At 40.7% G+C, this 54249-nt stretch overlaps 5 protein-coding genes across 5 annotated transcripts; 3 read left to right on the top strand and 2 right to left on the bottom strand.

Annotated features, from left to right (window-relative positions):
- Positions 1 to 3201: 3201 nt before the first annotated feature.
- On the bottom strand, positions 3202 to 4922 carry mymk (myomaker, myoblast fusion factor). The gene is made up of 5 exons (XM_072665069.1): positions 4788 to 4922; positions 4358 to 4472; positions 3881 to 4029; positions 3451 to 3567; positions 3202 to 3348 (listed from the first exon to the last, which is right to left on the bottom strand). Exons 1-5 carry the CDS (start codon positions 4920 to 4922, stop codon positions 3202 to 3204), a joined length of 663 nt encoding a protein of 220 aa, XP_072521170.1.
- Positions 4923 to 10486: 5564 nt separating this feature from the next.
- Positions 10487 to 24477, top strand: adamtsl2 (ADAMTS-like 2). The gene is made up of 19 exons (XM_072665048.1): positions 10487 to 10623; positions 13179 to 13281; positions 13425 to 13567; positions 13739 to 13814; positions 14073 to 14175; positions 14260 to 14405; positions 14617 to 14740; positions 14852 to 14932; positions 15088 to 15263; positions 15558 to 15891; positions 16797 to 17157; positions 18078 to 18178; positions 18285 to 18411; positions 18779 to 18992; positions 19639 to 19794; positions 19988 to 20158; positions 20408 to 20584; positions 20944 to 21088; positions 22775 to 24477. Exons 1-19 carry the CDS (start codon positions 10487 to 10489, stop codon positions 22894 to 22896), a joined length of 2997 nt encoding a protein of 998 aa, XP_072521149.1. The 3' UTR covers positions 22897 to 24477.
- LOC140542168 (protein FAM163B) lies at positions 23811 to 30231 on the bottom strand. The gene is made up of 3 exons (XM_072665049.1): positions 29650 to 30231; positions 27201 to 27316; positions 23811 to 25980 (listed from the first exon to the last, which is right to left on the bottom strand). The coding sequence occupies exons 2-3, from the start codon at positions 27291 to 27293 to the stop codon at positions 25489 to 25491; spliced, it is 585 nt and encodes a 194-aa protein (XP_072521150.1). The 5' UTR covers positions 27294 to 27316; positions 29650 to 30231; the 3' UTR covers positions 23811 to 25488.
- Positions 30232 to 41319: 11088 nt separating this feature from the next.
- LOC140542179 (natterin-3-like) lies at positions 41320 to 42659 on the top strand. Its single transcript, XM_072665061.1, has 2 exons — positions 41320 to 41434; positions 41569 to 42659. Exons 1-2 carry the CDS (start codon positions 41320 to 41322, stop codon positions 42657 to 42659), a joined length of 1206 nt encoding a protein of 401 aa, XP_072521162.1.
- A 4008-nt stretch (positions 42660 to 46667) lies between these two features.
- LOC140542175 (natterin-3-like) lies at positions 46668 to 48195 on the top strand. The gene is made up of 2 exons (XM_072665054.1): positions 46668 to 46761; positions 47099 to 48195. The coding sequence occupies exons 1-2, from the start codon at positions 46668 to 46670 to the stop codon at positions 48193 to 48195; spliced, it is 1191 nt and encodes a 396-aa protein (XP_072521155.1).
- Positions 48196 to 54249: the final 6054 nt, after the last annotated feature.

Genomic DNA, 54249 nt, shown 5'->3' with positions numbered 1-54249 from the left:
ACTTCTTTGAAGGACACTGTTGTTTGGAGACCGGAGCTAAATGAAGGAAAGCTGCTTCTCAGACGCCCCTGGAATGATGAGGAATTCATAGAGTACATGAGTGCTCTAGATGTTTGTTCAGAGGGAGGCATGGTTATGTCGAAAAATAATCCACGTTTTTGGAAGATTATTTCTTCGTTACGTTTGGTCTGTGGCTCAGTCTGATCGTAAGAGGAGTTGTTTTGTTCGGAGCAGCTGTTCTTCAGCAGCTGGGAGAGCAGCTGAGAGAGAGAGCGAGTGAGCGAGAAAGAGAAGGAAAGAGTGAGAGAGCTGTGATGCTGTCTAGAAAACACCCCAACAGCTGATCCCAAGTCCCTGTCAGAGACTTCCATACAACCTCTCTCAAACAGTGCAACACATACTTTCAGTCTCTAGAGGAGAGTCCTAGACTTTTTGGCACACTAACAATAGAACATCGGACGTCATATGGTGTCTGTAGTTGGGATTTTTAATGTCCTTGTCCAAAATGATCACATAGTTCTCTGGAAAATGTACACATCGGTTCTAATCTGTAATTGACCGTCCAGTCCAGTCCGCAGTCGCTGACCGAGAGGGATTGAACAATTGTGCAGCTGTCAGGAGAATAACTACACACTTCATAGACCTTGATTCGCCTACTGTGGCCATACAATTCAGAGCCAGTGCTTGTTAAACCACTCTTGTAAACTTTTGACTGTAGCATCTGCTGTAGCATACATCTTAGGAACCATAGCGTGAAGCATCATTCTGGATTTGTTTCATTCTTGTTACTGTCCAGTCCCAATAAATGCAGCCTCTGTTAAATTCGCTAAATGGACAAAAGTATTGGGACACCTGCTCATGCGTTGTTTCTTCTGAAATCCAGGGTATTAAAGAAGAGTTTATCCTGCTTTTGTTGGAGTGTCTGTCTCTACTGTCCAGGGAAGGCTTCCTACACATTTGCTGTAAGGATTTGATTATTTCAGTGACAAAAATAAGCGGTCAGGATGTTAGATGATCACCTCCCCAGCTCATCCCAAAAGAACTGGACAGAGCACCATAATTCCAGAGAATTCAGGTCTTCTAGCTGTCCAGAGGTTCAGGCCGCCCACTATGAGTGGCAAGCCATTCAGTGTTGCTGCCCCGTCTCTCTGGAACTCTTTATCTTCATCTATTCTCTCCTGCACCAAAAAAATGTTCTCAGAATGCCTCCACTCCTTCTCAGACGCTCTTCTTGGCTGGTTGCAAACTGTCCTTGGATATGTGAAAGGTCACTGTATAAGTCAAACTTATACAACATTATTAGGAATATTATGCAAGTTCAGTAGCAAGAGTGATCTTGTATGATGGCACTTACAGCATGGATGAAAGCTCTGGCTGTAGGTCTGTACATTTTTAAGAGCTCTTCCAGTTCATTGCATCTTCACTGGTCTTGGTCTGCCAGCTCTAATCTCTATCATGTACTGGCATCAGATTCAAGTCAGATTTGAGGAATATGGGAATTTGAAGGAAAAAAAAGAATGCCCAGCATTTGCATGTCTGACTTTGGTTCCTTAATTTGGGTGGCAAGTGGCACCGCCAACTGTAGGGACAGTCAGTGAAGGGAACAGTGATGGGATAATGGTGTAGTTTACCAATGAAAGTGTAGCTCTTATGAAAAAGCATATTAAGGGGCTGAGACAGTTGCTGACTGGTAAGTACCTCCAGACTCTGGTGCCACCCAGCAGTCTCAATAAGCTTGACACAGATTGAACTTTGGGGTGGCAAAGCTTGGTGGAGTTTCCTTAGACGGTGTATGTGTGTGTGGGGACCTAAACCACGAACAAAGTGGTTTCGAACAGACAGAGGCCATAAAGGAGCTTAAAAGTGCTTCACACTAGCGTAATAAAAGTGTCAGGTTACTCTTTTTGGCAGGGGCTGGGACATGCAGCCAAGAGAGACAGGAGCTGGCAGCTTCCCCCCCAGACAAAAACACCTTTCTCTGGGCACAAGAGCCGGCGGCCTGGCCCCCTGTCAAAAATTGCTTCGCGGACCGAAATTTCATTCACGTTTGGCAGGAGACTGTTTTGTCTAAAACATGTCGCGTGCGTTTGTAATTTTTGGATAGTGTTAGCAGTGGGGCTGATGGATCTGGTGTAAATGGATGGAAGTTTGACATTCGATGAAGAGCAAGTCAAGGAAATTACTGCTAAGGTTTCTTTTCTCTAAACTTTGTGGATTATGTCGATCAATTATCCTCAGTATTCAGTGGGGGAAACAAAATGCTAAGACACATTGCAGAAAAAAACATTTTTTTAATTCAAATTGTGCATTTCGGTATAAAAAAATGGCATTAAATACTCATGTTAAAATAAATAAATATATTTACACAGAATAGCAGGCATATTGGATAAGAAAATTCAAGGAAAGTATGACCTTTCTCAGTACACTAGAAAAACACACCATTTTCCACCTGCTGCAATACACATCATAATGATTGTTTGCTTCTTGTTGCTGGAACATTTTGGTTCCTTTTAGCTGCGCTCAAATGGCAAGAATAACGTGTTTTTTACAATCCTGCAATTTTTCAGCATTTTTAACCACATTTAACGCCCCTTCTTCTCTAAAAAAAATAAATAAAAAAACCTAGACAAGTGGTCCCTCCTGAGGTACATCTTAAAAGACAATTTATTCATTCTGGAGAGATAAAATGTCTGCAACTTCCCAGCTGGAGGTTAGCAGTCTCAGTAACCCTGTGATTACCTGTTATAATGCAGCCATGTCTGATGCGCTTGTCCGCACGTTTGGAGACAGAGCTTTCAGTTCCTTTTCATTCGAAACTTCTCAAGGTCGCCCTTTAAGCATTAAAGTAAGTGATAACGTGGCCTGCATCGCCACACACATATTTGGCTTGCCTCGGGGTCATATAACTGTCCTCGCTGTTGAAACTATGATAGCAGACGTCGTTGCGTGCATTACATGGTGCGTGGCCGTGAGTGGTGCAGCGGTAGGCCAGGATTGCAGGCCCGCATCCAAGGCTTTTGGGCCGTTGTCCAGATGGTCCGAGCGTTCTCTTTTCCTGGAGCTTTGGTAGTCTGTGGCCAAACAAACAAAAACAAATTAGGATTGAGCAAATTACCGTTTAAGAGATTAACGTCCTCTTGCGCACTACTTTTCAGCGAACAACATGCAATCTAGGCCTACCGCTACAAGAAATGAGTGTCTTCATACACAGCAGCAGAGGGTGTAGCAGTTAAGTTTCGCAGCGTTGCGCCCTGTCCCCGCGTAGCGATTCTTCTTGGGTAGGAGCAACACAAAGGACACAGCCAATGACAGGTGGTAAAAACTATGCACATACGCGTAGTCCCACTCCTGCAGAAACAAATGTAGAATGTTAGCATGAATTTGTACAGTCACTTCATGTTGGGGTGCTTTGAAAGACTGTAGGAAGTAAGTGACTGCAGCAAGTAGTACCTCGAAATAGAAGCGAAGCATCAACGCCAAGGCTCCGAAACAGCACCCGGGTCCCACTTGTTGAGTATACACACTTTTCTCTGGATAAAGGCCCTTCTTTTCCTTCATTTTCTGGAGCTGAAGCATTAAATGCCAACAAACAGCTTGATCAGTGCTTTCAGTGCAGATGGATGTACAATATGCCCTAATGTTTGTAGAAACCCCATCTAATAAATGCATTCAGCTGCTTTATGCTCAGCAAGATATATAATATAATTTTATATATATATATATATATATATATATATATATATATATATATATATATATATATATATATATATATTCCCTTGGTTTTGTAAGAAACAATGAATGAGCAAGTGTCCCAATACTTTTGTCCATAGATGGAGTATTACTCAGTTTAGTGTCCTTAATAATTTCTCCATCTCACCCATTTGACTGTGATCATCAACACAGCTGTGCCTATGGGGCCGGAGTAGATCCCATAGCCCCAGCGGTCCTGGTATATCCTCACAGCAGAGGTGAGCACTCCAAACATGGTGAGCGTGGAGCGCTTGGGCTCGTCGAAATCCCCCAGTGCTGGATGAGAGCGGAACAGGAGAAAATGAGTACACTCTTCACACGACATGCTGGAATCCCAGACATAAACAGATGTCATATTGTTAGCATGACTCCCAAAAATTAATATTCAACTGTCTTCTGCAACAACAAGGGTTTGCCACATTCTGGAGGGCTGTACAACCGTTTTTGTACAAGTTCTTTTTGCAGGATTACTGCAGGAACGTTGCACGTGTCCAGTTCCTTGCGTTGAATTTGGAGAGTTCATTTTTAAGCTAAATTTTAATCTAATTTTAGATTTCTTACAGTGCTTTAAAAGCATTTTAGGTCATAGAACACTTTTACTCACCTAATAATGTCACCCATATAGAGATAGATGTGCCATATACACTGAAGTATTCCAGAATTTCGTACTTCATAAAGCAGAGAATGGACAGGCCTGGTCCATCACATGCATGGTAGATCTACAATATGAATGGAGAGAGAAGTGCTGTTCACATTTACAACAAAGCACCATGAATCAAATCTTAAAGATCTATAAGTACACCCTACTTCAATTGCATAGCCATGTCATATCAACACATACAACAATGGTTATTGCAGGATATTAACACATAATAAAGCACCAATACACCATATTAATAAACTGTTACAGCTCCTTTTATAATGTTAAACAAAGTGCAAGAACATGTTGAAGGTGTTTGTAAAGTTAAAGCTTAATTATGTATCGCTGTTATACGGCACACACGCCATGCAACACCAGACCATAGGCATCTTACCGACGTGAAGAACATGGTAAAGAAGTAAACCATGGCCTCCATATGGAAGCCTCTCTTGGTGGCCACGCTGGCTGCTGGCAGAAACACCAAACTGCTTATGGTAGGCAGCAACATCTTAGCAATAAATGCTCCCATTTCCCCCTGATATGTGGCACCCAGCAGATCTCTTCAGCAAGACCCTCTGCGTGTGTCTTCCCAAGTCCCAAAGATTCAGAGATGTGACAGAGCGAGTGGAGAGCTGTCCTTTTGCTTACTCAATCCCAGGCCTACAGCTGGCCCTTTGGAGGACCTTTAAAGTTTAAATGGCTCAGAGAGCCACAGAGGGGGCCTGCATGTGCCCTGTGATCAGCGGGACAGCTGTCCGCATGCAGCAGTTGGAGAGGGTGTGTAGTCAACACTGTGTCACACATTTTTGAGATTGTAGAAAGTGCAGATTCGAGGTCGGGGCAAGTCAGTTCCTACAGACTTTACAGAAGTCTAATACTTATACTATCTTAACAGTGTCGAGACTTCATCGGTGTGCACTCTGCCAAAATATTCCAAGGCTACCTCATGGTTGGGTGTGAACTGCAAAATTGAATTCTTTGAAATATGTTTTTTCTTCTTTGTTGGTCAGTCTGGGCAGCAGTGTGTTGAGTCTTAGTCGTGTTGTTCCTTATGGGTGAATCGATCCTCAGCAGTGGCTGTAGAAACAACTGTCTCTTTCGGGTTATTGACGTTGGCCATGCGAAAGGAATCCGCAGTACCTGTATGCGTCACTGCTGCCCTCTTGACGTGAATGTGGTTCGGAGGGTTGAAGGAATGCGATTGATTTAGGGAAGCAAAAAGGCAGAGATGCGGTGTCAGAGAGCACCGAGAGTGTTGTGAACTTCAGTGGACCTTCAGACACCTGGTGTCAGGGTAGATCCATATACATATACAGTATCGTACCTGTCCTGGTTCAGTGTGGTTGAATCAGCTCAATATGCCATACTGTCAGTATGTGTTCTGTGAGACTGCCTGTGTGCTGCTTGTCTATTATTCAATTTATTCCAAGCTCAGGTTTTACATTGCACAAATGTTCCTCATTTGGCGAGCTGATTCATATCTGCCTCCATTTATTCAGTGGGAAATTTTAAAATCAGTGGTTAGCAATTCAACATCAAGCTGCATGAAGAATTTCTGATCAAACATTAATATTCAACTGTCTTTTTGTCTTTTTCAACAACAAGGGTTTGCCACATTATGAAGGACTGTACAATTTTTTATGCAGGATTACTGTAGGAACGTCGGACATTCAAGTTCCATTCGTCCAGTTTGGAGAATTCATTCCTAAGCTGAATTTTAATTCATATTTAGATTTTTTTTTTTTAGATCAGCACATCTAACAATGCTTATTGCAGGATATTAAAACCTAAAACACCTTAAAGCTCCTTTTATAATATTAAACAAACCTCAATAACATGTTGCAAGTGGTTGTAAAGTTAGTGTAATTATGTATCACTGTTAAACGGCACACAAGCCATGCAACACATGAAAAACATGGTCAGAAAGTAAGCCATGGCCTCCATGTGGAAGCCTCCATTGGAATCGTTTACAGTGTAGTGTCTCAGCCCTTTGTCCTGCTTCATTGGATAACTGCGTTTAACTGCGTTTTTTCCATATGACTCATATTACTCAGGATTTTGCCCCAAATGTTACTATATATAACTTCCCATCAGCACGAAGAGCCCTTGTTTTGTTATTTCTAGTGAGAGCAAGAGTCCAACTTTAGGCCTAGGGGCTGTTCACAGTTGCCCTCTACCCTCAGCTGTCACACCTGCCTTCGGCACACAAAGAGTGCAGTGTTGAGAGGGTGGACGGCCCACGCCTCACATTCTCTAAGTGACTCTGTAAGTCTATCCCTTAAGAAATGAAGAGAAAATGCCAGACACAGGCTTGGATCGTAGGCCTACTGGCAGGACTATGCTTTTTTTGCCCAGTCAGTGTCCCCCTCTTTTCTGGGATTGGAATGAAGAGAATGGCCTGTGCTGACTGGGGTCGTAGGTGACATGCTGAAAGCGCACTGTCATTGCTTTCACTCCAGTTGATGTCACTTTTAAACATGTCCATGTTTGGAAAGAAATGGCCCTTTAGAGCAGTTCATCTGAATTCAGCCTTTTTACCCACTCAGTTCTGTAGAATCCAGGATTCGCAAGTTCTGTTCAGTTTACTATTTTGAGTTTAGAGCTGGCTTTTTACATCCAGCTTCCATCAGTCCCCATGTGAAAGACTACTGCTGAGAATAGACTGTGTTAAAGAAAAATACTGAAGTCTTAAAGGTGCCATGGAATGCATGCATTTCTTATTTTAAGGTGTTGTCTTTTGTGGAAACAGTAGGTTTATGACTTTGGTTGGGGTGAAAAATGCTTATTTACAACCCTGTTATTTTGCTTCAGAATAAAAAATGCAGATTTCTCTTTTATGTTCAGTTTTTAATACTGTAACAAAAACACTAATAATTGTTTACTCTCTTTTACTCTCAAGTCTTCTCAGATAGTGATGCTGTTCTCTCTGTGTTCCCTCAGTGCAGTTCACCAGCAGAAGATTTTGTAGCTAGGTTATATTTTAGCCTCGAGCCTAACACTCATTCAAAAAAAATGCTAAACTTTTTTTTCTTCTGAGGTAGCTCCAGTTTAATGTAAGCGGATATTGGAGAGAAGAGATGGTAAAAGCTGATCAGCTAACGTTAGCTTTTAACCTAGCATGGATACGCTTCCCCGGCTTTCCTGGCTTTCTCAGATTTCGCTTTGACGCATTCAGAGTGTTCTATGGACGCGGACACAGGAAAAGACACTGTCAGTATTTCCATAACTAGTCTGGTGGCTATGTGCTGCTCTCAAGTGTATACAAGCATCAATTCTCCCAAAATGGCCATTTTCTTTGACTGCGTTGCCACTTTAGGTGTGGAAAGGTTTTCTATAGTGGGCTGTGTGTATGTACATTTTTTTTTTGGGGGGGGGGGGGCAAATATAATGAGTCAAAACTGTTACATAACAGTTTTGGGAGTTTGGAATTTGTTTTCATTCTTCTGGATTCAACAGGATTTGAGGTTCATGGTATGCCACTCCCATGTGCCAAACTCTCATTATTCAACGTAAATGCCAGTGTAAATCCATCAGAGCAGTTAACAGTAGACATACTATTGTTTTTGTCATATCAGTGAGGCTTTACCAAAAGTCAAGTGATTTTTAATTTATTTTCATTAATGGAACAAAGAAATTGTGTGATTATGATTATGGTGTCAGAAGTGCAAATTTTCAGAAGGCAGAATAGAGACGTGCGGCTCTTTCTGGTAAGTCTATTAAAGCAGTTGTTGCTTTGCTGGTCCAAGGTATGTATTTTTACATTCTCCTGCAATGGCTGTGGCAAATGACCAAAAGCTACCACATATTTGTTTGGCTGCTGCTGGTATTTTAGTCACAGAATAAACTTCCTGGATGATTTTCCTGGAGGATATTTAATGTCGCCTCAATGCTCCACTCAACCTCACCAGGCCTTCTTTCCTTACTACTGACGAAATGAATACAAATCTCTAAAAATATATTCTTGAAAGTGCTCGCTTACACCTCCAAATACAAACTGTTTATTTGAAGGTACCTGTTAGCTTACAGGCTGTTAGCATAGCTGAGCTGAGCCCACTTCGGAGCCCTAACAGACACTGTGCAGTTGTGTTTCTCACAACAGTCCCTCATGTGAGAGGAATAGTTGTTTTGCTTGGGAGTGCAGTGGATGCATTCATGTGTGGTACATTAGACAGGATTACAACAGCAGGCCAGAATGTGCCCCATTGATTCCTACCTACACATTCCCTATCAGGGCAGTTATCAAACAGCCCTTAACAATTACCTACCTTACAATTCTATTCAATTTTGGACATTTTAAAAGTAGTTTTTTATTATTTTTGGTATTTATCTTTGCTATTTCTGCTCAGTTTCTTAACTGTTGGAAACCTCCCTCCCCCTCCTTTCCCCCCTATTAAACACACACTTGCAGCTTTGGGAAAACTTTTTTGTATTTCCTCTTGTGTGTTTATAACCAATATGCCTCGAGAGCATTTTTCCCACACAACACCTCACATTCAAAAGCATGGAGAGTTCACCCACACACTATGCACAGACTCACACACTCCCACTGTTTGCTGCCTCGTAATTTGGGGGTTTTTAAAGAGCGACCGTTCCTCCAGACTTGCAGACTTTGCAAATCTCCTGAACTATGTCTATCACCATACAGATCTGCGGTCTGAGAGCGGTGCTTGATTGAGCTTTTAGTGTAGCAGAGCGTCCCTAATGCACAGAGCAGACGCACGGGCAGCCGAGAGAACATGTGGTCTTTAAATGCACGCGTCTCACACGCAGGCATGGTGGTCTCAACTATCTGCCTCGGCTGGCCAAGGCCTCTCTCTCCCTCTCCTATGCTCTTTATTTTGTCCCGTGTAGGAATATACATGGTATATTTCTCCTCATATTTCGGTCACGTCTAAGTGACAGCTTCATTGTTTTGCTTGTGTTTTTAGAGTTTGGGTGTGACATTGTCTTCTCATGGACTGCTTCCGTGTCCCTAGGCTCTTGCTTTCTTCTTGTGGCCTGATATGGATCATTACTCCTTCAACACCTCAGTGTTGAGGCCTGGTTATACTACACAATGAAGGTTCATGCGTCCAAAAATCCCAAAAGGGGCCACACCTTAGATTCTCATTGCTTCGTAACTTGCACATTAGAAGTACGATAGTAGAGCAGCTATCAGTCTAGTCTAATACACCCGTAAATATAAAGGTGTAATATGAATGCTTTAAAGGTTCTTTGAGCAATGCCATTGATGTATAAGTGTGAAGAACCTTTCAAAGGTCTAAAGAATCTGTGTATGTACAGGTGTACAGGTATGCCCATTTAAAAGTTCCACCATATATTTAGATATTTATATATTAGAGATATTTACATCAAGAAAATGATCTTTAGACCATTCTATTGCAAACAACTTGGTTCTGTATGGAACCAAAAATGGTTCTTCTATGGCATTGCTATGGACTATATGGTAACTACTCTGCTAATGTACAAATAATATGCAAGTCATGAAGTTATGAGGTTCCAAAGTATGGCGTTAAGGTGTTTAAGGTGTAATGATTGTTCTCTCTAGAGAGGAATAGCCACAGCTAGTGGTTGCATACAGGATGAGACAGGATGAGTTAATGCTAGGAGGAGGCCGAGAAGAGCCTGATATGAGGCTGAGAGACGGGGGGGGGGGGGGGGGGTTGCGTGTTGGGCCACTGTGATGCAGAGGGGTGCTGGAGGGGAAGGGGAGGAGAAGGAGGAGGAGGAGGGTGGGGGGTTGCTCTGTGGGAAACGACGACTTCCTCCCTGTCTGTCTGTGAGTCAAGCCCAGTCGACAGCAGTCTGGCTAGGGCTCCTGGGGCCGAGACTCTGCTCTACAGCTCAGCTCAGCAGCAGCAGCAGCAGCAGCAGCAGCAACAGCAGCAACGACAGCGGCAGCAGCAGAAGCCCTCAAGCTTGGCACCAGCTGAGTGCTTTGACGTGGGCGTTCCCCTAGCACTGCCACTCTCTTCCTGCTGGGCCAGGAGCAGAGCAGAGCGAGCAGGCGGGTGGGTTGGTAGGTTGGTGGGTGGGTGGGTGTTTGGATGGGAGGGATGGAGGGACGGGGGGGTGGGGGGGTTGAGAGGAGGGATGCAGATGTACACCTTACCCTCCTTGCAAGACACATCCTCAGAGCACACCATTTCTGACCACCACTGCCATTGCCACCAGCACCACCCACACTGCCCAGCCACCACTCAGCTCCACTACAGCCCCAAGGACTGCAGGTAAGGATGTGGGTAAATATTTACTGACTGTATACCCTGTGTTTGTGTGTGTGTGTGTTAGTGTTGGAGGGGTTGTGTGTGTGTCCTTGTATGTTAATAGAGCAACTTTTTTGAGAGGAGACAGCTGAGCCAGACAGAGCAGACACTTGTTCCACAGCAAAACAAACCCAAACAAACAGTGTTGACTTTTCTGCAGCACTGCTGTGCTGATGTAAAGCACTGGACTGAAGACGGAATTTTTTGGACAGAAGTTTTGGTGTGGAGGCGGAGAAATGTCATATTGCACGTTTAATGGTAGCATGAATTAAGGGTATTTGTTAAGTGAATTCATTTCTGTACTAGACTTATCATTTAATGGTCAGATAGACAAATTAGAACCATATCCCAATACCTCACTGTGTACAGAAATTATATCTGAGTAGCAATGCATGTAACTATTCATAGTTTGCCACCATGAAATGCAGTTTCCTTAACTTGAAGTTGCAAGTGAGGTATATGGCATACAACTCGCTCTAGCTCAGAGATCAGTGCTTAAATCAATGAGTTAATATACTGTATGCACTTCCACTACCAAACTACTTCACAGACTGAACTAAATATTCAAAATCTTAAAAGATGTGCTCCTCATTCCCCATGAAACCAAACGGGTGGTTTTGATGATTTGTAAGTTCGCAAGAGAGCAATCAATCTGATGTTATGTTACCTAGCTACTTCTGTCTTCAATAAATCAGTCAGCATAAGGAATGGCAGAGGGCAACCACAAGACATCAGGGAGCACTCTGGGGTGGACAAGATCCAATGCAATCAAATAGGAAATCTGCAGGTAACACATCTCGGGAATGGGCTTTAAAAGGCACACAGATGTTGAGGGCAAAGCAGGTCACTCTGCTGAAATGCATCCTGTTCAGAGGTATCTTGACTGCTATAAATGTGATCAGTACATTAGCACAGTGTATTCGTTCCCCTGCTTTATCACATCCAGAAAGGGCTTGTTGGATGAGGTTTGAGGATGCAGGGACATCACTACAATGTGCAGGGCTGGGGTAATCCAGGACAAGGGTTGGGAAGGGCGACTATACACTCTCACAAAAGGGTAAAAAAAAACGACTTATCTTTTAATGAAAGTCAATGTAAAGTCGCTTCTTCAAAATCATTTTGGAGCATTTCTATTGGTGCATTCATCATGATATTTCCTACAATGTAAAGAACATCTGCCATATTCAGGTGATGTCAAAAAGCGAAAAACGACATGCAAGTATCCAGGTTTTTACGTGACAGCGACAGTATGTGAGTATGAAGAACCTTGTAAAGGTGTAGAGTCACTTAACGTAAATTTTACCAATTTAAAGGTTCTTCACAGCCACACATCTATTGTACAAAATGGTTCAACATGCCGACGTGAAGAAGATTGTGAGGGTAAACAGCACATAAACCATCATGTTGGTTCCTCTGCATGCAAACTCTGAGAGATGTGCATGACCTCTACTGAACTCTTTCTTTTTCCGGGACTTTTTTTGGTTCGCCTGCTGACCAGCAAGAGCTGAAAGATCGCCCATCAATTTTCCACTTTGAGGCAATGCACGTGAGGTGGTTGCTGAGAAATGAGGAAGCCCAGAGTCTGGTGAGAAGCAGCTCTTACAGCGAAGGATGAGTCTGCTGCTCCCAGCCTCCAAACCAGGGCTCCATCACCCCCCCCCCCCCTCCCCCAACCCCCGACTCCGGGGGAACTGCCCTGCTGTCTGTCTGCTGCCAGGGAAAGAAAAACACCTCCCGTTCTCCTCCTCTTTCCCCTAAGCAGAGGCCCTGGGGGGGAGGTGGGTTGGGGGGGGGGGGGTTCGCCTGTGTTTACTCTCCTCTATGGCCTGCGAAGCTCAGAGGAGGAAGGTCTGTCTCAGAGGCCGCACGGGCTTGCTGCGCCGGGTCTGTGGGAGACTGGTGTTTGGCGAGCTGGCGGTGTTCCAGCTGTGTCTGGGCCGGATAATGAACTCCAGGTGTTCCTGTGGGTAGTTTAAGACACCTGTCACTATTATTTAGTGCCAGAAAAAGCCAGACTGCAAACAGAGCTAGACGATCTGTTTGCTTATTTTAAGGAGCCAACCTAAAGCAGGTCTGATGAGGAGACCCCAGATGCAAGCAAGGAGCCAATGTGAGACTTAAAGACTTTCCTTCAGTCAAGTATTGTTAGTATGCCCAATATCTTCCTGGTCAAAAGTGGTCATTCAGGTGAAGGGAGAATAGTAGTGAGTCTCTTTGTGCAATCAGGTGTACCAGCTGCAAAATCGATTGACCTATGGTTCCTGCAGTTAATCAACCCTTCAGATATCCCAAGCCAGGGCTAAAATACCGCCTGTGCCTCTTGTTTGGGGACACTTTAGGTCAGACTGAACATTTTGGGTTTTTGGTCAAGCTGAGCATTTCGGGTCTTGGGTGTGAACTTGCAGAAAGCCACATCCTTTTGCTGGCTTCATGCCGGCGTCATGCCTTTTAACAGACAAATTAAACTGGTCTTTCCAGAGGTAATAAAGTTTCCTTCTACCACATCTTCGCCCTCTCAGGATGAGGACCTGGTCAAGGGCCCAGTGCGGGGAGCACTGTATGGTCCTCTTGGGTTTCATAACCTTGGCTTTTTCTCTGAGCAACATCTCAACTAGAGGACAGGTTGGTGGCACTCATGTACTATCCAAAAATGAATTTGCTAATTAGCTGAAAGTTCAGCTCGTATTGCAGCACCTGCATTATTGTGTGTAAACTCAGCTTTTCCAGTTTTGACCTGCTGCCCAACTGGGCTCTGTTTCTTACAGGATGAGGGTGTTGCCTCCAATAGTCTGGAAGACGGGCTGGAGGTGACAACATATTGGTGGGGAGAATGGGCTAAGTGGACAGCCTGCACGCGCACTTGTGGAGGGGGGGTTATGTCTCAGGAGAGACACTGTCTTAAGCAAAGGTCATTAGGTTCCTTGTAAAAATAAGCTTAACTAATGTATTCAATTGGGCGAAAAAGCCAGTAGATTGTCCGCACATGGATTTCTGGTTATGTGCAGGTGTTTTGCTATGGATTTCTGAATGCAAAGAAAACTACGAGTCATATTTTAACACAATCCTTTTTCATTTAAAGAAAGAAAGCAACTACTGGGAAGGACAATATGACGTGCACAGGCAACGCGAAAAGGTACCACCTCTGCAATACAAAGGTTAGTTTGCTAACACTATCAGTCTTGCCTTTCCTCACATAAACACACAATGTATTTGCTCATTCCCCTGAAAATACAACACAGGCACCTCACTTGACAGCACAATAGAGTTGTATGTAGATTAAGCCTTCTTTCGCTTGCAAATGTTAGAGACATGGGATGCCAATGACTGAGTCACTGTTGTTTTTGTTGATATGGATAACAAATAAGGGAAAATAAACAGTAAAGTAGGCCACTGATATTGGCAATGTTTCGCAGGAATGTCCCTCAACTGGAAGGAGTTTCCGAGAGGAGCAGTGCTGGTCGTTTAACTCTCAGGTGTACAATGGAAAATATTACCACTGGAAACCCCTTTACCCAGGTAGCCGTCGTTAGAATGAAGCCAGACACATTTTGCAAGGCATGTTTAAAGGCAAACACCGATGCCATGTTTGTAATTCTGCAGATGACTACGTCCATATCTCCAGCAACCCCTGTGACCTTCACTGCACTACATCAGACGGTCAGAGACAGCTGATGGTCCCAGCTCGTGATGGAACTTCTTGCAAATACAGTAATTACAGGGGAGTCTGTGTAGACAGCAAGTGTGAGGTAAATGTATGGGCAACCCATTTAGGAATTCGGCACATGAATAGGCATTGAATCGTCTTGTTCTAATAAGCATTGTTCCTGTACAGTTCAGGAACACTGACTGTTCGTTTAGCAAGGACCAGACTTTTAGTATAAGGAAGATGTCTTCATCTTACTAATTGCTGATTTGTGTCCTAAAACATATGACCTGTTGGTGTGTCCCTCTCCTCAGCCTATTGGATGTGATGGTGTCCTCTTCTCTCCCAATACACTGGACAAGTGTGGGGTGTGTCAAGGAGATGGGAGTAGTTGTAGCAGGGTAACTGGAAACTTCCGCCGTGGGACCTCCAGCCTGGGTAGAGACATCCTTTTTACTACTGGTACATCTTCACCTTGTGTCACTAATGTATGAAAAAAGAGGTGGTGAATTTATTGATATTTCTGTTGTTTTGTTTTTTTTCTTGAAGGATATTCCTTCATTACCCAGATCCCAGAGGGCTCGTGGGACATCCAGATCATTGAGAGAAAAAAGTCTGCAGATATACTAGGTGAAAAAAAACACATTCGACGAAGTGTTAGTCATAATAAAGAGTATATCTATTAGTGTATTTGACATAAAGCATGGAAGATACACACAGTTTTTTATTGTGACTTAGTTGATTAGTGTGGCTGGGTAATCGAAACTTTTCCTGTTATGCTTCAGCTGTGACTGACCAGGCGGGGAACTTCTTCTTCAATGGTGCATACAAGGCAGACAGCCCTCAGAACTTCCACGTGGCAGGCACTGTCTTCAAGTACCGGAGGCCCACCGATGTGTATGAGACGGGGATAGAGTACATCGTGGCGAAAGGGCCCATCGATCAGCCCATCAATGTTCTGGTACTGTAGCTGCGGTCCTTCCTCCCGCCGCCAAGGGCCCCTGGGTAATCTCACTAGCTGGCTGACCCTGCCTTTGACTTAGTGCAGGCCACAGGTGCCACGGCTTGTTCTCAGTAAGCTGTAGCACTGTGACACGTTGCCCCTGGAGAAGTGACGCAAAGTGTCTGTCTTGTACAGGGGTATGAAATGACCTCTTAAGGAGCAACCATCCACCATGAAAGCCTAGGAATGTGGCATCTGCAGTCTAGTCTTTTTGTGTGCGATATGTTCAGATCTTGTCTTCTGTCTTCCAAGGTCTGGAACCAGAATGGCCGCAACCCTTACATCACGTACGAGTACACAGTGATGCGTGACCCTCTCGCTCCGGTCTCCCAGCCACCCATTTACACCGGCTCAGACAGGGGATCCAGTCACCACAGCTCCATGGAGATCGATGGTGTGTTGTCCCACAACGAGAGTGCGTATGACAAGGCTGTCCCCGCAATGGAGAGGAACCAGGTGCAGACGCAGGGCATAGAGCCAGGTGCAGTGGAGAAACAGCAGCCTGGCCAGGAGACCAATGAAGTGTACGAGGAGACGGCTACCATAGACTGTGAGCAGGATGCTCCGACACCACCTCAGTATCCGGGTAGGCTTTATGTAATATGACTTACTGATTAGGCTCTTTTTATCCACTTTATCTATTCTATTCTCCTAAATCTGAATAACACAACTGCAGTTAGTTGAACAGGAATCTTCTGGCCCGGACAGCAATGTTAAGATGATGAGTTACATATTTTCATTGTTACAGTTCTAACGTATTACAGAGAGCGGTCCACTGCTTTTAAAATTTGGACGTTGGCAGCTGGACGTCACATCAATGTACTGTAGTGATGTTTCACAGTACCTGGAATAAGGAGAGCAGAGAGAAGAGGGCTATATGTGGTTGACTGGGAAGTCTCCCCACACTGAAAAGATAAAACACCAAGGTTTTGAAGAAGGGCTCTCTATGCTGGCTCTTTGGAGTCCTTTATAATGCATGAGCAGCAACACAAAGATTAGCCAGGGAAGATAAAAAATTCAGGGAGCCCTGACATTTTCCCTCTGTTGAAATTGCCGGATCACCGGCATGTGTGGTAATGGCCCTGCGCTGGCTTCTCCGGGCCCGAATGTGATCGCTATATCCAGAGCTGGAGTTCAGACAGAGAGCGCGGCCGGTGTTGTGGCATGGCTTCAATGTAGGAGGGACACGAGCCCATTGCTGCCCCCTGATGATGGTAGGCTACCACTCTGCCCTCTCAGTTTCTCTCCTACACGTCATGCCAGCTACCGCAACCACATGAGAAAGAGGGCAGTCAATGAAGCTAAGGTGGTCCTTTCGAATGCCAGAGCCAGTTTTGAGAATATGCTGTGGAATGTCTTTTGAGTCTGTCTGAAATTGAGTGAACCGGTATTTCAGAGGTGGTTGAAGATAGCTTTTGGTTCCTTTCAGGTCAGTATAAGCCTGTATTAATCCTTCATGTCCATCTTTTCTCTAACCTTTCATTTGTAAAGATGGTAATAGCAGCTGGCCAAGTGGAGTGGTCGCCCCTGGCATTGTGCCTGCCAACAGACCTCCAGAAGAGATGGTGGACTCTGAAAACCTCATATGGGGGATGCTTCGTAGGCAGCGGATTGGCTCAGATGGTATGCAGGTTAACATCTCCCACAATCAGCTTGTTAGCGAGGGTGCAGGCGCCTTCCCCGAAGTAGAGCTAACAGAGTTAGACTACAGCAGCTTGGAACAAGGGACCCTTAATGGTTCGTTCCTTGAGTTTACCCTGGGCCGCCGCCGCAACGACACAGGAGACCTCCTGTTCCCGAACAGGACTCTGATTACCAGCTTGAGGAGCAGCAACCGCACCAATCGCACCAGGTAAAGGCACCTATGAAGCATGCAGCCGTCTTCTTAGTCTGAAGTCACTTTTTCACAGGAATGTACCACAGATCTATGATCTTCTTAATAAACGTCACATGCAAATCCAGTTCATTCATAGGCAACTCCTCATGCCTTTACTCCACCATAAAGGCCTATTCTTTCACACCAGAGCACCTCTACAGGGTAAAGGTATTGAGTTAATCTAAAGCATAAGCCATCCCTTCTGTAACAGACATGTAGAAGTGCAGGATGGTCTCAGCTGGGACAGCCCTGCTCGTGGGGAATGGAATGTGCTCCAGACTCTCCTTGGACTACTTTTTTTTTTAGCGCTCTCCGAGACCTTCAAAAGCAGCGTGAGGAGAGACGGCCAAGCACAGGGCTGGTGGGATTGCATTCCATCATATTTATAATTCATGTTGGCTTCCCTGCAATGTGTCCAAACACCGCTTCACCAGCCTCCCTGCCAGAGATCGTAAAACACATCACATGACACGCCCTTTCTCGCACTTGAAGGAAAAGAGAGAGAGATTCCAGGCAAGGAAGGAGAGACTGAGTGTGAGGAAGACGGTCTTTCGGAGAGGCATAACTCATGGTGTTTTGTTATTTGTGGAAAAAAGCGCCGTAGATCACTCGGGTACAGGCTATGCCTGTCACATCAGATAAATTTACAGGAATCACAAGGCATGGGTTTTATTTGCTTCCATTTCAGTCAAGCGTTGCACAGTTTTCCATGCCTGACATTCAGGTAATGAGTGTGACCAGGAATTACAAAAAAATAAAAGTTTATAGTTGTATGATTGACGTACCATTGTGTGTCTCTGCTTTAACAAATACATATATCTTGTGTAATATACAGTGAAGGCGGCTGGACGGCTGGAGCCGAGATGTAACCAGTTACACTTTTTGTCCTCCCTTAGGACTCATCAGAGATTGCTACAAAAGAACAAACTGAGTCCTGCAGATATGTATCGCTGGAAACTGTCATCTCAAGAGCCATGTAGCATGACATGCTCAATAGGTGCTGACTACTACTGGGTCCCTCCATCCCACACCCATATTTTACATGACTTGCATAGCATAGTCATACTTATTGATTTTTCTTTTCACTGTTTGGTCTGAAACAGGTGTGGCAAAGTCATTAGCTATGTGTGTGCGATATGACGGTGCAGAGGTGGATGACACTTACTGTGATGCTTTGACTCGACCTGAACCTGTGCATGATTTCTGCATTGGAAGGGAGTGCCAGCCTAGGTATGTATGGCACATGGCAGGAGGAACGTAAACACTGGGCCTTATTTACTAGCCATTCTTAAAAAGATTATTATTTTTTTAATTCTAAAATTCTGTTTTCTTATTTAGGATTTGCTCAATTTACAAGGGCGAGATCCATCTTAATTATTAAAATGTCTGTGCTGTGAACAGCCCATGAACTCCTTTTGTTTATTTTTTGTCATTTAAGAAAATTCTTAGATAGTATAAGGTAAATGAGACCCATGCTTCTGGATCAATATTGCAAACAGGTATTTGGCTGCTATCCGGGATATACATCAAAGTGCACAATGAGTAGAATGCTAATATTGTATCAAACATGATGTCAATCTTCTCATCATGTCTGCAGGTGGGAGGCAAGCAGCTGGAGTGAATGCTCCCGAACATGTGGTGAGGGTTTTCAGTTCAGGCTGGTCCGCTGCTGGAAGATGCTATCACCTGGTCTGGATAGCTCAGTCTATAGCGACCTGTGTACGGATGCTGAGTTAGAGCGTCCTCCCGAGCGTAGGCCCTGCAAGAGCCCTACCTGTGGCCCACAGTGGGAGGTGGCAGAGTGGTTGGAGGTTTGTGTACTTTTTGATGTTGTTTTGAATGGTTTAGATTCAAATGAACTAATTTAGGATTTGTATTTTCTGCAGTGGTGTAAAGGTGAATTACTCTCCCCAACTGTAGGGGGAGCTTAGGAGCAGAAAATACAATTACTCACATAATGCAGCTTTAAATCTTTTTTTAAATATTTCAGTTTTGATCAGTCTTTTAAAGTTTATATCAACCCTCAATATCAGCTGGTCTCCCGCCCTCTCCACACCTAAATGCATGTTAGGGGTTTGATAATGAGCGAGCATGCGAAGGTGGAGCTTAGTGAGGAGCCGGCAGGGTAGAACAGGAGCCAGACGGGAGCTTTTTTGCTAAATACATCGCCGCGGTGACCAGTGAGACCATTAGCATTTAGAAAAAAATCCTCTCTATTTCAATGTCATTTAAGGCGTCATTTGAGTTACAGACATAGCTCCTGAATATTGCAACCATTAGGGGGCACACTATACATCATTAGTGCAGCAAAAGTGTTTTTAACTGCATAACATGGCAAAAATTGTTCGACAAATCACTTGTTCCTACAAACTACTACACAAAGCATGTCTGTGAAAATATTTGTAGATAAAGTAAAATAATAAATAGTCGTGAGAGTAATCACATCTTTACATGCAGTGCCCAGCAAAATGTGGCCGCCGAAGTCTGGTGACTCGTGAAGTCAGGTGCTCAGATGAGATCAAGCCATGTGACGAGGCTACACGCCCGCCGTCTGCCAAGAACTGTACTGGTCCACCTTGCGAGCGCCAGTGGACAGTGTCTGAGTGGGGGCCGGTAAGTCATACCATGTTTCACAGAAAAGAGTCCAAGCATGCACACATCAACTACAGTCCCCACTTTCCAATTCACATGAGTCAGTTCACTTTCACTGAAGCTAATAGCTAATGGTTAGCTAGTGGCCTGTGCACTACTACATCGGGATCAGACACAGTATACTCACCTTATGTGTCTTTTTCTGTTTGCTCAGTGTTCAGGTACATGTGGACATGGGAAGATGGTTCGGCATGTGTACTGTAAAACCCCAGAAGGCCGGGTGGTGCCTGAGTACCAGTGTTCACCTGAGAACAAGCCACTAGCCATTCATCCCTGTGGGGACAAAGAATGTCCCCCACACTGGCTGGCACAGGACTGGGAAAGGGTGAGAGAACATACTTGCTAATGTGTTTTGAGGCTTAGCCCAATGTTGAATGAGGTTTAATTCGATAAACGGTAAGTATTGGACCAACTTTGAGAGAGACTGGGGCTCTATTGTATGAATAACAGGAAAAAATCGGTTGTTTAAGTTGGTTTATTTCTAAATAACAGAGAACGATTAGAGAGATACAGTATGTCAAACAATGCAGCAGTGTGTATATGGACAGTCTTAAATAAGAGTTTGCTCTTTCAGTGCAACACAACATGTGGACGAGGGGTGAAGAGGAGGATTGTGTTTTGCTCTGGCATCACGGGTGGCAAGTTTCAAATCCATGAGGATGAGGAATGTGACGCCAGCAAGAAACCGGCAGATGAGGACACCTGCTTTGAGAGACCTTGCTTCAAGTGGTACACAACACCTTGGTCTGAGGTAAGAAATTAGCTTGCGCAGTTTAATGGCAGTTTCACTTTTTGACATAATTTAATTCTCGTGGTTGTTCTTTTCGATGTGTGCACATTTTATGTTGAACGGACCAACAGAAATGCTCCAAAATGACTTGGAATAAAATCTATTTACACTGACTTCCATTGAAAGTTGCCATTTTGGAGGTGTTGTAAGATATTGTGTACAAGGTATTTGCGTGACAGTAATGATATGCATATATACGTGCACTGTACCCCCTCTGGTTGCTGTGTCCTGCATAATCAAACCCTTACAATGGGTGTGAAGAAGATTGAAGTACATAAAGCAAAAAACTGACCATTCATTACCTGTTTCTCCAATGACAGTGCACTAAGACGTGCGGCGTGGGTGTGAGAATGAGGGACGTGAAGTGCTACCAGGGAAGAGAGCTTGTTCGTGGATGTGACCCTCTGACCAAGCCTGTAAATAAGCAGACCTGTGCCCTACAGCCTTGCCCTACAGAACCTCCAGGTAGTCTTTAAATGGAAAAACACAAAACATCAGGCCATTCACGCGTGTATATGAGGGCTATTAAAGTAAAGAAGCCTGAAGTCATATTTAAATATTGTTATTTTCCACACAGTCCCTTTAATGTCCATTCATGTTTTTCACATTTTATGTAATGACCTTGTGCTAAAATAATAAAAAGTACATATTTTATTCCTATCGTTCTACACTCAATAAGCCAACAATGGCAAAGTGAAAACAGAATTTTAAAAAGAAAACTAGAAAATATTGAATAGTACAGAAACTAAAATATTGTATTGACATAAGTATTCAGACACTTTACTCAGTACTTAGATGAAGCACATTTGGCAGCAATTACATCCTCTAGTCTTCTGGGGTATGATGTCACAAGATTTGCACTCCTGGATTTAGGATTGGTCATTCTTCTCTGCAGATAGAGTTGTCCCTAAGCTACTTCTGTGTTGTCTTGGCTGTATGCTTAGGGGCATTGTCTTGTTGGAAGGTGAACCTTTGGCCCAGTCTGATGTCCAAGGGTTTTCATTAGGAATATCTCTGTACTTTGCTCCATTCAGCTTTCCCTCCACCCTGACCAGTCTTCTTGTCCCAGATGCTGAAAAACACCCCCACAGCATGATGCCACCACCACACTTCACTGTAGGGATGGTATTGGGCAGGTGACGAGCAGTGCCTGGTTTCAAGATTGAGGTTCAATCTTGATTTTATCAGACCAGATAATCTTGTTTCTCCTAGTCCCAGAGTCCTTTAGGGGCTTTAATGTGCCATTTACTGAGGAGAGGCTTCTGTCTGGCCACTCTGCCATAAAGCCCAGATTTGTGGAGTGCTGCAGTAATGGTTGATCTTCTGGAAGTTTCTCCCATCTGCTCACAGGATCTTTGAAGCTTAGTCAGAGTGACCATTGGGTTCTTGGTCACCTCTCTTACCAAGTTCCTCCTCCCCTGATTCCTTAGTTTGGTGGGGTGGCCAGCTCTAGGAAGAGTCCTGGTTGTTCCATACTTTCATTTAAAAATTATGGAGGCCACTGTGCTCCTGGAAACTTCAGTGCAACGAAAAACAAACTGTAGCCTTCTCCAGATCTGTGCCTCCACTCAATCCTGTCTCTGAGCCCTGCAGGCAGTTCTTTTCTCCTCATGGCTTGGTTTTTGTTCTTGTATTTGCATTGTTAGCCATGAGACCTTTATATAGACAGGTGCATGTTTTTCCAAATCATGACCAATCAACAGAATTTACCACAGGTGGATTCCAATTAAGCTATAGAAATATCTCACAGACAATCAACAGAAATGGAAAGTGTCATATTAAAGGGTGTAAATACTTATATCCATGTGAAATATTCGTTTTTCTTTTTTAACAAATTAGCAAATAAATGTTTTCTCGTTATGGGGCACTGAGAGCAGATACCTTTTTTAGCATAAGAAAAAAGTGAAAGGAGAATAAACTCATTTACATATCTCCGCCTATTCGGCCTACCACAGTCTAAGAGATAACGGCTGTAATGGTTATTAAAGAAAGGGTGTGTAATAATTAATGAGGAACATGAGAGAAAAATATAAATTACAATAAAAATGTAGGCTCCAAGCTCTGTTCTTGCAGAAGCAGAACTGTGCCAGTCACAGTTCTTTGATGAGGTCTTAACTAATACAGAATGTGAATGTCTGGTTTTCTATGCAGATGAGAACTGCCAGGACCGTCCCACCACCAACTGCTCTCTGGCTCTGAAGGTCAACCTCTGCAGCCACTGGTATTACAGCAAAGCCTGTTGCCATTCCTGCCGCAATCTACGAGCCTCCTAGTCCGCGTCCCCTGAATCACCACACAGGAAAAAACCAGTGCACTCTGATAGTATTAAGAGTATTAGACCTAGGACTAGTGTCATGGGGTAATTTGTGAGAACTAGAACTTCAAAGGGGGTTAATGAACCAAAGTTGCGAATATCTCGTGTTTAGTATCCATGCAAAGTAGTGGACCAAAGACTGAACATCTGCAGTTTATTTGAAATCCTCTTGGTTTTATCCTTTGGATTCCTTCCATTGTTTTATTTCTTAAGCTAGCTATGTTAAACTACCATTGATGTCAGTATTATAGTAACAATACTTACTTTATGACAAAGTCCTGCGACTGTGGGACCCATTAAGGAAATGTTAAATTATTTTGGTTATTGCTCAGTGAACCGTAATAACAATGCATGAAAGTATTTATGATCCATTAAACTGGCAGGGATGGGGTCAGTGTTGAATGTTACCTCTGGCTAAAGATGGAAGACTTAGTACTGTATGTCTAAACACAAGTTGACTCTTCATCCACTGCCAGTTCCAATGCTCTGCTGTTTTTTTTTTTTTTGTTTGTTTGTTTTATATCTTACTGAATTGTTGCTGGACCATTGCTTTTCTATTGTTTATTTATTACTCAGAGCATTATCGTTCTCCCATGTTTGATTTGTTCTTCTTCAGATGCCTATAAACTCTGTAACAACTATCCAACTAACAGCTGTTTTGATACTGAAGGAATAACGGACCCCCGTTCACTTGATGTTCCCAGGTCTGCCATTGAGTGAGTCCTGACACTTGAACATGTAATATTTGAAACTGTAAATTATAACTAATATAATGCTCCTTTGTCACATAATCCAGCTAATATAACACATTGCTGTTACCTCAGTGTACAAACGGCAATCGAAAGTAGAAGTAATTCGATTTTATTGTAGAAAATTTGCACATGTTATGTTAAATCTCAAAATATGTGATATATGATAAATAAGATGCTATCACCAAGGCCTCAGTGTGTGGTATTTTTAGGCTTAGTAAAGTATATCAAGCATAAGCATGACAGAATGTGATTTAAAGAATGACCCTATTCACTTTAACCTTGCACAGCTGACTATCTGAGTGAAAGAAATGATGCCCCCTGCTGGTACAATCATAGAACACAACCATGGATAATTTACCAACAGTTAAAAAAATTCTCCTGTGCTTGTTTATCGAAGAGACCTGTCAGAAATGGGCATGGTCATTTAAGTGAACCAATTTAATGACTTAAATAAGGTGACAAAAGAATTCAAACATGAATAATTGAAATGTGAAATCTCAAAATAGTCATCACAATATACCCGCATAAAGAAAATCTGTAATGAAACACCCATTCAGGCCCATATATCTGTGTGTAAAGTTAACACTCATAATACACATATAATCTCATGACTTCAACAAGCAGCACATCATAGGTTCAGTTAAACAGGTACAAAACCGGTACATGGTATAGTACTTTACTACAGTAACCCAGTGTTAGACAATACAAAATACATGACACAACTGACACACATCCTATTCAGATCGTATTCAAGTTTCGCATGCCATTAGTGAGCCTTCTTGCTTAATTAAACCCTGTTTATATTGCTCCTTTCCATCTCATGTCCTTAAGTCAGGAATATTTGTTGTTTCTGCATTAAAAAACAACGAAAATGGTTTGTTGCTTGTAAAAATAGTGATATGACCATTCTACGCATGTTTAGAAATTATAGCTGTCATACAGACAACCTTGTATCTCCATTTCTGCCGTTTTTTCCCCTTTTGACATAATCTGAGTATTGTTCTTTAAATTGTCTTAACATTTCATGATGAATGGACCAATAGAAATGCTCCAAAATTACTTCCATTGAAAGCTAAGAAGTTGTGAAGTTGCTGTTTTGGAGATACAAGGTTTTGCTGAGACAGCGACGAAATGTATATATGTGTCACATATGGAATATACACATATTTGACATTTCCGCTTTAAAAAGGCTGTGATCTTTAAACTATATGTCCATATATTTGTGGACACCCCTTCTAATAAATGCATTCAGCTACTTTGAGTTACACCCACTGCTGACACAGATGTGCAAACGTACACACACAGCTTGTCTAGTCCCTTTTACTGCCAATAGAATGGGACTCTGTGGAGCAGCTGAGCATGAACCTATTGGCACCATAGTTAATGCCAAGCGTGGGCCGGAGGGGTATAAAGCCCCTGCAGGATTGAGCTTTGGAGCAGTGGAACTGTGTTTTCCGGAATGATGGCGCTTCATCCAAAACTTTTGGGATGAGATGGGTGATCATCCAGCATTCTGACCTCGCTCTTGTCACTGAATGCAATCAAATACTTACAGCAAAGCTAAAAAAAATCCAAAATTATTCGCTGGACAGTAAAGACAGTTACTCCAACAAAAGCAGGTTAAACTATTTGTTAATACCCAATAAGCGGGTGTCCCAATACTTTTGTCCATATAGTGTAGCTCATAATACAAATCTTACATGTTATTTTTTATTAGTACTCTATAAGACATCTCAATGCAGAATGGTTGGTGCCTCGTCAAGTTTCATCCAGTCGCCCCTCTCCAGCAAGTGATGCAGCTACACGTCAGTGCTGACGCTGTGGTGCGTCACCACCTCCCTCATGGTGACGGAGCGGATGAGGTTGAGCTTGTTGAAATTAGGCATGTCCACAGGCACCACAGGCAGGTCTAACTCCTGCTGCTGCAAAGTTTTGTAGCTGATCCGCCCGCCGCCGTTCCGCAGCCCCTCCTGAGGGTTCAGGTAGAAGGGCAGGTAGCCGGAACAGGAGGGGCAGAAAGTGTAGGAGCGGATGGGTCTGCGGGGGAGCGCGGGACTGTAGCGGCTATAGACGGATGGTCCATTGGGCTCATAAGGCTCGGCGGTCATGAGAAGCTGGTTTGAGGATGAGTATTCTGGAGGAGGGTGGAAGCCCAGCAGGCTGGGAGGGCTAGGAGGACTCTGAGGGCTCTGAGGGCTTGGGCTTGGTTCATGTGGTGGACTTGGGGATGTTTTGGTAAAGTCAGGTTCCTCCTCCTCCCCCTCTGAACCGTCTCTTTTACAGCAGTAATACTAGCAAGAATGGATGTGGGCAGTTCCAGAATTCCATGTCGGTGTGTGGGTGGAAAGACGGGGAGAGAGATCCAAGAAACAAAGTGAGGATGGATAATTGTTAAGACATGAACTACATAATACAATTTCGTATACAGTCATATGCAAAATTTTGGGCACCTCTGAAAACCATATTAGTTCATTAACTGTGCAGATCTGAGAGCCTTGGTTCTCCACCCTTGCTGTGGAGGTTGTTTAACCTTTACTTGAATAGGGGTGTCTAAACTTTAGCATACGACTGAACTGTTGCTCAAAATACTGTGATCAATCAAAGGTAAAATTATAGTTCATCTTATTATATCACACTGGTATTATACAGCATAAACCCACTTTGCCTTGAAATCCATGGAGAATATCCCGGTTCTCTGGAATTTTACAAAAAAATAAGGTGTCACTTGTTCTTTTCTGACACTAAATACGGCTTCAACATTTGTTTTCAATGCAACTTTAACATTTAAAAACCATTAAGCTTTTTGAGCTATTGTATTAGAGAAACTTACCATGGGCTTCTAAAAGTATGCTATTGTGTACCAGGATAACCACTCAAACACTCTGCTACCCCACAGGAAGAACAACAGCTAACCTCACATCACACAGTGACCATCTAGCCTATGTGATTTTAGACAAGCCTATTTCAGACTAGATTAGTTACCCCCTCCGATACCCAATACAGCATTTCTGCTATTGGCGCCAAGATCACACATGTGTATATATATATATATATATATATATATATATATATATATATATATATATATATATATATATATATATGAGAACAGCTTGAATAGAATAGGACGGAATAGGACTGAGGAATAGGATAGACATAAACCTACTGGTACCATGCCTTATTCCAGGTATGGGCTAGAGGGGTATAAAGCCCCCCAGCATTGAGCAGAGAATTTTGTTCACTGGAATGATGGAACTCCATCCAGTGATTTTGATTTTGGATGAAATAATGAATGAGCAGGTGTCGCAAAACATTTGTGGGTGATGAACATTTCAGTCGGTCCATTCATCATAAAATTTGAAGACATGCCAGATTCAAAATATGTCAAAAAGTGAAAAACAGCAAAAATGGAGATACAAGGTTTTTGCATGACAGTGGCAATATGTATCTGAGACACACACTCATGCTGTGAAGTAATTTTAGAGTCATGCACATGGGAGAACATGTTTACCTGCAGCCTACAGTAACATAGCACTGTAACAATAGTCAGTAAGATGACTGCTGCTATGATTCCTCCTGTGATGACCACTGTTCCGGCTGTCATTCGAAATCCTCTCCATCAACACCCTGCAGACATGCACAAACGGAAGAGCACATTAATACTGTTATATTACAACGTTTTGTTCTTATATCAATCAATAAACTACCCAGAAGCTAGGAAACTTGTTTAAACGGTGATCACATGGCTGTGGCAGTGCTGGATCTGCTGGAAGCTCATGCTCAATGTGGTGTATAATAAGATATGCCTATCCTTCAAATGGCATACACATCCAATCTCCATTATGTCCTTTTTGTGAAGATCTTCAAGGGTTTGTGGGGAAAGCAGCCAAAAACATGTTACACTGTAGGACTATCACACTATAATGCAGACGATGGTGCATTAGAGGGACCAAGGCCCATAAATAAAACCTTGATGTTGTTGTGAGAATCTTAATGAGAAGCAACATGATTATACAACGGAAAGGTTCATTTGACTTCCCTACATGTTCACACTGACAGGCTCGTACTTAAAACCCATATTATTAAACCAGAGGTCAGACTCCTCTGTCGGATCCGTCAGAATAAATAATCAGTTTGGGGATCTTCCGAACGTTTAGGACTTCGACCAGAAGACAATGTTCTATACATCTTTCAGGGCCTGACTGGTGCATCTCACTAGTGCATCTCACTGAATTTCCAATAAGAAATTCAGATGCAGTGATAGCAGCATTCAGACTCACCCCAGGCCAGCAAGTCATTCCCTCCCACACAGTTTAGAGCCTGTTATGCACGAGTCCCCCGCTATGCTTGATGTAATCGAATACAAAGGTCATTAAAAGTCAGCAGTAGAGCGAACTTTCAGGAGCTCCAATATTAGTGAAGGCTTTGCTCCTAATGCAACCTGAAGTTGCGTTAACACAAAACAGCTCACTGAACTTCAGCTCTGATTACGATCAGCTCCTTTAAACAAACAAAAACAGATGGCACTGGACCAAATGTTTGCCTCAATGATTTTATGTTTTGGGTGCAGAAAGTAGACGAAGGTCGACAGCTTGTCTAACAGAATGAGGAAGACTTTGAACAAATTAGCGGGGGAGTGTGCACTCATGTTTGTGTGCGCGTGCAACTGCACCCCGGTTTGTGTACTTATGGGTGTGTGTGTGTGTGTGTGTAAGTATGAGAAGAACAGGTAGGATTGAACCCTGAAGAACTCACTGAATAATTTCATTCAAGATCCAGGTCTTTAATATCTCCGAAACTATATCTGCACTATATGGACAAAAGTATTGGGACACCTGCTTATTCCTTGTTTCCTCCAAAATCAAGGGTAACTTGTAACTGTCTCTACTGTGCAGGAAAGGCTTTCTACTAGATTTGGAGCATTGCTTTGAGGATTTGATTGCATTCAGCCATGGAAGCATTAGTGAGGTCAAGATGCTGGATGATCACCACCCCACCTCATCCCAAAAGTAATGGAATGGAGCACTATCATTCCAGAGAACACAGTTCCACTGCTCCACAGCTCAATGTTGGGGGCTTCATACATTGGGAAAACCTCTCCACAGGGACTAGTGGGACTCAAGCTGAGTGTGTGTGTGCACTTGCACATGGGTGCAACTTAAAGTAGCTGAATGCATTCATTTAAAGGGGTGTCCACAAACATTAGAATGTGATAGTGTATATCTATAAATCAACACATTCACATTTACATTAACTAAGCAATGTAAAAAACAAACATTTTTCATAGCCAACAATTACTACAACAAATTGGAGTAGTAGACAATATTATCTATTATATATAATCAAAACATTTGGTCCAATACTTGTATAAAATAACAAGAATGTCCTGAATTTACTGCTATACTCGTACTCGTACAAAATGCTGTATTTTATTAATATTCTAAATAATAATAAAAAATAATCAGTGTACACATACATACATCATATTACTATATATTGTTGCTTTTGTTTGATTGTTTTGTATGATTTTGAATGTACTGTATGTATATATATATATATATATATATATATATATATATATATATATATATATATATATATAGGTCCATCCAAAATCATAATTATTTTTTATTTTATTTGTATTTTTTTCCTTACAATATTAAACAGCTGAATTATTAGTTATGAGTTATTAGACTGTTATTAGACACAGGAACGTAGAACCTACAACTGGTTGACTGATGACATCATGACATTAAATTGATACGATGAGAGAATTAAGAGACAGGTAATATTAAATTTGACTAATATAAATGTATTATAAAAGTTTAATTCGGTTCATTTAGATGATTTTACCTTTTTATCCACACTGTGAGATCTTTATAAAACTATCACATTAATATTTATTATTAAATTGAACACAGAAGCAGTGCCTGTGACTGTGGTCAGGGGTCGTTCATTACCTGGAAGAAGTCCGGGTAGTGAAAGCTCTCTGTCCGCCTCTCGGCGTCTCCAAAGCTGACTAGCTTTTACGGTGAGGTTTACATCCACTTTATCCCCTCAGATTTGCACGTTTGTGAGGGAAACCAGCGTAAATCTGGCGACTTATTCAACACATATTCCCAAACAGAGAATATCCAGCCTCGTCCTGCAGCAGCAGCCGTCCCTCCACTGAGTTGTGCGCTCTCAGGCGCTCCTTCACCGCGTCTTCTGGCATCTACTCCCCCCCCCCAGGTGCTTCGCTGAGGCTGATGCGTTAGAGCTGTAGCAGTCCTTCCTTTAGGTTGGAATGTTCTCCTCAAATGTTGGCTGTTATTTAACTCTATTCAGCTTTTTGTTTGTTAAAAGGGACAAACAATTTGCAGAGGAGGCTTCTGGTGCTCTTTGCAGCTTCAGACCGAGGACGAGTGGAGGAGCACCTGTGGGAGAAGAGGAGGAGAGATAGAGAGGAGGGGGAATCAAGTGCGCTTCAGTTACCTAAGAGTCAGGGCAGCTGAGAAGAGCTGAAAGCTGCTCTCTTCCTTTTCCTCGAGTGTCAAACGAGTCATGGTGTTCTGCTGCTGTCTGAGGCTGTAGCCTGAAAGGTGGAGGTGGAGGATGCTGTACTGGTGGACAGTGCTCAGACACTGCTGCCCTGAATCAGTGCAGTGTTGGGCAGAGATGGGTGATACCGGCATGTTTTCGGTTTCTCTTCATTCTAATATTATGATTTCAGTACAGATCAGTTTAGAAATCTTATTAGTCACCTTTAGTAAAATGTAGAAATATTGTTTTTTATTTATCACTAATATAATATAATATATACAGTCAAAGTTTCTAAATGCTCTCTGTAGTTCACATATCATCGCTGTTCAATGAAAAAACACGTATCTCCAAAATGGTAGCTTTACATGTTAGTAACTTTGAATGGAAGTTAATGTAAAGTCATTTAGAGCATTACTATTGGTCTATTCATCCAGTACTATTTACTTTATGAAGCTACAAGGTTCAAACTAGTGTTGCACCAATACTGATACCGCATATTGGCACTGGTATCCGCAAAACAGAGCACGGATACCCTGAAGCTTACTGTCACCCTACTTTTCTTTTTTTACATAGAACATTTCATTCAAGCGCATTTAATTTATTTGGTATAAAAATTAAAAAGATAACCTATAAGAAGTGGAATAATATACATATCAGGATTTATAGCCCTGTATCAAGTGTTTAAGTCAGAGTTGGTATCAGTAGTGGTACTCTGTATCGGTAGATACTTGAAACACTATTTCAAACCATGGAGAAAACTAAAAACCGACAAAAATGGAGATACATGTTTTTCATTGGACAGGGGCGATATGGAAACTATACTGCAAAATCAGGCTGTTTTGAATTCAGTGTTTTTGTGAGGCCATGACAATGAATGTATTTACATATACCCACCCTTACAGCCTACAGGCGTTTAGCCCCGCCCACTCACACTGAAGTTATAAAGAGTGTTTTCATAAGGATTGTTTGCATAAAACTTAGAAGTCTTTTTAATTTTAAGGGATAAAGCAAAGCAGAAACTGGTTGGGTAGACATGAAGTATGAAGTATATTCATGTATGGACTCGAATAAACTGGCAAGTAAACTGATAAACTGTTTAGTGGAGTAAAACTGGGCCCCCAGCATTATTATTGCGTTTGTATTGCATCAATTTCCCAGACATAAATTAAGGCTCAGTTGTACTTTTGCTTGAGTGTTGTGCACACTCTCGGCACACAAACCGCTGCAAAGTTTTTTAGATTTGGTGCTGCCGTTGTGTAGGCAGTGCTCCCTGAAACTGCAGTAATCTCATTATTGTATTGCCCATTATACATTCTTTTTGGTCTAGGATTAACCTGGGTTTGGGAAACTGTCCCCATCATGGTCTGCCATCATGGAACATTCACTGTGTTTCACATTGGTGCCTATGTGGTTTTAAACTGTAAAGTTTAGCCACACAAATAATCTGTGCATAATTATAAGATACAGATATATATACAGATATGTATGTGGGATATATATCCCACATTTTTGCCCCATACACACACACACATTCAGCACACCCTCTTTCACTTAGAACTCTCTTCTTCCTCTTTTAACTTGCCACCACCTCACTGTTCTGCTTCTAGTAGCACTTTGAGTACCTCTAAGAGGAGATCGCACAGGAGGGAGGAGAAAAAACAGATTTTTATTACATGAATTATTAAACTTTCAAATATTAAAAGAGGCTGAGATTCCAATGTATTGTACGGACACAGCCCTGAAATATTCATGCGAGGAGATGCAGTGTATGGAGTGGTTATTTTTCCTCTCCTGCATCCTCCATCCACGGCTGTTTTCAGAATCCCCAGAGGAGCCTCTCAGGCTTAGCAGCAGCTGCAGGAGCTGGGGTGAATTTCAGGGCCCAAATGAAGTGATGAAGAAGTTCAGGAGAGATGTGTGGATATAAACAGCCCAGAATGCGTGTCTGACAAATTCTAACTGGGTACTAGAGCTATATGCTCTCTTTACTTCAGGCCAAATCCACTTTACTCATTTGACCTGTTTTTTAACTTATGTTAGATGGTCAGGAATCAGACCACTGTTGACCTCCTTCCTGGAGGACTGAAAAGATATGTCCTTCTAAACTGACAGGCATCATTTTTACATTATTTACATTTACGTTTATTTACATTTACATATTTACATTTATTTACATTTACATTATTTATTATTATTATTATTATTATTATCAGGATTTGCAGAGACGTGTGTTGTTAAAGTGATGATTTGACCAAAAACAAACATTTTTCCCCATATCACCAGTGTAGTTGTTCAGCCAAAGTATTGGGACACCTGCTCATTCATTGTTTCTTCCAAAATAAAGGATTGGAAACAATATTTGCTCCTGCTTTTGTTAGAGTAACTATCTCTACTGTCCAGGGAAGACTTTCTTTTAAATTTTGGAGCATTGCTGTGAAGACTTGATTGTATTCAGAGACAAGAGCATTAGTGAGGTCAGGATGTTGGATGTTCACCCCACCTCATCTCCAACTCCCCAACTCATCTCCAACTTAAAGTAGCTGAATGCATTCGTTCTAAGTGGTGTCCACAAACATGTGGACATATAGGGTACCATAAGCCCAAAAGTGTGGATTGTTCAATATGAAAGACCCTTAAATCCTCTGGACACTGGGTTTAAATGATCTGGCTAAACAGAGTAATCCTGCTTTGTGAAATATTCACCTGTTCTGCCCATTTTTTCCAGTTTCATATGATTCCATGTGTTTTTTATTATTTATTTTAAATTGAATTGTATAAATTGTAAAAGTAAGTAAATTGGCAAAACTATTGCTTTAATTGTTGCTGGTGCAGCAACATCATTCCTCGAGAGCTGGAGACTGAAACACCTGAGTAGTCAGCATATACTGTATGATCTCAGGAACCTACATATTTGATCATCACACATCAATAATAGCAAGGGGAGAACATGTGCAGGAAGATTCTCCGAAAGCAGCAGTAATTAGGTATTTCACTTGGCAGTCTTTGCCATTTTTCAGGATTTCTAGTTAGATGTCACTTAGGCATTTTCCCCATTTTTCACCCATCAAAATGCAGAAGCAGCTCAGATTGTGCCGAATATTGAATATATTAAGTGGGCCACGTAACTTTCATGGCTGGGTTTCTCAGATGCATGCTAGCATAACAATGATTTGTAAGTGGTAGCCACCATGTCCATGAATCTAGCTTGGAGTTATTCATTCATATTTTCTTCAATGTTATAAATACTAGTTCACAATTTCTAGGCCACACGTTCCCCCACATTGCATGCAGGTGTAAGGCTATTATTAGTGATTGCTGGATTTTGTAGTGGCCAGAATGTCTGTTTTTCTCTTCTGAAGTTCTGAAGAACTCAAGACAAAAGCGTGTTGTTATTGTGCCTAGGACCCTGTACAACACCTGCAACATCCCAGCAAGACTAAATTACAGCACTTGTCAGATCTGTGAGCTGCTCTTACTGCCAACATTTAGGGACTACACATGCATACCAGACATGCCCGTGCTTAAAATCACAGTCTGGCAAAAATCATAACGGATCCCAAATGCTAAGCGACAGCTTCGTTTTTACCCTTCTGTATCACCCCCCCAAAAAAACGTATGACACACGGCTTCGTTTCCACGCACTGTCAGCTGAGTCAGAGCAACAGTGCTTTTACAAGACTGTGTAATTAAACTTTGACAAATGAGCCACAGGCAAGCTGCAGGCATGGCTTCTCTGAAAACTCCAGAAAACTCCACTGTTCTACTCCTTGTAGAGCGTGCAGAGATGCAGTGAAGCTGCCTGCAAAAAAGCAGAGACTATGTCAATCCTTTCTATATGTATAAATATATAAATACACACACACACACACACACACACACATATATATAAATGTTTGTGGACACTAATGCATTCATAAAGCATTCAGCTGTTTTAAGGTGCACCCATTGCTGACACAGATGTGCAAATGCACAGAAATACACCTTGTCTAGTCCCTGTTGAGAGGTACTGCTAATAGAATGTGGCTCTCTGGAGGAGATAAACATGAACTTCTTGGCACCATGCCTAATGCCAGGTATGTTCTTGAGGGGTATAAAGCCCCCAGCATTGGGCTGTGGATCAGTGTAACTGTGTTCTCTGGAATGATGGATTGTGCTCCTTCCAATACTTTTGAGATAAGTTGAGGAGTTGGGGATGGGATGGTGCTCATCCAACATCCTGACCTCACTGTTGATCTTGTCACTAAAGGCAATCAAATCCTCACAGCAAAGCTTTAGACTACTTCAATAAAAGCAGAATACAATCCAGAAGAGACAGTGAAGGATCATATGTCTGAATACTTTTGTCCATATGCTAACACCAGTGGGATTCCCTGACTCCCTTACTGTCATTTGACATAGTAGGTAACTTCAGGGAAGCAGCTTCTCAGGGTAAGTTGTCTCCTTTCCCTCATGAGGGCATATTTAGTCCTGACACATTTGCTAAACAGCAATTCAGAAATGTATTCTGTGTCACTGCATTTTTCTTTGCTATTTTGAGAGTTGTACGAGATAAGTGGGTCAAATGTTATGTATGGAGAGGGGTGGAGAAAGGTAAATTTGGATAAAAGTTTCCACAGTGTTTCATTGGCTAGATGGTAATTATAATATATATAATATGTATAATATATATATAATAATTAAACACTCTAATAATAATAATAATATTACTTTGCCTAATACAGTTAAAGTAATGTATTAGTTGGTGAATAAAACTGACATATCAAGCCTTTTGTACATGTGTTATCTGTCATGGCTTATTAAATCAATAAGTAATTTATAAACTGACAGGGGCCTCAGTTTCATTTTAAAATATAACATTTTTAGCTTTGAATTTTCTATTTTTGAAGTAATAGAAATGATACATTCTGTAAAACCTGTGACTAATTCAGTCAAGATTCACCAGGGGGGCTTCTTACATTGGGCCTTTTCCCCAAACATCTGTGGCTTTCAGTGATGCATGATGATCTCAGTGTCATTTCATTTTGCTGAATAATAGAATGCTTAGAGCGATGCCAGACAAGAAGCATGTTATTCCTTAAAGAACCTTTCAGTAACTTGTAGCATGCAAATGAAAGGTTCTTTAGGGAATCAAATGTAAGTTTTTCTCAGGCATTGCTCTAAAGACTCCTTTTGGCACCTTGGGAGTGTGCTGGTGAATAACTATGGCAAACAAATTAGCTGATGTATTAATGTCTCTTGTCTTGTTGAAGGAAGTGATGTGTGTTGTGATTAAAAGCAATGCTTAATACAGATGAGATCTCTAATTCATTGCATTTGTCTGGGTCTTTTCATTTCATTTCATTTCAGAGCAATGAAAGAAGAGCGAATCAGGGCTTAGAGAGATCATTCTGTGTAAAAGTGAGATGAAGTCACTCGTTTTTGCTCTTGTAAGGACGCAATCTGTGCCTTTTTGGTGTGTCATATGTGCAAAAATGTGGGGGGGCAGGTACCCTCACAGCTCCTCTATGCAAATGTGTTGGAAGACAAAAGGCCATGTATATTTGATAAAGTACAAGGCAGCCTCATCACTCCTCCGTCTGAGCAGCAGAGTTTAGGGCAGAGAGAAAAAGCAACTGAAAGCAACACAGACTGACTGAAGGGTTCGTTTCCAGATTTTACACTTCATGTTTAATTAAACTTGTTTATTTAATTTGATTTAATAACACAATCTACCACAATCCGCAGCATCGAACCACATCAGTATCAGACCCAGGCCTTCAGTTCAGGCCATAGATATCAAAACACTGTCTAAAAGAGGGAAAAAAACACCTCTGAGATAATGCTCATTTCTGCTAGCACCTCTATGGGATTTTAGTATTATGTTAGCATATTTTTGCCACCACCATAATGGTAGCTTAATTAAATGACAACAAAACGTATAATTACTTATAATTAAAAGCATATTTAATAGCTATTAAGACGGAAAATGATGTCCTGCAATCCCATAGAATGCACACTGCTTCTGCATTTTGGCCTAGTTTTGTTAGATAAATAATGACACCAGCATCTGTTGTGTGTTGTTCTTCACCTGAGGTTGTATTCAGCTAATTGTAAGACCTGCTAAGGAGCAGATTTTAAAAACTATATATTATTAATATAACCATCGCATTCAAAGATGGTATACTTTGTTCTTCCCATGACTGTAAGGTGAATGAATTCTACTTTTTGACTGTAGGGGGAGCCCAGGAGGAGAAATAACAATTCACACTTAATTCAATTCAATTCGCTTCAATTCAACTTTATTGTTATTATACTAATACAGGGTAATACAGTGCAAAGAAACACTGTTAGGCTAAATCTCCAGTGTGAGAGGTGTGAGGTGGGATTTATATATACTATAATAATAAATACTGTAATAATTAAGTAGTCCAGCGATTACATTTGGGTGTTTGTACAAATGGTTCAGGTGTAGTATGTTGAGGTAGACCACTTTTAAATACTAAAAAAAAAGAAGTCACTTAAAACTGCAGGGTGAAATGTTCCTGAATAGCTTACCTAAATATCTTCCATGTACAACATTTACCATTGTTGTATATTTTACTTTTAATACTGAAAAATATGCATGACAATCAAATGAAAAAAGCATAATGTCAGTGCTGAAAAAGCATAATGTCAGTGCTGGTTTCTGATTAGACAGTAGCAGAAACTGGCTCAGGCTCAGTGTTTGTTCATTCTCAGTAGAGTAGCTCTGTCCTTTAGAATGTAATATGGTGTTACCTGACTGTGATTACTTGCACTGATGGGACATTGATGGCCATTTAAAGCCTGAGCTAAATGCTGTGTACAGTGCTGTAACTAGGATCCTCATAAGTGTGTTATTTTCTCCTTGCCTGATGCCTAGTTTATCTAATCAGTCCTTCATTAAAGTAGATCCAGTAATCTGCTGGTGGAACTGAACCAAGAACCAATAGAAGAACACAGGTCTGTGTTTGTCTTCTCTATGAACTTTTTTATTAACCTTGTTCAGTCATAACTGTGTTTTGTTTTTCTGTTTTTCTGACATACATACATACAACTTTAATGACCAAAAGGATATTGTGAATACTGACTACTGGACTGTCCAATTACAAAAGCTAATGTGCTTCACGGGTGCACCAGAACAAAACAAGGCTTCTCATTTTTTGTAACAGCAGAAATTGTACGTTGAAGACAAGCTTACTTTAGAGCGAATATGATCTCACCTTCTACCTCAACCAACCTCCTGCGATATACATGGCATTTACTAACCTCGTCTACCATCATGTGATTCGTGATGTGATTTGAAGGACATCCTTTGGTACATTTCATGTAAAAATGCTAGCATGAATTTAGATGAGTCTCACGGCTGGTGCATTAGCCTAAATACTGGCAACACTGAGGTTTTTTTTCCAAAGTGAAAGAGAAAGGTAACAGCACACCTTTGCCATTATTCCACATGAGGGAAAATTTACTAGGGCGTTTCATCTGAGCGAAAAGAGAGAGCTGGTGGAGAGTAAGAGCATCTTTTATTTATCCATTCAGAAGTGTAGCAAGCCCAGTGTCCTTGTGGCAAAAAAGCACTCGTTCATCTCCGTCCCGACCCATGGGCCCCTACCTCCCCTGACTTTTAGTCCATTTTAATGTGAAGACTTCTTTAACAGAGGCACAGTAAAGCCATGCATTTTCTGCTGGAGACATTTGGAGTATTTATTTTTTATGCCATAAAGGCAACATCTGGAGGAGAAACATGGAGTATTAGAAACAGAGTTCAGCAGAGTCTTCTAACGTCTAATTGTTCTTCTAACGATAATTGTTAGAAAAGAATCATTCAAATGAGCAGACAGGGGCTTTAAATAAAATACAGCTGTAGCTAATTAACATGAAACTATTTTTAGCAAACCCTAACACGGTTATGGTCTTTCTTAACAAAAAGTATATAAAATGAGTACTTTAATATTTACAGAATTGAAAAAATACTATATAAGAAAGGAGACGCACTTAAACAAGTTATATGATCAGTAATAATTCCAGCTCAGATCCAGTCATTTTAACCCTCCAATTACATTCATTATTGGCCTCCAGTCATGTTTTATACCTACAGGACATATTCATTGAAAGTATTGCAGGAGCTCCGTGTTGCTCTGTCCTGGGTGCAGGTAAAGGATTTTTATCTGAAAGCTTTGACCACGTAGGACAGCACAACGCCACGCCCACAACAGCCGCGAGCCACGCCCACAACAATCGCGCCACGCCCACGCGTCTTATTTTCTATTTCTCCGCTCGTGCCGACAAGCTTCGGTGTCTTCTGGCCTGTAAGGGAACCGGGTGGACGTGTGAAAAACGCGGTAAGAGGCATTTACATTAATTAATTAATTTAATTAGATATAGTTGGAATGTATTTGAGTGCTAAGTTATGTATAAAATTATAACTTTTATATAGCTACATTTGGTTTGAACAACTCCATCTATACGTTAGCTCAGGAGTGCGTTAGCTAGCTAGCTAGCATTAACGGACGCCTACTGGGCTAACCGACATTTTTTTCCTCAATTAGCTTCAAACCCGTGTTATTTCATGTGCTTCACATACTGGGAAGCAGTGTTAGTGTAAGGGTGTTAAAAGGTAGCGAGGTGGTTTGAGGTTAGCAAACTTGACCATGGTGGCTAATGTTCGTTAGCCGGGAACTGTTTACTGTATTCGTTAACGCTAGAAGTAGCGCTGGCTTGTGCTAAATCTTCGGGGCTCTTCTCTGGTTTCACTGTGACATTTTAGCTAGTGGTAATATTTTTGTAGTTATAAAAAAGAGAATCTATGATAAAGAGTAATGATGGACAGTTATTTTTGTTTTGCTGAGTCGACTCTTTCGAAGTGTGGTTTTAATTGACCGCCCCGTTCAACCGATTCATTCCCAGGGTCTGGGTTCACTATAGACACAGCTACAGGACCTAGCTACACACCTCGTAGTTCTGTATGTAACTTTATATTCAGGGACGTGTACAGCTGAAACAGGCCCACCTTAAATGTTGCAGCCGTGAACTTCCAAAGCTCATAAAGAGCCTGATACCAACTTCTGGCCCATTTAAGGTGGAGCGGTAAACTCGAACTTCAGGCTCGTCCAAAACATCAGATCCTGTCTAAAATGAGAGAAAGAGGAGATTGCAATACATGGTGAGCTAAGTCATCTGGGATTTGCAAGTGTGTGAATAAGTAATCATTCCACTGTTTCCACCTGATTTACATATTTGCGATGTTGTGTGTAAATATTTGCTTGCGGTAAAGATTCGAATCTTTTTGCGCAGTGATTCGAAGCTTTTTGAGCAGTGATTCGAATAAATGATTCGAATCACTTGGATTGATTCACATCAATGATTCAAATCAATTGTGTGAATCTTTTCCCATGATATTTGAATAATTTTCAAGTGATCCGAATCTCGCAAAAGATTCGAATAAGTGATTCGAACATTCAAAATGATTCGGATTGGTGGTTGGAACAGGCTGTGAAAAGATTCAAACAATTGACTCGGACCTTTTGGAAAAAATTCGAATCACTTATTCGCTTTTCAGAGTCATCCTTTATAAAAGCCTTTATACTTTTTGAGAATGTTTAATTAAGAACAACTTAATTAAAGAGATTTAAATCATTTTCAGAAGAAACTTTTTTTTAGAACTATTTCTAAAGTGGTTGGAATGTTTTCATAAGTGGAGTCACAAATAAAGTCTTTTTATTTAGCGTTTGGAATCTTTTAGAAGTCTTTGAAATCTCTCAATTTATTTAATTTTTTTTTTCAGAATTAAAGGCATTTTGAAGGGGACTTTCCAATCCCATTTCAAAGCAATTGCAATTCTTTTTAGATCCGGTTTGAATATTTTCAAAAGCATTTGAATCATTTTCCATAGTAATTTGAATCCCTTTTAAAAGTGTTTGGAAACTTTTTCAGTACCAACCTGGTAATTCTTATCAGGATTGGAATCCTAATCAGATACATTTGGAATCCTTTTCCAAAGCGACATATGCTGTAGTAGCCCCCTAAAGCTCATGAAGACAAAAATCAGCATTTCTTTATTTATGTAGTTTAGGTTAAAAACCTAAGTCCACAGAATGTACTGCAGCATTAAATGTTTTTTCCTGAAAAAAAAAAATACAGAAATCAACCTCATCAAAGATTTGTCAGTTAATTGATTAGTTGGGTCTCTGACATCTCAACATTATGGCAGAAAGAGTTGTATATCAGGCCTACTGCATTACAATATATAAAGAAAACTGAACATTACTTATTCAAGGTTCTACTCAGGCTAACATCATTTAGGAACCAGTAACAACCGTTCTAACATTGGGGCTTTAAAAGTAGGAAATCTTAAAAATCAAACGTAGAAAATGTCCATCAGTGTATTCACTTTACCTCTGCTACATTCCTAGTATATTTCAAACCAGGAGATGACACAAGGCTCATCACAGAATCGAAGACGGTGACGTTTTTACATGTATTGAAATATGTAAATGTCAAGCAGTTCTTTTAGCAACTCTGTTGTTAAGGAAGCGTTAAATCTGTGTTGTAAACTGTACACAAAAATCCTCATGATATTTATAAAATGTAAACATTTGAAATTAAGTTTAACTGGATTAAAATAGATGAACATAAGAGTGGAGACAGAAACAGGCTATTGGTGTTAATCGCAACCTATTACCACATACTTTTTAATGTCACCACAGGGTTAATCTTTGATTCTGTTTAACTAGTCTGTCAGAATTGACCTCGCTAAAAACCAAGAGCTCCTGTTAAATGTTTAGTCTAGAAAAAGTCATCTGAAGCCATTCACAACTACTTTTAACATGGACTTGCTTTTTATATTCTATTGCAATATTATGATTAGTTGCCACAGTAACCAAGAGATCTGCAAGTGTAAGTGTGATAGGAGGTTTAGGGTTTACGACTCAGGAGACCATAAAAGTGCTATATAAGCCTGAGCCTCCAGGATGAGCTGCAAAAAGAAAGGGTCAGACTACAGAGGTATGTGCATTATTTTATTGTCATTTATATTTAAAGTAAATATGTCAATTAATAAAAACAGATTTACATTTATTTTGGATAATCTTTGAATATGTCCTTTGTAGATGAAGCTGTTTGCTGTCATCGCTGTACTTCAGTTGGGTGCTTTCTGTGCCCTTGCTGAGAAACCACCAAGCAACCTGAAAAAAATAGTAGAGGAAACTTCACGCACTGGAAAACGTAGAGTATTTCATCTGTAATATATAATATAATAATAATAATAATAATATATATTATAATATCTGAAGTAATCTGAAGTAACCTTTTTCACATATGCCATAAGGGTGATTTGCTGTCTCTCTTTTTCAATACAGCACCTCTTCTGAACCCTTTTCTAGAAGGTAAAGTCCCAGCTCTTTCCAATAATCCTCCAGTCGTTGGCCCCCTAACACCTCCAGAGCTTCAGGAACCTGTGAGCTTCTCGCACCTGTATGGCGACAATGTCAATCTGAACTGGACCAGTTGGAAGGGCTCTCTTCCCAACGGTGCAGTTGGCATCTACAATGGGTACACCAAGCGCACAGATTACATCTGCAAGTACAACTGTGAAGCAGGCTTCTACTCACCTAGCAAAGGCCCATACTGCAACTACCCTTGGGGGAACAGAGAATACCATGCCCCTGAGTTTGAAGTCTTAGTTAATGTAGACAACTTTGAGTTTGTAGAGTGGAAGGATGGGTCATATGGATCAGTGCCCAACCATGCTGTCAGAACCTGTGGGGGCGTTGGCATATTTGTAGGCAAAAACAAATATGGACTTGGGAAGGTTGTACCTCAGTTTGAGGCTTTCTTCCTTCCTTGGGAGGGTGATGAGTACTGGTACAAGAAGTACCAAGTTCTGGCCATTAACCGGGATGCCTACAGCCAGCATATCTCCCACGTAGAGTACGGTATCAATGAAGTGGAACTCTTCCATTACCCTCCAGAGACCATGAGAATCTCTAGCGTTACCAACAATGACTGCCAGGCCGTGACCAAGACAGTAACCATCTCAAAGGTCTCGGAGGTTGAGAGCACTTGGAACATTGGCCGTTCCACCATGCTTGGTATAACAGCGGGTATCACTGCCAAGATTCCTTTGATTGGTACTGCTGGAGTAGAGTTCACTGGAGAAAAGACCCTGCAGTTCAATCGAGGAACAACCCTGGTAGAATCTCTGAGCCATGAGGTGTCCATCCAGCTAACAGTTCCACCCAACCACTCCTGCTCTGCACGTATGGAGGGCCGCAAGATTACTGCAGATATTCCCTTCAAAGCGAGACTCAGCCGGACATACGCAAATGGTGAGACCCAGTGGACCTCCATCAATGGCATCTATGATGGTGTGCAGATTGGGGAGGTTCGAGCAGTGGTGGACCGCTGTGAGCCTATTCCAGATGCCAAGCCATGTGCATCAACTGCATAGACTGATTAGACACAGCAAAATCTCTCTGAAGTCAAGCTAATAGGCAGTAGCCAGTTTGTACATCACAGACAGTTTAGTTGCAATCCAAGTGCAAAGAACCTTTTTTAAAATGAACAAATTGAATATATGCTGTATATGTATTCAGTTTCGAGATAGGACATGATGTCTTGACATGGAACCATTTCACTGTGAAATACTAAATAAAGAGTAAAAACGACACTGTTTTAAATGTATAATGTTTGTCATGTTGTAATGTGATGTATTTTAGTGTTGCAATAAATGAATCAGTTTAGCCAGTGCCAGTACGAATATGATGGCTATATGAAAATAATACCCACATAAATACCCACATTGGAACCAATATCAGTGTGGGTTATTGGTGAATTCACAATACAGTTACAAAAGAAACGTTTTTTTTTTTTCACCCACACACAAAAATATTCGCTGTGTTCTGCACATTTGTTTTAAAAGTTCTCTCATCAGTATCAGCGTAAAATCATCTCCTCCTCCTCAGTAAAAACAGTTAATGGTTGTGACCGATATTAGCACCACTGAAGAACAGTATGTCATTAAACTTTGGTTGACTATGGTCATAAAGATATATTTTCCGAAGGACGCTCCTGGTCTGTCTGGTCTGATGACCTGACTTTTGTAGATATTCATCATGGTTTTTTGCCTGATAAACAGTTGCCAGTGATAAAGAGGTTGAAACTCCAATAATAACCTCATATAAAACCTGATCAAGGATCAAGATTTAACTATTGTGGTCTTGAACAGAATGAAAGACTTAAGTTTGCTCAGTGAATTCAATGGCCTTCCCTTTGTTAAAGTTTGCTTTAAATAGTTTAGAAAAATATTTCATTTAAATATCATATTTAATAAAAGAACAGTTAAAAGTATAATGATGCCTATATGCAAATATTGACATATCCAAGTATTGACTCTTGAGTGAATTTCGCAGCAAAGCCATATTGGGCTGCAGTAAGTATACGGTACATTCACACAGTTTAACATGTTGATGTTGACATGTTTTGTCTCACAGTATTAGCATTATGAAAAATTAGCGCTGGTGAGGGCTGGGTTTATTACTGTTTTTGGGGCGTAAATAAAATGAGTTAGTTTGGGGGTTTTGTTATACTGTATTTTCTTGTGAAGGAGGCGTGTTTGAGGGTCATTCTATATACTAAACTCATATTATTAAAAGTTTGGTTAATACAGTTTTAAAAATCTTATATTTTTCCTTGACCATTGCTGTCATTACAAAATTAGGTTATTGGGTTTTGATGTATGTATATAAGTCAATAAAAAAAAAACATGGCAATCACAAAAGAACATTAGACGTGTATGTGTTTCCATTATTTCTGTGCATTGTTGTCAATATGTATTCTGATTTCAGCTCTTAAGTGTAATGTCACACATATTTACAACAATAGCTGCTGTCAAAACCAAACTTCAGAAAACAGGATCAGAATAACTGGCCTGAATAATAACCAGAGGAACTGATGTTAAAGCTGCAGAAAGCTATGGGAAGATGTGTAGGATTGCTAGAAAGACAAGTAACATCTCAGCAAACCAGTGTTATTATCCTATAGAAACTGTCAGCATATAGGAACATTTTCCAGCCTTTTTTAAGCTTCAGCATTCATTAATTTTACACATCAAACTAAAATGTAGCTAACGGCTACAAAAAAGCAGCTGAGTCAGTCAGCTGATTGTTCCTAATGACAGTCCTTGCCCTGCCTAAACAGTCCTAATGACTCAGTTATGGCCTGACAAGTTAATTAAAATTTTAATTTCTTTCTGTTAAGTTAGTCAAAAATGATATTTAAGAGAAAAAATCAGAAGCTCTAGTTTTGTCTATTTCATTTCATAAATCAGTGAAACAATTTGACCAAGGTGGCCAAAATGTTGTATTATACTTCTTAATCACTGCATCTAGTACATCTACTAATTGCTGACTAAAATACCTAGTGGGTTGCTAGGCTAAACAGTGAAACACAACATAAGTTCAATAAACGTTTGTATGGTGTCAACAGTCTTCAGAGTCAGCTTTTCACACTGTCAGCTATTATGATTTGGCCAGCTCTGTGGGTAGCAGTTCACAGTTATTCAAACTCCCTGCTATTTCACTGTGCAAGAAGTCATCCATAGACTGCTCTTTTTTGTAGCCGTTAGCTACATTTTATGTTTGACGTGTAAAATTCATTAATGCTGAAGCTTAAAAAAAGGCTGGAAAATGTTCCTATTTGCTGACAGTTTCTATAGGATAATAACACTAGTTTGCTGCTCAGTGTTACCGGTAGTGTTGCACAGTAAGCTACTGACCACTGTACCAACTCTCTGAGGTAATAATCATCTGCCATCTTGCACATATCAGCCAACATATCATTTTTGGCAAAAGCTTCTAGCTTTAAAGTGTCTTTGAATTTGAAAAAAGGAAAATCAGTGTTTAGTTTTATTAATCTGAAGGGTGGTCTGATTACCTTAATTATACCACCCAGTAAAACAGTTTTTACGTATATAATATTGGTCAAGTCACTAAATTTCTTTCATTTAATACATGTGAAAGCGAGCAAAACATTACACTCATCAATACCTCTTCAGCAAAATCAGCAAACGGAAACTGATAAAGTCTGTCAGCCTACATTATTGCCACTGACCCATCGAACGAGAACTTTGTGCCATCAGACTTATCATAAATACTGATAATAACTGACCCTGACCTTATACCCATTGACGGATTTATCAGAGATCTATCTGCTTTTTTGTGCGATAAACAGTCACTGATAGAGGCCGCAGTTCGGTACTGAACTAGGGTTAATCATGAATGGTGCAGCCATCTAATCCCCTGTCCCATTCCTCGTACTTGCATCCTTGCCCCCTTCCCTGCACACTTGAATGTGCAGGGTTGTAGGGAGTTCAGTTTCTTTAATTATTACTGCGAGTGCATTTCAGTGCCCCCTATAAGCACTTCAAGTGTCCCTTTAGACTAAACATTTGTGAAGGCCCATGTTCTACTGTGACTCAAGATGTTGGTCCCATAAACCAATTCCAGACTGGCTTGAGAAATGATGAAGAACTTCATTAAAGTGTAAGTGGAATCTATTATTTTTTTATCCATATACATTACAGCAATGTATAATATTTATAATCTATAATATATCTATATAAAGCATAGACGATACAGGAGAACCTAATATTGTCACTGTCACATTAGAACTTTTTGTTACTTGCATTTTTTGCTTTATTAAACTTCTTAATGTTAAAACAGTATATTTATATACATGTTTACCTTTGTATGGTACAGAATCCACGTCTTTGGTTTGATTATAACACAATGTTTTTATTATTCTTTCTGAAACGTCTTCCATTGCCCTAACTACAGCTAGTCCAGTCACAAACAAACTGTGTTTATTCTGTAACTGGGTATTAGCAGTGTAAGTGCTGTATTATCCTATGATGAGGTCAGCAGTGCTGTTTATTGGGGGCAATTATAAGTGCTTAAGAGCCCTTTGGCTGTTGCGTGTATCAGCATTTGCAAAGAGGTCTTAACAAGGTAAAAGCCACAAATTCTGTAGTTTAAATTCTACAAATGTGTTGCTTAAACAATGTTATATTATAAATGATGTAATGTTAATATATGAATATTTGAATATTACTCATTACAATCAATTTTCTTTGTCATGTAGTGCATGAAAAAGTTCAGTGTCTGATAAAATGTATTCGGAATATTGCTGCTATGCAAGCATGTGTTGTATTTGCTAGCAAGCTGTTGCGAATGTACTATGAAAAAAAGTATTTTAATATGTGCAGTTATTTTAAGTCATGTATAATTTAATATAATTTTTTAATATCTATAAATATATATATAGTAATTATTTAAATAATTTGTAACAACATTGGCAATTACTATATATTACATTTGTTGTACTGAATTAAGAAATTATGTAATAATGAAAGAAATACAGATTTTTTGGTGTTCATGCATTCTTTTTGCTTTCTCACCAGATGAGGGCAGCATTTCCTTTCATGTTAGTGGTACTGCAACTGGCGATACCACCACTGCCCTCCATCCCCACCCCAGACCTCAGTGCGGCAAACAGTCAGTTCAACTTTTTACCACATTCTTTTACGATTGTTCTTATAATGGTAGTTACACTGAAAGGATCTTACATTTCAACACTAAGGCAAATGATTTAGGCATTGACTACAGAAGTTGTGTGTGTGCATTCGCACATCTGTGTCAGCAGTGGGTACCAACTTAAAGTAGCTGTATGCATCACTAGAAGGGGTGTCCACAAACATTTGGACATAGTGTATTTCCTCTGGATTATCAATAGTAATAAGAAAGGCCTTCAAAATGGACCAAATCATACTCATCAAACAATGTGTGAATAGAAAACTTGAAAAGTTACATGATCTAAATCTGTCTCTTTCAGAGCTACATCTAAACCCTGACCTGGAGGATGTGGTCCCACCACTTGATGCTTGGACTCCAGTGGTACATCCTGATACTCCCCCTGAGTTAATCACTGAGGAGGAAACTACACCATTTATGTTTGAAGACAATGTCAGTCTAAAATGGGTTACCTGGAATGGCTCACTTCCAAATGGGTCTGTAAGCATTTATAATGGTTACACTGGGCGCATAGATTACATCTGCAAATTCAACTGCGAGGCTGGATTCTACACCGCAAGCAAAGGACCATACTGCAACTACCCTTATGCAGATGTTGAATATCCAGCTCCAAAGTTTGAGGTTTTGGTCAATGAAGACTACTTTGAGTTCCTGGAGTGGAGAGCAGGCTCTTATGGTTCCGTGCCCCAACATTCAGTCAAGACCTGCCCTAAACTTGATATCTACGTTGGTAAAAACAAATATGGCTTAGGCAAGGTTGTTACTAGGCATGAAGCCTTTTTCCTGCCTTGGGAGGGCAAGGAGTACTGGTACAAAAAATATGACGTGCTGACCATAAACAGGGACACATATAGCCAGCACATCTCCCATGTGGAGTATGCCATTGATCAGATTACTCTGCTCAATCATCCTCCGGAGACCATCCAAATGGCCAAGGCAACCAATTACGAGTGTTCCAGCATTGAAAAGACGGTCCTTTTGGAGAAGTCCAGCACAGTGGAGAAGTTCTGGAACATTGGTAGAGAAACTCGCAATGGAACCACCTCAGTGATGACTGGGAAAATCCCGATCATAAACCCAGACAATGTGGACTTCACCAAGGAGCAGACTGTGAGTTTTTCTAAAGGGACGAAGATGATCGAAACTGTCAGCCACTCCATGTCTGTGCAGGTCATCGTTCCTCCCAATCATTCCTGCTCAGTTAGGATGGATGCTAGAAGGATGACCGCTGATATCCCATTTACTGCCCGTCTCAGTCGTACATACAGCAACGGAGACACCCACTGGACCACCGTCACCGGGACATATGATGGTGTGAAGATCGGAGAGATTAACGCTGTGGTAGAACGTTGCAAGCCCATTCCTGATGCCGAACCCTGCCCTCCTACAAGTGACTAAGATCAAAATTCTACTTCACTGTAAATTAATATCCTTAATAACATGCATCAGGGGCTATAAACAAAACTTTGCAATAAAAGCTGATTTAAACTTCCAAAGCAGCTTCCATAATATCTTTATTTCCTAACAATTATTAATACATACTTTGAAATGGATTAATTTTATTAGATGAAAGAAAAATCATAAAAAACAACTATTCTGAGCTAATACAAATCCTCTTTATCTAGGAAACTTAATTAAACACATTTCTGGATGTTCAAGCAACTCAGTAGAAGCTCTATATAGTTATTATGTCTGCATCAATTTATTACAACTTTCTACCTAGCCCAAATATCTTTAATTAGCTGAATAATACTGAAATGCCATTTGCAAGATGCAGAGGTTGTTTATACTTATACACTGTCAGTCCAATAGAATTGCATGAGATAGGCATAAGACACTAATGTTTAGAAGCTAAGTTTGAAGAGACCTGTCCCTTTTTCTGGTGGACAACCACAAAAAGTCACATGCCACACCATATTTTGGTGCATACTGTAGGTGCAGACCTGTATACTGTAATCAGATGATACTTTCACTTCTACTTAAGTATGTTTGTGAGGGAAGTAGTGTAGCTGAAATCTGCTGGATGTACTAAGAGGTCAGCCTACATTTTTATGTTACTCTGCACTCCCGTTGTGCTTGGCCTGTTTTTGTACTTCTAGTCAAGTTTGTTTTGATTACTAAGAGTAAGATTTTAGGGTACTCTACCCACCACCGGCTGCATTTACATCAACTAAATAAACACTCCCCAAAACTATGTAGTCATGAATACGGCAGCTTTGCCTAGCCACAATTGCCTAGCCACAATTGCCTGGACAATTGTTGTTTAAAAGGACAATGGTTTCCATTAGCATCCAGAAGAGGTCGCTAGAGCTTAAAAATAAATGCTAATGTTTCTCACACACAACAGCAAGGATTGCTTTTTGATATAGTTGGCATGACTCAAGCAGAAGTAGTAAAGTTATTTGAAATTTGAAAGCTTTTGAAAATATACCCTGTACTGATAAGCAAGCTGGTTAGCAAGCTTAGCTCTTGATCAGCATAGCATAACATTTATGTTTCCATTTAAGTGGAATGGACTAGCTGGTCTGTCAGCATGAACAACCTGACAAAGGTGTTTGTCAGTCTGGTCATACTGGTTATCTACTTTGGTAAAGCTGGTTAACCAGTTTGGTCAAGTTGGTCATGCTGGTAGCCCAAGTAAACAATCAAACTTAAATGAAAACCCTATAATGGTCAAGAGCTAAGAGGGTCAACTACCCTGACCAGCTTTTGCTCTTTGTGATGAACTTTTAGTCTAATCTAAAATGATAAACCCCAGAAGTTAGATGCTGTCACAAGTTTAACAAAACTAAATGTAACCAATCAAACATAAAAAATTAGTAACTAGTAAAATGTACATCGTGAAATTAGTAATAATGTTGAATGACTAAAATATTACAAAATAAAAATCAATCATTTGTTTCAATTTTAAATGTTTAGCAAGTACAATTCCATCTGAATTTTACGTGAGTACATGAAACTGAGGAAAACACTTCCTTAAAAACAGCTGCTGTTTTTTAAACAACTGAGTCACCTCAGCTATACCTAAGCTACACCTATAAGCTTAGGTCTGACCCAGCAAAGCTGTTTAAGAGTTGAACAGTGTTGCAGGGTTTTAGAGGTCCTTCTTAGTCTATCCAAGACCTGTTTCCCTTACCTGGGATGTTCAAAATTGAACTTCACATATTTTTCCGTCTCGTTGCATTCAGCTGTGTGGATGTGTGAATACACCACCTGTGCTTCAGATGCTGAAAATCACAGCCAGGTGTATAAATGTGTGAACTGTCTCTATTTTCCAGTGACAGGTGCTGGGTTCAGTGAGACGGTCTACTTCACGTTGACCCATATTTACAGTGTGAAGCAACAAGCGCACACAACTGTTATCTAAACAGTCCATCAATCTCACACCATCCTGTGTATGCAAACCTATGCAAACTAGCAGCAGACACTAACTGCCCCAAAACATAACTGTCTCTCCTAATGTAAACACAGATTTCGACATGTTCGTCTTTTCCCTGGCGGCGCAGGTAGTCTCTTTGTTTCCCACAATAAACCCTATTATCTGTGTTATTATTGTTGTGACTGAACTGGAGAGTGTGGACATTTTTTCATGTAAACACAGGAATATTTGAGATCCACTTGGTTATGGTGTTCGCACCTCCAGCGTTTATTTGGGTGGTATGAGGGGGTAAATATTGACTTTGGAGAGTCAATGGACTGTCTTGGTCCTGGTCACCACATTTCCTTTCCCCTGCCCTCAGCAAGCAGAGATAACAGTGCAATCGCAGCTCTGTAAATTCATCTGCAGAACAGGCTGTCCTAAACAGCTGTTAGTACATATACACATTTCAGACTATCCATAAGGGTGTCATGGTTACTGTTACTATTAAACCTGATGGCTGATCTGGCTCAGATCTTGGCAGTCAACATCATACTGTCATGTTTGGTGTAAAGTTCTGTGCTGATGCGACCTTGACTTTCTGTCTTTTTAGGTCTGAAAAGCAAGGCCTGTAATTACATTCAGTGGCAAGAAAAGACATCAATTTGTCATAAAAAGTGATCTGATCCTCTTTCAAGTCCAGCGTATCATACAAATATAATGTGCCTAAAATAATAACACACAAAATTAATATATATATATATATATATATATATATATATATATATATATATATATATATTTCTCAGTGAAGACATGAATGATCAGAATTTTTTTGTGATATTATTTCAGGCATATTATATTTGTCAATACGTTTGACTTGGATGAGGATCAGATCACATTTTATGTAGAAATTAATGTAGAAAACCATAAACTTCCAAACAGTTCTAAATACCTTTTCTTGCCACTGTAAAAAGTAGGTAATTGAGCACTGTAGAGCCTTTTGATTGCTAATCTAAGTCTTTCAGTAGTGTGTAGTTCCCCCTGCCTTGGAAAGTGTCTCACACAGCTTTGTCACATATTCCTGATGGCACACACACACCACCTATAGAAGCCGTGTTTTCCCCTCTACATATTGCGCAACACAGCCGAAATTCTCAATGCTGTTTAAATTTGGGTATTGTGTTGTTCAAGACATCACCTAAACTCCCTTGTTGGAATGCTGCCCCTTTTTTTTTGCTATGTATGACAGTGATAGGGATTTTGTGGTGGGCAAAAACATTACCTTGCATATGACAGAGAGGGGTTTGAATCCCCTGCTTGGCTAAACCAGTAAGAGTTGTGTCACTGTCCTGTTGTAGTCAGCCACTTCAGTGTCTTGTTTCCAGAATTCAGATATTTAGTAGAATACATTCTTTCTTCTACCTGTGCAGTGGACAGCGGAAATACAAAACTCTTTGGCCATGAGCACCAAAAGTGTGTTTGGAGAAAATTGTTAAACATGGTGGTGGATGTATTAAACATAAACATAAGTGGTATAAAACATAAATTGTGTGGCAGCCTGAAAAGAGGTTGGCTTCTACAACAGGAGAATCTTAACATAACTGCTTTAGAAAACGAAGCTGAAGCTTTTGGAAAATACCTCACAGTCTCCTGACTTTTGTGCATGTAACAGTTATATATTTTTCTGTTAGCAGATGTGTATCAGTAGATGTATGCAAAATAATGTACTTTTTAAACAGTTATCTGCAGATGGGTGCCCAGACTGTTGCATTACATTTTAAAACTGGGCAGAGCTAATCTGTTGCTTAGATGTTGGCTGAATGAGTGAATACATGTGAATGCACTTGCTTTCATGACATCATAAAAAACAAAATATGTGATTAATCATCAAAATAATGTGGATTAATAGTAAATATTATGTTTTCTTTGAATGCTAATGTAAAGGTGCAAAGCCAATGCCAAGCCAAATATTTAGGTAAAATACACCAGTCTAGGGGGTAGAGCCTAGTGCTTAAAAGAAAGACAAAGTCCTTCATGAAACTTTCCTTTCAGACAGCCTGTACTCTCTCTCTCTCTCTTTGAGTGAGCGAGGGAATCGATCTGCTGATATAAGAAGTGGTCTAATGAGGATAAAGCGCATCTTAATAAAGAATCCTAATCCCTCCTCTAATCCCTCATTACAGCTCCAGCTCCATTCACAACTCCTGCATCCGTCACGATGGCACACTCGCTTCATCCCTCACCATTGTTCTGCCACTTAAATAGCTCTCTCTCTGGACCTGACACTTTTTGTCTCTGTCTCATGTCAGTTATAGCTGATCTGCTCATTAGGCTTGGAGACGAGTTCGGGTTTAGGCCGAAATATACTTCTTTTGTGTACTGTATGATATTAGATGGCTAAAATGGAATATAAGACATATGTTTAATGACTCTGGGCCAACTGGGAGCAGGCTGTGGAGGCATGAGGATATTCTGCGGCTAAAGTAGTGAGAGATCTGTGCTTTTGTCCCAGAGTAAGAGTAATGAGTTCTTCATCCTTCTTTCCAATGTGGCTATCGATTGTTAGAGTTATCCGAATAATTCTAAAATGGGCATAGCCTCAATAAATAACCCCTGAAAAGACTGTCCTCACTCTGTTACTTAAGAGACATATGTAATGTTGAACATCAGCATCATGTAAATTGCCAAATAATGTTTTTATAAAATTATTATTTATTTCTTTACATGTACTGCTTAACTATGCTGCACAGTAGAGCAGTGCCACATAGGTATCAACAATACGCTTTCCCCATGTTATTGTTGTTCCCCTGGATGATCCCCTGCTATGCTGGTCCATCCTCATATCATCCATTATCTATAACTGTAATGGAAGTCTCTTAGTTTTCTAACATCTTCTTTCATAGCATATTGAAACTACCAAGACTGCTACAGTGTTTAGCTTGTTGTATCGGCTAACCAATTTCAGTAAGCACCTTGTTGTATCGCTGGGTATTTCATTAAATGACAGTCATGTCTATGGAAAATATGGACAGGTGTATAGCTTGGAGTTGTAATGTCATTTTAAGAGAATATCAGATTTTATGTTGAGATATTTGGGCTTATTGTTATTAAAGTGGTTGTGTCGTGATTTGTTTTCTTAGATTAAAGAAAGAAAAGCATCTTACAAAACCATCTGAACTCTTACCCAACCCCTATCACCTGGCCTCATCATGCCTTCTATTAGCCACAAGGCTAAATGCATGCATCTGAGAGGCTAATGAACATATTGACACAACCACAGACACACACAGCCCAACAGACACACACAGGCACTTCAATACACTCTAATGAGGAGGTTAATGTTGAACCCCGTCTGCAGAACACAAAGCCTTTTCCCCAAGGCGAGTCAGTGCACACTGAAGCTAATTAAGCCTGTGTAGGTGAACTGTGTGGTGATGTAGTAGATTTAGGCTGATAAGTCTGCCCTGTGCTATCTGAATAAACAAAGAAGGAGCAGGGGAGGTGTAAATACTCTTGACCCATCGGGGAACCCAATACTATCAAATCCTCCTGTACACCTATGAATGCTCCCGCACACATAATTAAGATAGAGCAGAGGGTAAGAGAGTGTCTCTCTAGCTCTCTCTCTCTCACTTTCCTGCAAGATAAAAGAGAGGTGTATCTAATTGTATTCTGGCCTGAGGGGAAAATATCAGCATCTACGATACACATCTTTGGTAGAATCAACCTTGTCTGGTGTCTGAAGATCTTGGGAGAGAAACAGAACTTGCTACTACACTCTGCTGTATTTTCTACAATGAGTTTTGATGTATTTAAGGGTTAATTGTGGATATTAAGGAATGTTTGGACCAATATGTGGTATAGTTTTCAGTTGCTAAACAAGCAGTTTAACCTTATAACCACCGGTTAGCACCATGCAGTTAGCATCATCTTAAATGAATCTCAAATTAATTGCTTATGTCCATATTTGTTAAATAACAGTAAGACATACAGCACATTGTCTGAAGCCACATCACAGTTTAAGGCGAGTATGTAATGGTTAAGGCATAGACTATCTCATTGGAGTATGAGCTTCAATTATTTGTAAGCTA

This window comes from Salminus brasiliensis, chromosome 20 (genome assembly GCF_030463535.1).
Source record: "Salminus brasiliensis chromosome 20, fSalBra1.hap2, whole genome shotgun sequence".
Classification (NCBI taxonomy): Eukaryota; Metazoa; Chordata; class Actinopteri; order Characiformes; family Bryconidae; genus Salminus; species Salminus brasiliensis.
The sequence above is the reverse complement of the archived record's forward strand: the minus strand, read 5'-3'. Positions and strand labels throughout refer to the sequence as shown.

Bases quoted from the DNA above. Each gene is read 5' to 3' on its own strand.
- mymk (XM_072665069.1), bottom strand. From the start codon at position 4,922: ATGGGAGCATTTATTGCTAAGATGTTGCTGCCTACCATAAGCAGTTTG. The intron at 3,568-3,880 runs GTGAGATGGAGA...TTAATGCTTCAG, and splicing joins TGATGATCACAGTCAAATGG to CTCCAGAAAATGAAGGAAAA. The intron at 3,349-3,450 runs GTACTACTTGCT...TTGTTTCTGCAG, and splicing joins TGCTTCGCTTCTATTTCGAG to GAGTGGGACTACGCGTATGT.
- adamtsl2 (XM_072665048.1), top strand. From the start codon at position 10,487: ATGCAGATGTACACCTTACCCTCCTTGCAAGACACATCCTCAGAGCAC. The intron at 13,282-13,424 runs GTTGGTGGCACT...TGTTTCTTACAG, and splicing joins ACATCTCAACTAGAGGACAG to GATGAGGGTGTTGCCTCCAA. The intron at 14,406-14,616 runs GTAAATGTATGG...CCCTCTCCTCAG, and splicing joins GTGTAGACAGCAAGTGTGAG to CCTATTGGATGTGATGGTGT.
- LOC140542168 (XM_072665049.1), bottom strand. From the start codon at position 27,293: ATGACAGCCGGAACAGTGGTCATCACAGGAGGAATCATAGCAGCAGTC. The intron at 25,981-27,200 runs GTAAACATGTTC...CATTCTTGCTAG, and splicing joins TATGTTACTGTAGGCTGCAG to TATTACTGCTGTAAAAGAGA.
- LOC140542179 (XM_072665061.1), top strand. From the start codon at position 41,320: ATGAAGCTGTTTGCTGTCATCGCTGTACTTCAGTTGGGTGCTTTCTGT. The intron at 41,435-41,568 runs GTAGAGTATTTC...TTTTCAATACAG, and splicing joins AACTTCACGCACTGGAAAAC to CACCTCTTCTGAACCCTTTT.
- LOC140542175 (XM_072665054.1), top strand. From the start codon at position 46,668: ATGAGGGCAGCATTTCCTTTCATGTTAGTGGTACTGCAACTGGCGATA. The intron at 46,762-47,098 runs GTCAGTTCAACT...TGTCTCTTTCAG, and splicing joins AGACCTCAGTGCGGCAAACA to AGCTACATCTAAACCCTGAC.